This window comes from Gracilinanus agilis, chromosome 3, assembly GCF_016433145.1.
Source record: "Gracilinanus agilis isolate LMUSP501 chromosome 3, AgileGrace, whole genome shotgun sequence".
NCBI classification, from domain to species: Eukaryota; Metazoa; Chordata; class Mammalia; order Didelphimorphia; family Didelphidae; genus Gracilinanus; species Gracilinanus agilis.
The window spans coordinates 354203552-354275640 of NC_058132.1; the positions used below are offsets into that span (position 1 = coordinate 354203552).

The window sequence follows — 72089 nt, forward strand, 5'->3', positions numbered from 1 at the left end:
TAGCTCTCTGTCTTTGCAAAGGCCATCTCCCATGCCTAGAATGCCTTTGTTCTATGTGGCAGGACTTAAAGCAACAAGGTATAATGCATAGGACATTGGACTTGGGATCAGGAAAAACTGCATTCAAATTCTTCCTCAAATGTTTACCAGTTGTATGAACCTGGGAAAACTGAAACTAATCTGGGCCTCAGTTTCCTCATCAAAAAAATGAGGGAGTTGAATTGATAGTCTCTAAGGTCCCTTCTACCTCCAAATCCATGATCCTATGAATTACTTAAAGTGAGAGATTTCTACTGAAAAGCAAAGTAATAATTTGCCAAGGAGGAAATGACTGGTAGGAAAAGCCTTTTATCCCCAAGTGGAATATTACAAAAGTAGAACAAAACCCACCATTCAAGGGATGAGGATGTTTTAGGCTTAATATCAGTTTTTCTTAATTTGTGCCAAAAGGGTGAGGTTTTCACAAGCTGAGAATCCCCAGTGGTGTTGGAAACCCAATACGGTAGCGCAGGGCATGTGCAAGATGGACCAGGAAATGAAACGTGTTACACATGTGTGAAAAAGTGAAACCTGCCAGGATGATTTCAGCTCTCTGATGTGGAAGACAGCATGGAAAAAAATCCCAACACGTTTGCTCTTGCATTTTTCAATTCTTTTTGTCTGTTATAATCTCAAAGACATACTATCTCTCAAGAAAGAAACTTCTTTCAAAATATCATTTTTGCCTTGTTGGTATCCATTTTAGTAACTCTAGGAGCACCAGAGACTTTAAAATCCAAGAGCAGGCCCAGCAGGACCCCTGGGAACTCTGGCTTCCTCTGATCCTCTCAGTCTTCCCCTCTGTGGCCCCATATTTTTACTGGACTCAGCAATTAAAAAAAATTTTTTTAATGTCAAGGTAATTAGTCACTGTCAAACATGACAAGAAGATAAATAGCGTCACAGTGTTGGCATTTCTGCCTCACCACAGTATGGTCATTGCCAGTATGTTGCCCTGTGGGGCAGCTTTGGTGGTCACCTATTGGCCTGAAAAATATTATCCTTGTCAACCCCAGGTCTTTTCTCTTGGGGACTTAAGGGAGTTAATTTCCTCCTGTCCTCCCATCCCTGATTTGGCACAAGCCTTTGAGATGGAGCAGTCCAGGAAAATGAATCCTGGTGCACCTCTTCCTATGTAAAACTGCCCTGTGTTGGACACTGTTGTTTTCCCCTTGGCTTGCTGCAAGGCCTCCATTTGCTAAGTGTTAATAGGAATGGTGTATTCCTGAGTGCCTGAAGAGGATGTAAGAACCTTCTTCTTTACTTCCTTACCTCAGGTCTCTCCTCACTCCAGTCCATCTTCTATTCAGCTACCAACACGATCTTCCTAAAGTAAAGACTTGACCATGTTCCTTATTTTTATTATTGTGACCAGTGTTACTTATTCAGTAAACTCCAATGGCTTCCAATCACCTCCTAGACCAAATAAAAAATTCTAGGGCATAGCTTCTTCTTACCCCTTCTCTTATAGCCCAGCTTCTTCCTACCCTTCCAATCTCCTTTCACTCTCCTTCATATACTCTGTGATCCAGGTTCACTGGCCAGCTTTGCCATTCTGAATAGAAAGCAGTCCTAACTCCATGTCTCCGTAATGGCTTACTCTCATGCTTTGGATACTCTGCTCTTTCCTCTCTTGTTCAATCTGTTTTTCTTTGCATAGACTGTTTCCTATGCCTTGTTGTGGTGGTTCAGTCATTTGTGACTCCATTTGGGGTTTTCTTGGCAGAGATACTGCAGTAGTTTGCCATTTCCTTCTCCAGCTCATTTTATAGATGAGGAAACGGAGGCAAACAGAATTAAGTGACTTGTCCAGGGTCACACAGCTAATAAGTGTCTGAGGCAGGATTTGAATACAACAAGATGAGTGTTTCTGACTTCAGGCTCAGCACTCTAACCACTGTGCCACCTAGCTTCCCCTCTCCTTTGCCTAGAATGCCTCAATTTTATAGCTTCTCATACAAGACTCTATTCAAATCCCATTTTCTGCAGGAGGGTTTTCAAAATCACTGCTGCTAAGTGCTTTCCATATGAAATTGCCTTCCATCTAATCTGTATATATTTTACAAAAGCATAAGGATTTACAAGTTGTCTCTTCCATTAGAATTTGAGCAGCTCCTTGATGGGAGGCATAGTCAGTGCTTAATAAAATGTGTACTGACTGACTGATTAGAAGAGAAACCCTTACCTCACCCATTAAACTGTGTGCTCAGGGAGCCAGCAGTTGTTTTTTGCCCTTCTTTGCATCCTCAACTCTTAGCACAATGCCTGATGTACAGTTAGTGCTTAATAAATGATTATTGTCTTCTTCTAAAGACGGATAGGTATCTTTAGGTAGTGAATATAATAAAAAGAATTTTCATTGTTTATCAAGAAAATGCCTGCGCTTTAAAAATAAAAACAAACACCTCAACAAAACAGCTGCATCCACTTAGTAGGAAGAAACATTTTTATGGATTTTCAAATAGAAAAAAAAAGTAAGAAATAATGGAAATATTCTGTGACAAGAAATAACTGTCTTTAGGTAGCAAATATATCCCTAGTCTTGGCTTATAATCAAGACCTAAAATCAACTGAAACAGTGAAGTGGATGCTAGCAATTCCTGGGGTTCTTTTTATCATGGAGTCAAATGACTCTCCCCAGGGATCTTCTGAATGTTCATCTGAACAGAGAACCTTCTGTTCAAAGAGGAATACCCAAGGTTTGAAGCGATACAGTTATTTCATAACCTAACATGTCTGCTGGGTAAAGGTAGAATTGAAATTCAATTCCAAAAACTCTGGGGGAATATTTTACGAACCTCCATGGAAACCGTGGCTCATAAAGACTGTTTCATTGTGATTTTTCTGTCTTTGAAGGCAGTTCACCAATGTTAGTATATCTACCGGGTACTGATGATTATATAATCATGAGCTGGAAGGAACCTTAATCTAATTCCACCATTTTACAGATGAGGAAACTGAGGCACAGAGCAATAATGATTTGCTCACTAGCAAAGGCAGGATTTAAACCTAGGTGGTCCTGACTCTAAATCCAGTGTTCTTTGCAAAATATCACACTGCCCCTTTGGTCCCAAATCATCTAGAATAGTTCCAAAGGAAGGAAAAGATGATTATTTACAGGGAGTTGACAATGATAATAATAATAGTATTATGATGATGATATATAATATTATATGCACATAATATTTATACACACGTCTCTCTGTGTGTACATCTCTATGTATCTATATAAGTCTATATATCTATATCTATGGCTATTTATCTATATCTATCTATCTATCTATCTATCTATCTATCTATCTATCTATCTATCTATCTAAACAGCTGACCTTTATATAATAATTTAAGATCTGCAGAACTTCCAAGGAGAATCAGACACTAAATAACTTCTAGGAAAAAGAAACAAAAGCTTTGGGTAGGCCAAAAATATGGTTTTTTCTCTGGGTTTATTAAATATTCAAGAGATTCCTCCTTCACAGGTGGGGTACCCTGGTCAACCATAGTTCTTCTGACTGATAAGTATCAACAGTTTTGAAGAGTATCAATCACTCACTTCCCAATTTTTATTGAGGGTGCCATCCTCTTCTTGCATTTGTAACCTCAGAGTCATATTTGATTTTTAGCATCTCTCATAATCATACCTTCTCTCTACTCAAAGGTATCCCTCAGTACAGTCCATAGTCTTGGATTTTGAGGAGAGGAGGAGAGTAGGATAGTGTTCAAATAGAAAACTCCTATGGGGATGAGATGGGTGGGTATAGGTAAAGTGACATATGATTCAACAAAATGAATGGCTGAAGCCAAGATTCACTATTTTTGAAACCTTGTTGTAGAGGAAGAAAAGTCATTAAAGGTTGTCAAATTTCTTAGACCAGGCCCATCCTAAAAGAGGGCATCATTCATTTTCACGACTCCCCAGCAACAATGCCAGGAGTCAGTCTACCTCCAGCTCAACATCGCTGTGGGGGGAGACAGAGCAAGAACACTATACCTTGCGATGTTTCACCAGGTAGTAGAGTATCGGGGCTCTGCTGCCACCATCATGCCGAGGCCTCCACACCAGTTCATAGTAGTCTGTCTTGGATGTCCTGGGAGAGCTAAGGATGATGGGGGCCTCCGCTGGAGAGACTTGCCCTTTTGCAGTTGTGCATTGGAGGGAGGCAGGCAGGGCTGTTGGCCTAGGTCTCAGAAGCAGAGCTCGATCCCGAAGTGTCTTGTCAGGGCTGCTAGGCCTGGAAGAAGGTGTGGGAGACTGAGCTGATCCCAATTTGGCCTCTCGCCATGGTTTCAGGGTTGTTCCTAAAGACAAAACAGGAAAGTATACCTAAGGAAGAGCCATTTTAAATGCCACGACTCATCTGAGATTGTTAGAACCTGCCTTTACTGGACATATTTGAGAAAAGGAAAAAGAGTCAAACTAGGAGATTTGAGAAGTAAGATTTTGAGACCATGATATAAAAAATGGAAATCATAATGAATATATTTGTTTTTGTTCAGTCATGTCTGACTTTTTCTGATCCCATAGACTATAGCAGGTCAAGTCTTTCTATCCCCCACTATTTTCAAGAGTCTGTCCAAGTTCATGTTCATTGCTTCCATAACTTATCTATCCATTCTCATCTTCTGCATTCTCTTTTCCTTTTGCCTTCGTCTTTCCCCAAATCAGGGTCTTTTCCAATGGGGTCTGCCTATTCAGCGTGTGGCATTCCTGCCTTTCTAGAGTATATAACTTTTAAAACTCTATATCAAAGGACCTAGGGTCAAAACCCATCTCTGCTATTCAGTATTGATGTGGTCTTGATCCTCTCTGAGACACAGTTTCTTCATCTGTGAAATAAGGAGCTTGGAGTAGATATACAGGTCCCTTCCAGCTTCACCTCTATGATCCCTCTCCTCATGAAACATGCAACCTAGTCAGCTTTTCTAACGTCCAGGGCTAACTGGGTTTAAATAAGACAGGACTATGACAGGCTCACAAATGTTTTTCCTATTCCCCTGAGGTAAGAAGTTGGAAAGGGTGTAGGCTGTGAGAACCTGAGAGTCCCTGGAGGACAAGAGGGAATCAGAAATCAGATGAAAATAGATGGGAGTGAGCCACATAACACTTTCCTCATGAAGCCTTCCCCCCTTACCCTGACCAGCACTAATCTCATTCCTTCCTTATGCCATTCATAGTAATTATTATCTGTAAAATACTTTTTTCAACACTTGATGTTTATATTCAGCTCAATAGTCCATTAAATGCTGTCTTATATTTGTTTCTCTCTTTTGATTTTTTTCCTTCCTTCCTTCCTTCCTTCCTTCGTTTCTTCCTACCTACCTTCCTTCCTCATAAACCCTTACTTTTTATCTTAGTATCAACCCTAAGACAGCAGGGCAAGGGCTATGCAAATGGGGTTAAGAGACTTTTCCAGGATCACACAGATAAGAAATGTCTGGGACCAGATTTGCATCTTCCCAACTCCAGGCCTGGAGCTATATCCACTAAGCCACCTAGCTGACCCTCATATTAGTTTCTAATTATCATTATATACTCTCCAATTAGTGTTGAATCATCATGCACATAAGTCTTCTCTTTATAGCAAGAACTTAAAATCTCCTCAGAGATAGAACATTCTTATAATTAGCACTCAATTAATACTTGTTTAATTGAATTAAACTGAGTAGAGTTGACTATCTTCTTTGCTCTAGAGCAGCATTGGTGAAGTATTGGCATGTGTGCCCAGCCGGCACTCAGGGAGCTGCTCTGTTCCCCCTCTTCCCAGAGCCTGAGGGCATTTTTGCATGCTCTCCCCTCTGTCCAGCCACCCAAAGCAAGCACTTCCTCCCTCCATTCTCTGGGGTAATGTAGGAGGCTCACAGGCAGCTTGAAATTGCAGTTTAGGCACCTAACCTTGAAAACCTTCGCCAACGCTGCTCTAGAGAGTTATGGATAAACAATGAATAAAATATAGGTGCAAATGTTGTAAATAAAAAAGAGATGGCATGTTTTGGACCAACTCACCAGGCCGGGCTGTCTTCAGCTGTGCCATGGCCTGGGCACTTCCAACTTCATTTTCTGCCATGCACTGGTACACCCCTTCATCTTCGGGACCCACACTCACCACCCGTAGGGCCTTACGGGAGAGCCGCAGACGCTGGCTAGAGGCAAGGGGCACAGCATTCCGCAGCCAGTACACAGAGGGCTGAGGGTTCCCCCGTACTTCACAGGTAAATTTAGCACTCTGGCCCCATGGGATGATCTGCTGAGATAGTTCCATGGTGACCTCAGGGGGCTCTTCATGTGGGAGGAAAAAAAGGGAAGTTACAATGGTTTCAAGGGGAAGAAATCAGCCATCTCTCCCTTGAGCCCTAAAGTGAGTTGCATTAGAAAATGTATAGGAAGCAGGAACTTTGGAGAACTTCAGGAATGCAACCTCACAGAACATGTGTTATACTCAAACTGGTTCTATCAAAACAGTCATTGCAGTCCCCACTCTACTAATCGCTCATTGTAGGTCCTGAGTACTTGATAACATGAGTCTAATTTTGCTCATCTGTTGTTATTGAGTCAGTTTGTCAGATCCTGTGACCCCATTTGGGGTTTTCTCAGCAAAGATACTGGAGTGATTTGCATTTCCTTCTCTGGCTCATTTGACTGATGAGGAAACTGAGGCCAACGGGGGTAAGTGATTTGCCCAAGGTCACAAAGCTACTAAGTGGCTGAAGTTGTCTTTGAACTCAAGAAAATGAATCTTCCCAATTCCAAATCCAATGCTCTACCCACTACACTTCCTAGCTGTCCCTTGCTTTCCTGGAGACAGGGAATAATAATACAAGGAAGGGAAAAGAGAAGGATGAAATATTCAAGTGGTACTCACCAAATACCTGGACATTGTAGAGTATGACAGCTGCTCCTGGCTCCCCAACCCCATTGTCTGCCATGCATCTGTAGCTTCCAGAATCCTCCTCACTGGTGGTGTCGATTAGAAGGTTGCTGAGCAGGAAGCGGGTTTTGTTGTAGCCCACAATACTGGAGCCATCCTTAGCCCAGGTGACCCTTGGAGGTGGGATTCCACTAGCCACACATTCAAGGATAAGGCTCTGACCTTTAGTCACAATGATGGTCTGAGCTTCTGGGGGGTAAATTATCCGAGCAGCTTCAGCAGTAGATCCTGGGAGGATAGAGAAGAGAAAAACAGAAGTCAAAAATCTGTAACCTGCTATATTCCAAAAGACATAGATACTAAGTCAACAATGTAGTCTTGTTATGACCCAAGAGAGCCAATATTCAAGAAGATCCCCATGGAAACTGACAAAACTCTGCACCTGAATGAATTGCGACTATTCCCTGGGAAATTAGGGGTCAGTCCTACGCTCCCATTCCCTTGAATTCATGGGAGTATGTCATTATTGCCCTCATAGAGCACATGATTTTTTTAAAAAAACCTTTACCTTCCATCTTAGAAATAGTACTCTGTATTGGTTCTAAGGCAGAAGAGTGGTAAGGGTTAGGCAATGGGGATTAAGTGACTTGCCCAGGGTCACACAACTAGGAAATAACTGAGACCAGATTTGAACCCAGGACCTCCCATTTCTAGGTCTGGTGCCTGATCCATTGAGCTACCTAGATGCCCCCAATGGAGGATATAATTTAATAAGTTCTTTATCAGAGGGGGTTCAAAATCCAACTCTGCTCATTACTGCTACTGTGACCTCAGAAGAACCATTTAACTTTTGCCACACCTCATTTTCTTCATCTGTGAAATGAAGATGTTGGGTCAGGTAATATATGGAAATCAGGCTTTTTTTGTGTCACGGACTCCTCTGACAGTCTGGCGAAATCTAGGGAGCCTTTTACAAAATAATATTTTTAAAAATGAATAAAATAAAATACAATGTAAACCAATTTTATTCCTCATTAGCTGCTCTGCTTGGTTCTGACTCCAGGAACATCATCACCCTCTCTACCATCCATCACCAGACAGCTGATCATCTTTGAGAACACATTAGCTTTGGCCCTTAATAGTTCCTCAGTATTCTCTGTGTCTTCTCCCCTATTATTGGAGGGTGGAGCAGAAAATTCCCAAACCTTCCCTTTATAGATGTTCAAAATTTCCAGCCAACAGACTATAATCTCCTTAAGGGCACGGGTTATCTTTCTTTTTTTAATTTGTATCCCCAGCACTCAGACCAATGCCTGGCTCATAGAAAGTACTCAATTAATTTGTACTGACTATTATCTACTGACTACAGTTATCGAGAATGTTTAAAAAAAAAATCAAGTTCACAGACCCTGGGTTAAGAACACCTAATAAGTAAGTACCTTCCAGCTTTATCTCTGTGATCCTATGATCTTTGTTCTTAAAGAACATGTATAGTAAGGTTTTTTAAAAATATCTAATGCTAACCAGGAGAAATTAGGACAGAGACTAAGGAATATAACAACATTATTAACTTTAAGTCATTTCTTTTACATAAATGTAGCAAAGAGGGGAAAAAATTGGAAACTTTTTATTCTGTGCCTCAATACATGGATATCGCTATTTTCTTTTTCTGAAAAAGTAACCCACAAATTCCTGGTAGTATGAAAGGAGATGCTCACTCCTTAAGACAGCCGTCAGGGTAGAGATGATGATATGTTTTAGGGAGAGAGTTAGTAATATAGCCTTTATCTGGAACAGATAAAGCATTGGTGTGGACGTGGGCAAGGAGAGAGAAAAAACCCTCTAGCCTCTCAATCCTTGAACCACTGAGCCTACATGGCTTCCCGTGGCTCTCTGATAGTTTCCATCTTTTGCCTACTGATAAAAGAATAGCAGGCCACAGTGTAGAAAATGGAGACCCTGAGCTCTCAGCCTCCTTCTTCCCTTCCAAACTCTTCAAAAGGGGGAGCATTCCCCAGCCCCCCAGAAGAAATGAGTTCTCTTACGCCGCACACGAAGCCGATCACTGGAGACAGAAGTTTTCACTTCCTGAGTCACAGGGTTGTATGCAGCACACTTGTACATCCCTTCATCTTCCTGGCTGGCATTGACAATCTGGAGGTTTCCTGATGGCATGATCAGGTAGTTGTCTGTTGAAGAGACAAGAGACCTCAACTGATGAATTTTGCCTTGAGCAAGGCAAAGCATATTTCAATCTCTCTTTTGATCATAGGTCTTCTAGAATTGAAAAGGACTTTGGAGGCTATCTAGTCCAATACCCTCATTTGAGAAATAAGGAAACTAAGGCTCGGGAAGATTAAGTGACTTGAATAAATTACATGCAGAACTGCATTACATGTGGAACTTGAACCCACATCCTGTGACCCTAGCGTTCTCTCTATTAGATCACAATGCCCCTCTTTTTCCCCAATGTGTTCCAAAGAGGGGTAAAGGTAAAAAAGGCATAGAGAAAACTCAGTAATAGTATTAAATTTCCTGGAATGAATCATCTTAAAATGGAGTAGAGGAGCAAAAAATGTAGTCTAGTAAAAAGACCACTGGATTTTGACTCAGAAGCTCTGAGTTTGCATTTTGGCTCTCTGACTCTGTCATTTACTAGCCCTGTAAGTTAGTCATTTAGAATTTCTCTGAGACTTAGGTTTTTGCTTCCTATTGGCAAAAATATTTACCCTGCTCACTTCACAGGGTTGTAGCAAAAATGGAATGAGATAATGAAATGTGAAATCATTTTGTAAAACTGCAAGGGTAAAACACGATCCTTCCAGTGGTACCTGGGCCGGCACAAATGCCATTTCTTTCATGGGTCCTTCTCTGATCCCACCTGCCAAAATGATTTCTTCCTTCTATGTGCTTCTGTAGCACTCCGCTGGTACTGCTCCTACAAGGCTACCACAGACTCTATTTTGTATTACAACTATTTATCCGCAAGTATTATTTCTCCTTGCTAGAATGTAAACTCCTTATGGGTAGGGTCCAATTTAGTTTTGTAAACTTGCCAGCATATCATCTTATCTTTGTATCTTTGCCATCTCAGCAACTTATACAAAGCAAGCATTTAACGAACATTTGTTGGAAGAATGGGGGAAATCTAAGCTACCGTTCTTATGCCAGTTCAGTGAAACTCTTCCTTTTCATATTTTATTTTAATTTTTTCTAAACAAAAACACATTTATCCAAGGTGATAAGTAAAACAAAAATCAGAGAAAGTGTACATATCAAAACTCTTCCTTTTTAAAGGACCAAACATAGGAAGTCAATTCTTTGTGGTTTCTCTCTTTCTGGAACATGGTTATTGGACCCTGGGTTTGGTGTGGGAAGGGTTAATTACCCAGGAAGCAGATTCCTCCACTTCTTGACACTCCAACTGTTGCTGTGGCTTTCAGCAGCTCTCTGCAGGTGAGACACTGACTTGTCAGTTGTCTCTTTGTTTTGATTTTTTTCCCTGGGAGAGGGCTTTGTCCCTGCAGCTCCAGACAAGCCATGCCAGGAGACATGTGGGAGTGCAGAAACAGCCCCAGGTGTACTGGAGTTAACAGCAATTCAGTGAGGGGAATGGGGATCTCATAATTTTTCTGGGGCTGGAATAAGCTTTGGGGAGAGACCTGGCTGCCCAGCTTCCACTGGTGGCAAAAGAGAATTAAGATTTTTTCTCCCCTCATTCCCTGCGTTAGCCCACCCCATCCCCTTCTTTAAGTGGGGGGAAACACACACACACACACACACACACACACACACACACACACACACAACCCCTTGTTTTGTGTTAGAACTTGGGCATAAAGGCAACTAGGAATCTTGGTAATCTCTCCCAACAACTTTGCGTAGAACAGGCCATTTTAACAGATTGTTGTTCAGGCATTTTCCAATCATTTCTGACTCTTTGTGACTCCATTTGGGGTTTTCTTTAAAAAAAAATTTTTTTTCTAAAACTCTTACCTTCCATCTTGGAATCAATAGTCAGAAGAGCAGTAAGGGCTAGGGCAATGGGGATTAAGTGACTGCCCAGGGTCACACAGCTAAGAAGTGTCTGTGGCCAAATTTGAACCCAGGTCCCCTTATCACTATGATTGACTCTCAATCCATCTTGCTACCTAATTGTCCCCACCCCCATCTGTGGTTTTCTTGGTAAAGACACTAGAGTGGTTAGCCATTTCCTTCTCCAGCTCATTTTACCGAAGAGGAAATTGAAGCAAACAGGGTTAAGTGACTTGTCCAAGATCACACAGCTAATAAATATCTGAAGCTAGATTTGAACTCTGGTCTTTCTGTTCTATCTACTATACTATTGAGGTGCCCCATTTCACAGGCATGAAGACATCTATCTTGGCTTGTGGCAACCTTAAAAAATCTCCTTGACTGTCCAAACAAGTACTGTATCAACCAACAAGACTAAATGTGCCAACCAGTAAACTGGGTACACAAATGCAAATGTGAGACAATCTTTGCTCCCAATGATCTTATATCCTATTAGGAAGAGATAATATTTTCCCAGATAAGTATACATGGTTTGGGGGAGTGGTGGTTGAGGGGAGATTAACAAATCAGGAAAGGGTTCCTAAAAGAAGTGACCCTTAGAACTGGACCTTGCAAGGAAATTAGGGGCAGAGATAAAGAAGGGAGACCATTCTGGGCATGGGGGAGAGCCTATGTGGTTTGAAGAAGCCAGATCTGCTGCAGAGGGGAATAAAGTTTATATCACTAATACATGGATATATACTCCTTACTGTACTCTGTGGGTGGCACCCTCGATTGCCCCTGGAGACTGCTTCAGGTTTTGCTCTCTTCTAGATAGTCTTTAAGTCACACCATGGCACCATGCAAATTTGGGGTCAAAAGACCTTGGTTCCATTTCTAACTTCCTTTTTAATGGGGACCTTAGGCCAATTACTTATGCTCTCCAGCCCTTGGTTTTTCCATTTATAAAATGAATGGGTTGAATTAGATGATCTTTAAGGTTCCTTATAGCTCTATAATTTATAATCCTCAGTGATGGCTAGGAAGTAGCTAGGTGGCTCAGTGGATAGAGTTCTTGGCCTTGAGCCAGGAAGATGTGAGTTCAAATATGGCCTCAGACATTTTCTAGTTGTGTAACCCTGGGCAAGTCTCTTTGATTGCAGGACAAAAGGATCCACTGGAGAAAGAAATGGCAAACCACTGCAATATCCTTGCCAAGAAAACCCTATGTTTAGCTATGGTTCGTGGAGTCACGAAGAGTCAGGAACAACTGAACAATACTTAGCTATGTGGCGGATGGGAAGGTGTGGATGTTGGGGAAGGAGAAATGTTAATATTATTATTAGAAAGCTGGTGATCCCCACTAAATTGGCAAGGATGGTTGAAAAAAACAGAAAGATAAAATGAGAGAGGCTATGAAAAGACAGTTACATTGATGCAAATGAGAACTGTTCCAACTTTTCTTAAAAAGAATTTGAAATTTTGTGAGAAAAATGCTAAAGCCATTCATACCCTATCATCCAGTGATCCCATAATTAGATCCATAAAACCTCAAGGAGGTTAATATGGGGAAAGAGGAATAAGGATTTATATAGCACCTACTAAATAGGGGTGGATAGGTGGTGCAGTCAGTAGAGTGCTGTTCCTGGAGTCAGGAAGACCTGACCAGAGTTCAAATCTGACCTCCAACACTAGCTACATGACCCTGGGCAAGTCATTTAACCCTGTTTGTTTCAGTTTTCTCTTCTGTGAATTGGCCTGGAGAAGCAAACTAGTGCAGTATCTTTGCTAAGAAAACCTCAAATGGGGTCCTGAAGAATATAACTGAAACACAACAGTATCTACTATATATCAGGCACTGTAATTACTTTACAATCATTATCTCATTTGATTCTTACAATAACCTTGTGAGGTAGGTTCTAGATTTAGTCTCTTTTTACATTTGAAGAAACCGAAGCAAATAGGATTAAGTGACTTACCCAGGGTCATGTAACTAGGAAGTGTCAGGGGACAGATTTGAACTCGGAAAGATAAGCCAGTGTTCTGTCTACTACTCTACTTGTGTACTTCTAAGGTTAATGTAGAAAGAAAGAAACGTCATATCACAAAAGCTTCATAGCAGGGGCAGAAGATGGCTCAGAGAACAGAATGTTAGGCACGGATATAAGGGGCCCTAGGTTCAAATCTAGCCTCAGACACTTCCTAACTGTGTGACCCTGGGCAACTCACTTAGACTCAATTGCCAGTCTTCCACTTTGGAACCAATACTTAGTTTTGAGAAAGGGTAAGGATTTAAAAAAAAGGAAAAAGATTCCCAACAGCCTTCAAGAAGCTGTTTTTGTTCTTTCTTTGTATCCTGAGTGCTTTGCATAGTTCCTGGCACAGAGTAAACACTTAATAAATGCTTATTGATTGATTGATGGTAAAAAACTGGAAACAAAATGGGTATGCATTGATTGGGTAATTGCTGAACAAACTGGTATATAAGTATAATGGAAAAGTATTGCACCATAAGAAACGAGTTGAGAGATTGATGGAAATCTGGAAAGAGTTGCATAAAGTGATACAAAGAAAAGAAAGCAGAAACAAGAGAATGTTATTCACAAGGACTATGATAACGTCATGGATGACATTTTAGGGCAGTAGAACTCCACTGAACTCCAATGAACAAAACGATAAGGAAACACATCTTCCTCTTAGTCAAAAAAAGGGGGGTTATGGGTATGGGACTTGGTGGATGTTGCTATAAGTGGTCACTCTGTCAGAAGGCTTTGTTTAAGTGTTTTTCTTCATTACAAGGAAGATACATTCTACGGTATATGTGTATGTGTTTGTGTGTTGGAGGGTGTTTTGCATCACTTTATACAAAACTTTCTATATTCCTGAGAATCCCTCATATTTGCTGATCCTGTGCAATAATATTCCATTACATCCATATACCACAATTTATTCAACCATTACTCAATCGATACACACCCATTTCGTTGCCATTTAAAAATGATCAATCAGCAATGACCATGATGTAGAAAACAAAAGGAAAGCAATAAAGCTCTTAAAAAGAAAATAAAGGAAATGATCATGAAGTTCTAGCAGCTATGGGATAACAAAATTGACTTCAGTCTTTTGTGTCCTGAGGAAAAAGTCCCATATTTATCAGGCATCAGAGAATCTGGGTTTGAATGTTGACTCTGCTTTTTTACTTCTGAAATAAGTCACTTCAGGTCTCAGTTTCCTCATCTCTTAAAAAAGGTAGGGAGAAGCAGTGGGACTGAACAACAGTGTCTATTACATGCCAGACTCTTGACTAAGTACTTATAATTATTATCTCATTTGATTCTTACAACAACCCTGTGAGACAACTAGATATAGTTTTATGTCTTACAATCCTATGCAGAAGTTAGATTCACTTCCAAGTAATAGTCTCTAAATCATGAATGGTAGCTGGATTAGTGGGGATGGGGGTGGTAGGGGAAGAGGAGACAGAACAATCTGGGAAGTAAAACATATTTTCCTGGTTGGAAGGTCTGACATGAATGGAGAAAATTCACAAAAAATAACCCAAATCCATTAGTGAAAGGGCCAAGGAGGATCACATGGCAAAAATATAGAGTTATTATTCAGAACACCCAAATGGCTGACATTGTCTTTGGGAAAATGTTTAGAAAAGTAGGCAAACTCAAGTTCTCTAGGTCAATCAAGGGGTGGAGTTTTCAATTAAGTTCAATGTAATTTGACAAATTCTCACTGAGCACCTACAATATGCCAAGCACTAAGGATTAACATTTGAAAACAATATTCCCTGTCCTATGAGGTATACAACATGGAAGCAGCTAAGTAAATAGTCTGAGAGAAGACACTATAAAGGTCAAGAACTTCCTGGAGGAAATGAAATCTGAGTTATGTCCTGAACATAAGCTCAGGATTCAAAGTGGTAGACTTGAAGCATAAGGGGATAATAACACAGAGATACTGAATTTGGCTAGACTATAGTGTGCATGAGAGGGAATAAGCATTAATAAGCCTAAAAAGCAAAGCCAGAATGAGGACTGAAGTTTGTCTTTTATTCTCAAGACAAGAGAAGGCCAGCACAGATTCTTGGGAAGTAAGGTAGGTGAAGTGGATAGAGCACTGAGCCTGGAGTCAAGGAAGATTCTTCTTCCTGAGTTCAAATCTGGCATGACACTTATTAGCTGTGTGACCCTGGCCAAGTCACTTAACCCTGTTTTCTTAATTCCTCATCTGTGAAATGAGCTGGAGAAGGAAATGGCAAACCACTCCAGCATCTCTGCCAAGAAAACCCTAAATAGGGTCACAAAGAGTCAGACACTGAAAAATGGCTAAACAATAACAAAAAGATTCTTGAGCACAAGATTGACATCATCACATCTGAGTGTCAAGAAAATAATTTAGGCAGTTATGAGAATATGAACTAGATATCAGAGAGATTGGAACCACTGAATTAAATAAATGCCATCAGCATATTATAGAGACACTCAAATTCACTGTGGAGATTTGGGTGAGGAGGAAATCGTTAAGTGTTTTAGGGATTTGGATAAATCTAGCAGAAAAGCAGTACTGAGATCACTATTAAGGACCTTAAGATAAAGAGCAGCAAGGTGATGGAATACTATTGTGCTAAAAGGAATAATAAACTGGAGGAATTCCATGTGAACTGGAAAGACCTCCAGGAATTGATGCAGAGTGAAAGGAGCAGAGCCTGAAGAACATTGTACACAGAGACTGATACACTGTGGTAAAATCGAATGTAATGGACTTCTGTACCAGCAGAAAGCAATGACACAGACAGCTCTGAGGGATTTATGGTAAAGAAAGCTACGCACATTCAGAGGAAGGACTGCAGGAGTGGAAACACAGGAGAAAAACAACTGCTTGAACACATGGGTTGAGGCAGACATGATTGGGGATGTAGACTTGAAACTACCACACCAGTGCAACTATCAACAATTTGGAAATAGGTCTTGATTGATGACACATGTTAAAACCAGTGGAAATACACATTGGCTATGGGAGGGGGGGGAGGAGGTCGGGTGATGAAGGGGAAAGTAAGAACATGAATCATGTAATCATGTTAACTTTTCTAAAAAATAAAAATTATTAAAAAAAAAAAAGATAAAGAGCAGCAAGACCACAGGGAAGGTTGGCTGCTTACAGCCCAGCCACTCTCCCTATTACTTACCTCTAGAGGCTTCCAGCCATTCTTGTTTGACACTGTAGCGAACCTGGGCTTTTGGATGACTTTCTGGAAGGTCACAGGCAATGACAGCTGTATTCCCTTCATCCACCTCAATAATATGCTGGCCATCAAACTTGAAGTCCTGGAGATCTATAAAAAATAAGGGAAAGTATGGGGTTGGGTTTTTTTGGAAAATGTAGACATTCGAGAAACTAAAAAAAAAAAGAAAAAAGACCCCCCCACATCTTTAACTCTTGATGTATTTCAGCCGGATTTTAAAAATCAATTTATATCATACTTAGGACATATGGCAGGAAGTCTGGGTTTCAGGTTTGAAAATGTCATAATTTACTATCTCCAAAGTTTACAGGGCTATATGCATTGAACCTTATCATTTAAGGAAAACTCCCCTAAGTATAGTTAAATTTAGCCAATGGGGAGTACAGGGAGAGGCTAAGAAGGGAGTAAATCAGGAGGCTGACACCTATACTAGATATCTGCCTTTTCCATTATATAGATCAGAAAGGAAGGAAGTAGCTTTTTTTTTTTAACCCTTATCCAAAACAATCTTCTTAACCATTTTGGAAATTGTCTGTTTTCCAAAGCACACATTGCCATATGGATTAGATAAACCCATAGAGTTTAAATAAAAAACAAAATTAAGAATAGGATGAATTTTCTCTCTTCTTTAGGCTAGCCTGGAACATATTTCTTAGGCTTTCTTCCCAGGCCTCAATAGAGAAAGCTATCAGACCTGAGATTCTGCTCAAGTTACAACTAGGATAGTAGTCCAGTTATTATTATAATTGCAATACCAACAATGTAATAATAGCTCAAATTTATATGGCACTTTATACTTTGCAAAACCTGTTGCTTATATTATCTCATTTGATCTTTATAAAAATCCCGGGAGATAAGCATGGGAAATAGTATCATCTCCTTTTTATAAATGAGAAAATTAAGGCTCAAAGGCTCAATGTTAAGTCGCTTTCCCTCTCTGTCCTTCCTTTCTTCCTAATGGATTACACCATTAGGAATCTATAGAGCTGGCAACTAAACCTACCTTCTACCTTTCTATCATTAAGTTCCCTGATCCAGGGCTTTCCCCATCATACAAGGGCTACATATGAAATGTCCTCAAAGTCTCGACACATGCGAATAGTGTAATCAGCATGAATGAACCCTCTCCTAGGAGAGATGGAAAAATTGCTGATGTTCTCTGAGGTATTGGGGATGGGTGAGCTGTGAGAGAGGAGAGGCCAGTGTCTATTACTCTCATTTTAGGTAAATGAAGTTTATAAGTACCTGTCTAGCCGGTTCTCACTAGGCTGAATAAAGGAGAGGTCAATCTTTTAAGCATGAGAGAGAAGGGGGCTCATCTGGACGAAAGTGGCCACATTGTAAAAACATCTCTTGAAAGACTATGGAGTGGAAAGTTGGGAAGTGGAGGAGCAAATCTTTAAAATAAAATGAGTAACATATGAATCTCTTGTGCAATCTTTTGTCACCTTTTAAAAAAGATGAAGCTGAGGCGTAAAGAGACTTCACCTGCCCTTCCTTGAGGGAATCCCATATTTACACATGTATATATATATGAATATATACATATATATGAATATATTATATACAATAATATAAGGGACACACATGCATGCACACACATGGGCATACACGGTCTGTTTTCTCATATGTAAAAACAGAAACTAACTCACAGTTTTTATGAGGACCAAATGAGATGACATGTCAAGTGTTCTGCAAACCTTACAGTTTATAGTCTTCTTCCTCTGCTGTCTTCTTCCTCTTTCCCCCCTTTCTCCTTTGCCTCCTCTCTCCCACATCCCCTGACAAAGATTTTGATGTCCTGAAGGTATTGATGCTGTTGCTATTTTTTTCAAACTGGAAATATCCTAGCCAGGTGCTGTCAATACCACATTCTTCTTAGCTCATAAGAAGTGATATCATCAGAGTTTATTGTGATATGACTACATGATAATACCTGCTCTTATTGTTTTTCCCCTCTAGCCCTAGAGAAGGCCATAGGCAGGCATGAAGTCAGATTTCTCACTAAAGACCAGAGAGTAATTACCAAATTCAGGACCACAGGCACTACACCAAAGCAATGAGATCAGGGCCCTAAGATGTTTCAGGTGATTTCCCACTTAATGGGAATGTCATAACCTAAAGACTATCATCCTTCCTGTTTAGAAAAGTAAAACATTTTGGTTTCTGAATTCCAGTCTTTGTCCCAAGCACACTTTACAGTGTGAATTGTTACTTGACGACCTCTAAAGTCCTCATAGGTTCTGTGGTGCTTGGTATATAGTAGGTACATAATACGTTTCCCAATTGATTGAATAGTGTGTTCTGTCCACCTTTGGATAAATGTGGCTGCTATTGTTGTTCAGTCATTTTCAGTTGCGTCTGATGTTTTTTGACCCAGTGTAATAATAGTTTAATAGATGCTTGTTGGTTGACTGACAGCATTGTACTGCATAATAATAATAGCATTTGTATAGTGCTTTAAGACTTGCCAGGCACTTCACAAATATTATCTCATTTTATGACAAGCTATGGAAGTGCTGTTATTATCTTCATTTCATAGATGAGGAAATTGAAACAAATAGAGATTATGACTTGCTCAGTGTCACAGAGCTAGTGATTGTTGTAGGCTAGATTTGAACTCAGGTGGATCTAATGTTCCATCCTTCTAGGCTGTCTAGCTCCTTAATAAATGCTGAACTGTGAAACTGAGTTTCTATCACCCAGCAACCCTCAGTGATTCATGCTAATGCTGTCAACATTCCATCTTTCAAATATTCTCTCTTAGTAATATAGTAATCCTTGGTGTTTTGTTGTCCTTTAACTTTTTTTATGTATTTATGTCTTGTTTTCCCCAAGAGATGGTAAGCTTCTAAAAGGTATATCCCATTACATCTAGCATAGTGTTAAGTATGACATCTGCCCTCAGTAAATACTTGCTCAATGAATTTAACAATAATGTTTGAGAACTTCTCATCCTGGGAAAATGAGAGGGTCTTTCTTAGAGATGAGGAACCATGCTCAAAGTATTCTAGTGAAATATCCGGAACTTTGTTTTTTCAAAGCAAATACATTTTTTTTTGGTAGAGGTATTAATCCTTCTTCAGGATGGTGCAAGTGGTACATGCCAAGATGGGAGGCTCCAAACAAAGCAAGTTTTGAATTATTGAAGCTTTATGGGCACCTAAAACATTCCTTAATGGCTGAGAGGTACTTTCTTTCATGGTCTGATAAATCCAACAACACCCCACCAGAATTGTGTGTGCACCCACACACACACACAGACTGTTCCAAAAAAATTTGCTTGGAGCTAAAATAAATACAAACTCAGCAGATCATTCTGTGAGGGAAAGATGAGCAACCTAAATGAGTTTGGCACCAGTGTCATCCACACCTTAACAACAATGTGTTTTTTCCTGACACATTGCACTTGAAGGCTTTCCTGAGGCATGAAGAACCATTTGACCATGCAAATTCTGGTAGAGGGGATCATGCAACAGATCACACAACCTGGGCTTCCCTAGAGCCCTAACAAGAGAAAAAACTCCAATCACTTCTTTCTAGAGTCTACCTCCACTACTTTGGTATTATTCAGAATAATGCAGAATCTGTCCATTCAGATGGAAATGTATTAAGTTGCACTCTTTACCTTACCAAAAAAAAAAAGGAAAGAAAAGAAAAATCATCTTTTCTGTTCTGGTGCCAATATGTCCATGACAGACAGGGCAGGTGAGGCAGAAGGATACTATAACTTGGTTTTCAACTGTCCTCATGTGCCACCTGGCAGTGTAGCCTTTCAGGCTAAAAAAAAAAATCACCAACACAATAGTCACTTCCCTGAGGGAAAAAAAGGGTCTAATTTGGCTGCCTAAGATAAAATGTAAAGTCTCTAAATGATAAAAGACAGAGTAGTAAAGTGATTATCAGTGTACCTAAATTAAATACCCTCCTCCTGCTTTTCTAGTGTTACAAGGAGAAAAGGCAAATGGAGAGGGGACAGGGAAGTTCCTGGGAATACATGACTGTCTAATCAGCTATAGGGCAGATGCAAATGAAGAAAGAAGATGAAGTTGGCAGCATATGAAGAAAACCAGGCTCTAGCCCAAAGTCTTTTGTTTGCTATGCTGTTTGACCAGTGTGGTCTCTGTCCTCACTTGGGCTACTATTTTGGGGAATAATGACCAAAGCAGAATGCTAGACAGAACGATGGATCAGATTTCATGGAAAAATCATCTAACATGACACCTGCCTTTGCCTGAGTGCTAGTACATTTGAGAAATCCATTAGAAGAATGTTTTTACAGCATCAATCTCTTTCCTTCCCTCTCCCTTCTGTCCTTTGTATCCTCCCTTTGTGCATTCTTCCAGCTCCATTTATTAACTAGTCCACATTAATCAAATGGTTACATGCCATCTTATGTTGGTTTTTCAATTCTTAACACATGACATGTATCACAGCAGTCTTTGGGGACCATCCCTTTCTCTGGTCTTTGTTGTGGTCACTTAATATTTACCAAGAACATACAGCATACTGGGCATCATATTTGGCACAGTTCCTACCCTCCAGGAGTTTACATTCCAAGGTAACATGACACATGTACAATTATAGCTGAACTCCCAATTTCACAGTGTGGGGTTATACTGATTCATGTGTACAAGTTTTATATAGCGCAATGAATGTTTCAATTTACATGGTGCCCTGGTTCACATTTATATAGTATGCTAGGCATGGGAAACCCATGGAAGGGTGCCAAAGTTGGCAGTGGGATGACTGTCAGTGCCACGTGGGTAGCTGCCACCATCAAGGCTATAGGCAAGACTACAAAGTGTATAGAGTTTTGCCTATGGCAGTATGGCTGAGTACCCAGAATGCTAGACTTGGAAACAGGAAGACCAGGGTTCAAATCCTGTCAGTGGCATTTACTAGCTAGGTCACTTAACTTCTATCCTTCAATTTTCCATGTATGAAACAATCTTTATGCTCCATTTCAGCTCAAAAGTAGATTAAACACTTAATTATGGGCATTAATTCTATGGAGATACATGATGTTAAAATATTCTTTAAAAAAAATCAAACAGTTATTAAGTCAAGAAGCACTAATTAAGCAACTACTAGGTTCCAGACATTGCATTAAATGATGGAGACAAAAAAGAGAATAAAAAATAAAGGTCCCTGCTCTCAAGGAGCTCTCAGTCCAAAGGGGAAGGCCACATGCAAATGAATATGTACAAATAAGATATATGCAGAATAAATTGGAGCTAGTGAATCTAAGTCATAAATTCAAATCCTCCAGTTTTCATGAATTTAATACTAGTTACTCAGCTCATTCACAGTCTCATTTTTGCTCTGCCATCTTTTCTTCTCCTTCTCCATCACTTTCATATATCATATGACATTGGCTGGGTTTTGTTTTTGTTTTTATTGGGAGGAGCTATCTTATCACTGAAGAAATAATGTGGGAGGTGGTTAAGTGGCACAGTGGAAACAGAGTGCCAGGCCTGGAGTTGGGAGGACCTGGTTTCAAATATGAACTCAGACACTTCCTAGCTATGTGTCCCCGGGGCAAGTCACTTGACCCCATTTGCCTAGTCTTTGTCCCTAAGCCTTAGAGTTGTTACTAAGACAGAAAGTAAGAATTTTGTTAAAAACAATGCAGCATAGTGGCTAGAGTGCTTGGTTTCAAAGAGTTGCCTCTGATACTTGCTAGATCTGGACTCTGAACCAATCATTTAGCTTTCAAGAGCTTCAGGTAACTGCTAAGGACTTATCTACAATGTCAGATCCCTTTTTGCTACTCAGGATTTGACTGTGTTGCACAAACATAGCAACAACTCACTTTTAAAGCAGAATTTCCTTTTCCCTTCCTGCCTCCCTTCATGCTTGCTGCCTCCTCTCCCAGAATTGTGAGTTAAAGTTCATTTCTAGATAAACAAATAACCAGTACCAGGAGTAAACCAGTACCATCATCTTAAAGCTGAAAAGCAACTAGCAGTGACTCCTTCTACATTAGCTCTTACTCCTCAAGATGACCGTGGTTCCCCACTTGCTCATCTTTCACTAATACTCTCATCTTCCCCCTACTACTTTTCCTCCCTGCTCCCAGGACTCTCGCACCTCATGTGGCATGCTTGTGCTTCTGCTTCTGGTCAGGTATGGATCAGATCCATCAAACTGTGGCATCCCCACAAGGGGTTTGTTTAGCAATGCTCTCTGGACCGGGAAGCAGCAACATTGCCCATGGCATGTTTCTCCATTGACTGATAGTTCTATAACTCCACCAACAGAGGCTTCAGGCATCAACATGTCTGTTCAGGGCTTTGCCAGGTTAGAAACCTTGGGAAGGCTTATTCTGGAGCTTTCCATTACTGGAAACATTGTTTTCATTTTCCTCCCAGTTCTTTACAATTCCCTTCTGCAGAAAGCCAGCTAAATCAGCTAAGCCTGTAGCACTCTAAATCAAGGCATATAGCATAACGTAATGAGAAATAGGGGTAGCTGGGGAGTGCAGTGGTTAGAGTGCCAGACCTGGAGTCCAGAAGACCTGAGTTTAAATCTGGGATCACACATAAGCTGTATGATCCTGGGCAAGCCCCTTAACCCTGTTTACCTCATCTCTAACATAATAAGCTAGAAGAAAGAAATGACAAATCACTCTAGTTCTTTGCTTAAAAAACCCCAAATGGAGTCATGAAGAGTCGGGTACTACTGAACCAACTGAACAATCACAACAGTGGGAAATCAACACGACTGGGATTCAGAAATAGAAATGAGGTCATCTGTCTCTAATTTTCTACTTGGTCATCTAAATGGTCATTCCACAAAATTCTTCATGCCTCAGTTTCCTGATCAATAACACTAAGTTCAACATAGCATGGTGAAGAAGTCATTGAGCTAGAAGGCAAGAAAACCTGGGTTCACATCTCACCTTAGATATTTACTAGCTGTGTACCCTGGGCAAATCACTTAATCCCTCCATTCCTCAGTTTCCCTATCTGTAAAAAGAAAAGATTTGAGAATTCCTGCCCTTTGATCCAGCCATACATTGCTGGGTTTGTACCCCAAAGAGATCATAGAGAAAAAGACATGTACAAAAATATTTATAGTTGCGCTCTTTGTGGTAGCAAAAAACTGGAAAATGAAGGTATGCCCGTCAATTGGGAAATGGCTGAACAAATTGTGGTATATGCTGGTGATGGAATCTATTGTGCTCAAAGGAATAATGAACTGGAGGAATTCTGTGTGAACTGGAAAAACCTCCAGGAATTGATGCAGAGTGAAAGGAGCAGAGCCAGAAGAACATTGTACACAGAGACTGATAAACTGTGGTAAAATCGAATGTAATGGACTTCTGTACCAGCAGCAATGCAATGACTCAGGACAATTCTGAAGGATTTATAGAAAAGAACACTACCCATATTCAGAGGAAGAACTGCAGGAGTGGAAACACAGAAGAAAAACAACTGCTTGAACACATAGGTTGATGCGGACACGATTTGGGATATAGACTCTTAATGACCACCCTAGAACAATTGTCAATAATATGGAAATGGGTCTTGATCGATGACACAGGAAGAAACCAGTGGAAATGTGCGTTGGCTACTGGGGGGGTGTGGGGATTTGGGGGGAGAGAGAGCAAGAACATGAATCATGTAACCATGGAAAAAAATTTTTAAATAAAATAAAATAAACCTAACAACATAAAAAAAAAAAAGCAAAGATTGGGCTATATGATCCCATGAATAATGATGTCCATGTAAAAGTATTATTAGGAAATGATTAGGTTAGGTGAAAACATAGCAACAATAACTCTGATGATTGATACTGAGAAACTATAACATCACATAAAGTGGAAAAAAGGCTTGAATTTAAAGCCACCTAGATTTTTCTTTTTGTGGGCTAGGGCACTATTTTGGAAATTTCAGGAAGTTCACTTCTTAGTATAATGGTAGACAGAACATGAATTTGGGGTCTAGAAGACCTGTGTTCAAATCCTTTCTCCAACATCTTGCTGTTAAGGGACCTCGGCAAGTATGCCTCAGTTTCTCCATCTGTAAAAAGAAAGTTGAACTTGATGGCCTCTAAGGTCCTTTCTAATTCTATGATCTAAATTCTAAATCTGAATCTAGCTCTAAATCTATGATCCTATGGAGCGCTATTACCATTATTTGTAGCCAAACAATAGGGCAGAACCGAAAGACATTCTATACATCACAGCTTTCAAACTGTGTGGAAACTCTTTTCTCTTGTATAGTCTACAATTTAGTAAAAAGTTGCCTGGAGCTCAGACGTTTTAAGTAACTTTCCCAAGATCACATAGCTGTGATATGAGATTTGAACTCAGGTCTTCCTAACTGCAAATCCAGCCTTCCCTCTATTAACCTGGACTGCCTCTTTAAATAGCTTCCCAAAAGCCAAAGAAATCACCATTCAGTAAAACCAAGATGGTCATGTGTGGACACCATAACTGTGTCAGGTCAGAATGGATCAGCAGAGATGCTCAGAAAACAAGACTAGGAGCAGGTGGTTATGCTTTGCCCCTGTGCAGATCCAGAGGACTGATCTCAGAAGGGTTTTCTAACCAGCTCTGTTGCTACCAAGACAATGTTAACTGCAAAGCTCTCTCCCTGACAGCCATGGAAATGTGTCATATCTTGTCAAATTTTCTGATTAAGTCAAGGCTTCCTTGCTAATTTGCTTGTTTTCCCAAATTCAAAAAGAAAAGTCTTGTCAAACCGACATAAAGTTTCCTAGACAGCTCTCTATACTGTGCTAAGATGCATCTTGAGACAGCTAAATGGCAAACTAGATCCTGTGTGATCTTGGACAAGCCACTTAATCACTGTAGTCCTCAGTTTCCTCATCTATAAAATGGAGACAATAAGAGCACCTACCACCCAGGATTACAGAGAGGAAAAAATGGTGAAAGGATAGTATTTGTAAAGTGCTCCACAAACTTGAAAGCACATATAAATGTTAGCTATTACTTTATCTTGCACTTCGATCTGAACAGTGAAGGAATCTTGGGGATGAAAGAGAGAATAGAAAAGAACAAATGTTAAGAATTGAGAGACCAAGAAAGAAAAGAGAAGGTTTTACAAAGTCATAAAACGATTTGCAGGGAGGTGACTTGACATTTCAGGAATTTCTTGGCTTTCTTAAAGCAAAAATAATTTTTAAAAAGCATAGTAGAGAACTAAGATGTGATTAATCTTTTAAGACAAGTCAAGGACGAGAGCCATGTTTCCACTGGGTATTGAAGCCAAGTGAAGGTTAACTCTTAATGCAGAAGATGTCTGTAGAACATCTTGTTCATCCAACTCTTTGAGTGTTGCTATGAGGTGGGGTTGGTCAGCAGGATGGAGAGTTTCTTTTGGATTTGATCAAGGAATGAAATGACTGGAAAAAATATACTACAGAGAAAAAAGAGATGAAAAAATGTTTTTCTTGCCTGAAACCCACATAATGCATGTTTCACTGATCAACCAAATATAAGCTATAAACTTAGCAGTGGGAAAATTAATGTGCATCTTGGTGGTCTGGATTAATCATGGCCCAAACTGGATCCTGGTGTGGCCTTAAGCAATGCTGGCAGGGATTGTGCATAAAGAGAAAGAGAAAAAAATAGAAAATGGCAAATCTTGAGACATTCATATAGGCACACAAGAGAGTCAAACGTTCCAGTCAAACAATCTGTGTGGGGAGGGGAAGAGGGGTATTATTCAAAGAGTAAAGGAACTGTTGTACTGAGTTAGACTGATGACCAACAATGATAATAACTAGCATTTATATAGTTTAAGGTCTGAAAAAAAACTCTATCTCATTCAATCCTTTCAACAACTCTATGCAAGAGGTGCTATTACTATCCCCATTTAGCAGATGATGAAACAGCCTGAGAGAGGTAAAGTCATATAGCCAGGAGGTATCTGCAGCAAGATTTAAACTTGTCATTTGTTTTTGTTCAGCACTCTACCCATCACCAATTTAACTGCTTAGAAATACCTATACAATAGACCTTTACCTACTGGCACCAGTGCATGCTTCGTATGCAGAGAGTGTATTCCTTGCTAAGTAAAATACTTTAAACATTTTTCTTTAATTTACCTGGTATAAGCCTCATGATATGGCATGTGATTCCAACATATTGAGACTTGGTAAACAAGTCTATGTTCACTCCCACTGTATCTTTGAAGTTTTTATAAACTTTTACGATATCTTTTCTCATTCTCTACCTTCTCATACTAAAGTGTCTTATTCTTTTTTTGATATTGTCATTGTTGTTTTTACCTTGTCTCCATAAAACGGCCTCTCTTCGATCCAATCATTTTTCTAGGCCTTCTCCCAACCCTTATCACCCTCTGTATTATGATTCCAATTTACTGAGTCTCCTTTGGAACTCATCTAAGAAACTAATAATCTCATAATTCTTTCTAACTTTTCTTATATCGGACAGACTAATTCTAATGATAGGGGATGCATTTTGGTCACATACCAGTTCTATATTCTTATTTACTCTTTAGTTCTTACCCATCTCATATGGATGAATGTCATCTGGTCCTGGCACTTCATTGATAACTAGTTCATCAATCACATGTAGACTATCTGATATGCTTACCACTATTTATTCTAATACCTCCTTTTTACTCTTTATCTCTAAACAATAAGGGATACTGGGAATCCTTCTAAGGTCTTCTTTAATAAATACCAAGGCAAATAAATTTATTTTAGTCCATCTGCTATCTCTTTTTCATCTCTGAGAGTAACATGATTTAGGCTTCTGGTCTTCCTGTTAGCACTTAGTTCTCTCCCCACCTCCAATTGCTCTCATGTAGCTGAGGTTCTCACCTTTATGCCACACTAATCTTTAAAGGTCTTTGGGTAGCTGGATGACCATTTGTTATAGTGGAAATTCCTCTTATGTAAAGGTTAGCCTAGATAATCTCTGTGGGTATCTTCTAACTTTCAAATTCTGTGCCTATGCTTATATGGCGACAATCAAATATGGATGAGATTCACCAAGCTGTGGTGATCACAAGAAGTTGGATCAATATTCAGCTGATTATCTAGCCAGTTTTCTTCCTTTGATGAGGACAACAATAGCAAAACCCTTATTGTGGTTGTAATTTCTTGTAAAGTACTCCTAGAATTGTTCATTGGTCTCTCTTGGATCTGATTTGGCTTCCTCTGGGGATTTCCCTATTCTCCTTGTTCAGAAAATAGTGTTTGTGCTTCAGGGGTGCATGTGGGGAATGTCTACACTCTAGGAGCATTACATGTATGTGAGTATGGTGGTCAAGCTTGGAAATGGAGGAGTAGAGAGGGTGGCACAAAAGTGTCCTTGAGAGAGAAAAGCCCTTAGAAAGGGTATGAGCATATATCTCAGGCTGGTGAAGCTCATTTCCTTTCTATTACTCCAAATAGAAGCTATATCAGAAAAGTAAAGGGGAAAATATCGTTTGTTTGAAGACATCCTAATCACATATCACATTTTAACTAAATATCATTATTATCTTTTGACTGAACTGCAATAAATGTGTCTAAGCCTAACTGCTGATTTTATCTTCAGCACAGCACCAGATTTCACTTGCAGACATATCTCCCTTCAGACGGTAAACTCGGGAAACCACCTGTGTTTTCATTCCTCCTCCAACACCTCTGCCCTCCTGCTGTCTCCTACCCCCACCCTGGCCCATCATAACCAGAGCAAGCTTCCTGGTAAAGTCAAAGCCAGTAGACAAATGTTTTTCCAATATGCAGCTGATGTTTCCCTTCTGTTTTATCGGGGGAGTCATTGACAGGACCAGATTTGGTGCAGAAAGAATGGGGAGAATGGGAGAAAAGAAGAAAAACTCTTAGGTTTCCTCTTTTAGCCTGCAAAGTTCTCAATGGGGAAAGATTAAAGAAATGGGAGCAAATTATAAAAGTAGGGTGTGAGGTAGAGTGAGGATTTTCTTCCTAGAGGTAGATTAAGAATTTGACTGAACCCACTGCAGAAATTTAAATTTCTCACCATTGTCCTAAGTAATGTAGCCGTGACCAGGAGAGAAATAAGTTTTGCATTTTGGTTCTGAATGTGTAGTATGGTAGACAAAAGTCTAAAATATCAGCTCAAGTTTCATAAGAAAGGAAGAGGAAAGTCAATGCTTCATGTTTGGAATTCTAAACAGGGATATAGTGTAAGTCTGTTTTTTTTTTAATTGACTTAAAATTTTAAACTTTTTTCCATGGTTACCTGATTCTTGTTGTCTCCCTCACCTTTTCCCTTCCCCCTCCTGGAGCTGACAAGCAATTTCACTGGGAGATATATATAGATATCATATAGTGAGTCTTTGGATTGCCAGTTTCCTCAATTGCCCAGATATGGAACCTAAGAGTAGGGAACTAGTGAGGCCATTCTTTCCTTAAGAGAACCTGAAGAGCAATGGGTCAATGTCATGGGAAATTTTTAGAGAGAGGATACTGGTAGTTGGAAAGGTTTGAGAAATTAGGATAATTTGGTTTAAGAAGGACCAGGCAGGGGCTTTTAACATTTGTTTGTCACACTTTAACAGTGAAGCCTATGGACTCCTCAGAATGCATGAAATAAAATGCAGGGATTACAAAGGAATTCAATTATATTAAAATAAAAATCTATCCCCCCCCCAATTCAATTTTATGGACCTTTTGAGAGCTATCTATGGACCTTTAGGAGTCCATGGACCCCAGGTTTAAAATCTCTGACTTAAGGTGAGACAGAACTATTCTGAGGAGAATGCAGAAGGGATTTGGGACATATGAGATACATTGCAGGGGTGGGGGGATTGTCTAGAGCAATTAAGAATGTAAATAAGTTCTTGGGGTTGGGTATTCTACAACAGGGAAGATTCCAAATTAGGCATTATTAGTGCAGATTCAAAATCTAGTCAGACATCCTGCCTCCCAAGGAAAATGTACCTAAACCATCCCAGACAAAAAAAGGACTAGAAAGGATTTAGAGAGGGAAGATAAGGGACAACAGATAGAGGCAGGACTACTTTGTTTCCAAGGAAGGAAACTCTGCAACCTTTCCTAGTTGCTTCTTCCAGCTCAGGGATTTTTCCAGGGACTGCTTAATGGGATTTCCAGGCAGCAAAGCTGCACAAAGAGGAAATTTTTCTTCAGTTTGATGACTTTACTAGCCTGAGGGGCCAGGGTCTGATTTTCCTGTCTTGCATTTCTGACTAGATGAGTGGCAGATATAACTGGCAAGCTAGCAGCTCTAGAAGCTATACAAAGTAAGTTCTCCATACATATCTGCCCCTCTTGAGTGGGGATCATCAAATGCCCAGATTGAGGGGTGTGGAAGGATATTCATCTGAGTCAGGGCCTATCTGTACAAGAAGTCACTGAATCCAGAGGAAACAGATTTATCTCTTCCTAAGATTGCTGATCCTCTCTTGCTCAATCCTTCCCCTTCCCTCTGCAAATATGTGAGCCAACATGAGAAATGCCAGTGTGGTGTAGTCAGTCAATAAACATTTATTAAGCACTTACTATATATGTATATATATATGATATATGTGTATATATATGTATATGCATATATGTGCTGGTACAGAGTACACCAATGAACTTAGAGTCAGGAAGACCAAGGTTCAAAGCCCACTGAAGACACTTACTAGATGGGAGACCCTGGGCAAGTCAGTGTGACTTAACATCTCTGTTTTTCAATTTGTATCATCTATAAAATGAGATAATTGGACTCGATGACCTCTAAAGTCCATTATAGTTTGAAAATCTAGGACCCACTGGCTACTTTTTCTTATGCTTCATGTTTTTCCAACAATGAATAAGAAGAACCACCAGAGAAGTTAGCATTAAAAGAACTCTTATAGATCACCTCAAGCCCAAGGCCTTCATTTTCCAGATGGGGGATAGGGACCCAAGAATAATAAAGCCTCAGAATGCCTCATACTGCGTAGGTGTGAATAAACATTTATTGAATGAATGAAACTAAATGCAAAGTTAAAGAGTGGAAAAAAAAAACTGTGGCTACCCAGACACCTTCTTTTTGCCAGCTCACAAAGAGCCTTGTTGACATCTGGACATGGGTTATAAACTGGAAGTGAGAAACAAAAATCCTGGGAGAAGTGGTCCTGGCCCCTTTGGTCTTGTTCCTTCCCTACTCAATTGCCTATCCCTGATTCCTACCCCCTTGGGGATGGAAGGGAGCTGGTAAGAATTTTCTTCCTATAGGTAGATTAAGAACCTGACTGATTCAGATGATTGCTGATGCTGAGAAAATGATAATCCAGGGACTGCACTTCTGGTCTCTTCTTTATCCTTAAAGGCCCGATAGGGAGGGAGAGAAGGCTCAGGAATAAACCATATGCCTTCAATTATACTCAGACTTCAGGTTCAAGGCACTATACTAGACAAGTATCTCCAACTGCAAATGAGATCCCTGAGGGCTGATATGGAGGCATACTACCAACATGGCAGAGGAATGAATCAATCCATAGATACCTTAGTTTAGTTCTTGGGGTTCTAAGAGGGGCTAATAGAGATCAGGCTTACAACCAGACCAAATATCTGCATGAATCTCACCTAAGGTCAGTGACCTACATTGCACAGAGCTTTCCTTGGGTGGTGTGGTGTGGTGTAGTGTGTGTGTGTGTGTGTGTGTGTGTGTGTGTGTGTGTGTGTGTGTGTGTGCACATGAGTGCAGAAAGAGGTCATTTGGGCTACCAGATTTCTGAATCCAGTCCTACCACCTACCCATCACCACCCACAACTAACTCCAGTGGCTGTGGAAACCCGGAACCTACAAAGGACAAATAAGAGAATTAAAGAATTAAAAATACACTAACTTCAAAGGCAGGTTAACAGAGCTAAGTGTCTGTTTCTTAAGAACAAAGATTAAGGGAACGAGGAGAAATGGAGTGAACTGATGAAAACAGAAAAAGTATTTCAAAGAGAAAGAATTGTTTTAGGTTGCTTCAAGTGGGTCACTAGGAAAAAAAGGGTGGAATTTAACAAGAGACTGATGTCATATCTTTTAAAAAATGTTCATAACATAGAGACATCTATTAAAAAAAGGTGGAGTGGGTTTCTTTAAGAGAGACAAACAAATGGAGCAATAGACAACATGCTAAATGAAATGAAAGGAGCAGTGACCTAAGAGTCATAGGAACTGAGATCAAATCCCGATTCTACTGCCTTTGTGACCTGGGGTAAGTTACTTAATTCTCTGGACCTCAGTTTCCTCATCTGTAAAATGAAGCTTTTGGACTAGATGACCTCTAAGGACCTTTCCAGTTGTATATCTATGATACCATAACTTTGTGGGACATGGTAGTCATAGGTGATATACTCTCTGGAATCTCTGATTTTTCCTCTTCCTCCCGCTCAAAGTTTTTGAGCTATTCTGAACAAATTGAACAGAAGAATTTAACTTAAGCTACAGCTCTGGAAACATTCTAATGACACAGGTTATCTACTGAGGAAGCCCTTCTAGAGAAAGGGGTTGTAGGCATGACCCCTGGCTTCCTGGTCACCCGAAGCCCCCTGTATCCCCAAAGACTTTGGGACAGAAGGCAGTGTGCTCCTAGGTAGACTTGAACAATGATGGCTTTGTCTGAGGAGAGAGATATTCGAGAGAATGTTGGAGAGGCCAAAGGAAAAAGAAATCTTAAATGATGTATGTGTGTGCGTGTAAGCATGGTGCTTTCCTTCTTTCCTCTAAATGAAAACCATGCTTTTGGTAATCCCATCTACCTCTCAGCCTCCCTCATACATCAGCCCACCGGCAAAACACAGCCCCCATTCTGCTCTGGAATGTGCACTCAGAAACTTAATCTAACTGCTGAGTCCAGGCCAAATCCCCCAATGGCATCAACCCAATGACAGCACCCCTCCACCCCTGTTTTCCCGCCACCCCCACTCTTGCCTGCAAGTTTAGGAGGTATAGTTCCACTCCACTGATTCCCTCTTCTCCATTACAGAGCTCTCCCCCCCTCTCCCCCCACCCTCCCATCCTCCCTTTCTCTCTCTCGGGCTCTCTTCTACCCTTCCAGCCAGGCCTAAACATTTCACTTCTGATTAATGTCTAAATGACAAGCCAATAGTTCTTGGCTTTAAAACAAAACTAGCTCTGCCTTCGCACAAGCCTCTCCTTTTCTCCTTCTGCCTTTTTGAATAGCTCCCAAAACCTCTCTTTTGTCCCCTCCCGCCAATTGCAGATCCCTCCATGCTCCAGTGAAAAGAAATTGCAAGGCATTTTGTTTTTTAAATGATGGTTGTAAATTTGCCTCTCTCAACAGGGATACACCTTAAAGCATAAGGGGTGATTCAAATGAAGGTCTCCCCCCCTTGCCCCCTCACTTCACCTCAAACAAACAACAACCAAAGCAACAATTTAGTAGCCAAAGTGGCCAGATGGATACATATGGGGATTTCTGAAATAAGTATCCCAACAGGATACACATTAACAATTCAGAGGTGAGCTAATCTTTTCTATTTATGAGGGCACCATTCCAACACAGACTCTGATTGGATGAAAGAGGAGGTGCCTCTAAAACAGGGGCTCTTACTCTGGGGCCCTAAACTTGTTTGGGGGGTTTATATTCTGAGATCTGTATTTCAGAATAATTGGTTTCCTTTGTAATTCTATTTTAATGTTGTGTCTTAATGTAATTTTTTTTTAGCATTTAAAGACATTATTCTGAGAAGGGATCCTTAGACCTCAGATCCCCAAAGAGATCTCTGATACAGAAAAAGGCAAGAACTCCAGATCTAAAAGGAATATTCTAGTTGAAAAGTTATCTCTGATCTCAGCTTCACAGGCTATAGATATGAAACTCATCCGTTCCCTGCTATACTCCATTAGTCCTACCTAAGCATGGCTTATTGCCCTCTCTTCACAATCCTAGGTAGTGAGAGGATTCCCTCTGTGCCCTTCTACCTCTTCTAGGGGGACACACACCCAGAGATTTACCTCTAGCATAAGTACTTGGTTACTTCTCATCAGGAGACACAAGCTTATAAACAGAGACATAAACAGAAATGAACTTCTTCCATTTAGGAGCCTCCATCTACCCCCTTGATGAAAATGTATGTGGCTCCTGCTGTGTGTGTGTGTGTGTGTGTGTGTGTGTGTGTGTCCCCCAAGACCCATCTCCCGCTCAGGATCCTTTCTTGACATGAGACAGCAGTGTACACACCCTTCCTTTCTGCAGGGAGAAAGGGCAGGGCGGCCTGACAGTCTTCCAAGAAAGCTGGGATGTAGCCTCAAGCCTCCCTTTTGCATTCCTGTGGAGCACGTTTCAGGGGTTAGTGAGGAGAATGGGGGGGAGGAGCAGTGGGGGGTGGGGAGGCAGGGAGAGATCCTTTAGCTTCCATTCCTCTCCTATCAGCTTCCCCATTTTAAATCCCTTTCTCCGGGTGACTGATGTGTCCTATTGAGAGCACCCAGGAACATGCAGATGGTTTTAAAGCAAAATAGCTTTAATATTTCCAGAAATTAGCATGGCCAACAAAACTGTCTTCATATTAATTTGATTTGTGCCGCGTTTAGCACATGCCAACAGGCACTTAATTGGTGTTTCTTAGACATGACTATGATGAAGATGATGATACGCCCCGAAGCCCAAAGCCGGGCTGTTGTATGAATGACAGGACACCCTTGAAGCCACAAGTTGCCAAGTTTAGCATGGATGAACTTGATACTTTTCTAAGGGAAGAGACTCAAAAGGCCTAACTCTCAAACTGTGGTTTGCCTGTCCTCTTAAGCCTCATAACCAGCAGAAGGGCAAGTCCTTAAACTGTGCTGAATTTTCTGGGGCTAAAACAGTTCTTTGCAACCCTATATCCTCTAGTGGCTACAAAGGAGAATGTCTGTAAAGTGTTTTACAAACTTTCAAGACCTGCACAAATGACTACAGTACTCCTACTCTATCGCCTCCCAGCTCCTCTTTTCCTCTATGCAATAATGTCTCCTGTCCTATTACATTCTTCAGAATCAAATTTGAGGGTTCAAGGTATTCAGCAGGAGCCCCTTCCTTTCTGTTGTTGCTCAGTCATGTCCTCCAACCCTTTGTGACCTCATTTAGGGTTTTCTTGGCAAAGATGCTGGAGTACTTTTCCATTTGCTTCTCCAGCTCATTTTCTAGATGAGGAACTAAGGAAAATAGGGTTAAGTGACTTGCCCAGGGTCACACAGCTAAAAACTTGTCTGAGGCCAGAGCTGAACTCATGAATATGAATCATCCTGACTCCAGACCAATGCTCCATACACTGCACTACCTAGCTTCCCTTTCCCTCCTTTAAGAGAATAAAAGAATTTAGGCAAGTTCTGAAGTTAGAGGAGGCCTGCCCAAACCAGATATGACTCTTGAGACAAATGCACAAGAGCTGGTCAGGGTGGGAGAGAAAGTAGCACTTTCCTGTAAAGTAATAGGTAAGCACTCTCAAGTCATTTCTAGTACTATTAGAAAGTTAAGGAGTTCAGTGAAAAGAAGGAAATCCATTCATAAACAAGGTATGTTTCCAGTAGACTAGAACCCAGGTGCTTATGCTAAGGAGGTATGTCATGGCAATTATACCAGTTCCAATACTGCTACCACTTGCCCTGCCCTTTCCCCCAAAGCACAACTGATATGAATACAAAATGAGGATTTCTGAAGTAAGTCTCCAATAGGATCTACCATTCAAATGGGTCAAAGGTAGAATTAATCCTCTAAAGTCCAAAGAGCAATGATTTCAGAGTTATAGGCCAGCAGAATGGGAAACAAGATAAATATATTGCCTAGGCAGGGTTTTAAAATTGTTACCTTGGGCCATTATTACTAGCCTGGGGAATACTATAAGCCTTCCTGATATGGCTTTTTACAAAATTAAACTTATTACAATGTGTCATAGAGAATGGATTTTTTGCATTAAATATAAATTCGTGTATAAAAAGTTAATATTAAATAAGTCCCTGAGTGTATCATATCCCAAATCAGCTGCTGACTATTCTAGTTAGTTACAATTCTACTGGACATTTGTCTTTTCTTGACTTGGAAAAACCAACTGATGTTGCCTCAGTTACTCAGAGACAAAAGATAGACCAATGGCAGAGGGATAAAGAAAGAATGATGACAGAGGAGGTAATATAGATGGGTGGTACTTACTGGCTAGTGTCACTGTGGCAGGCACGCTGGCTACTGCTCCTGCAGGCATTCTGGCTACACACTGGTAACGACCCACGGTATGGTTGTTGAGAGCAGCAATGACAAGGGTTCCACGAGTGATGAGGATCCCCAGTGCATCATCTGAGCTGTTCAGTTCCTTCCCATTCAGCCTCCATGTGATGTTCACCCATGGTGGTTCCACAACACAGCCTAGAATCACAGGACCCCCATGCTTTTGGACCGTGGAAGTGGGCTGGACAGTCACCTGAGGGACTTCACCTGTGAGAAGAAAAGGAAATTCTGGATGAATCCCATAGAGGGGTCAAAAGTTAAATTCATTATGGACCAATAGTAATAGACTATCTAGTCCTTGAAAAACACTAGAATTCTGTTTATAATAATTCCAAAAACTTTGTGACTGCTGTTCTCCAACCCCAGGAAACAAAAGTGGGAGGACTTTGTATAGAAATTTAAAAAGCTACAAAATTAAATAACATTGTTATTGTTATTATTTTTTGCCACCTTGTATTTTGGGCAAGTCTGATCAGGTTAGTGGAAGCCATGTACCTCTCTGTAAGCCCTTGAAAAAGATTTCCTGTGGAATTCTTGAGATTTGCCTTTTATAGTGCAAGAAAAGTATAAGAATTTCAGCAAGGCAGGGATGTGTTTGGGAGAGGTAACACTTACCCACATTACCAAAGCAGCTGGCTGCAGCCAAGATGAGACAGGTGATGGTGACCGTTGGTCTCTTCCTTCTTGGCATCATTGTCATCCCATGCAGCGCAGTCTGTCACAGAGGGACAGAGGCAAGGTTCCCATAAGCCACCCTAGGTCACTTAAGGAGAAACTGCTAGCTCTCAGGCCTTTGCTAGAGACAAGATTTGGAAAGAAGACAAAAAATACCGTGTCAGGGGCATCTCATCTACAGTGACCCACAGTGACCATCTCTATCCTTCTGCCCTTCTGCTACTACCCCTTCTCTACCACTATCCATCCATACACTGGTCGCTGGCAGTGACTTCTAGACTGGGAAGATTAGGATTAACTGAACAAAGGTTCTGCCCCAAGTTTCCCTAAAGAAAAGCTTCTGTTAACTTGTCACTTGAGCTCAGGTACTTGAGTCCTGGGAGGCAATTTTATAAATTTAATTATGACACACAGGCTATATGTTAAGAGAAGTTAAGAGGGTTCTGTGCTGTACTATATGTTACTCCAAAGGATCATACAAAAGGACCCACCCGATCCACTGGAGAAGGAAATGGTAAACCACTCCAGTATCTTTGCCAAGAAAACTCCATGGACAGCTATAGTGCATGGGGTCACAAAGAGTTGAACATAACTGAACACCTGAACAACAGCAACAACAAAGGATCACATATGAGTGTGAACCAGTAAATAATAATTATGTTAGGAATGTTCCTGAAGTCCTTGGTCCTGTTCTTGCCCATTCCCCCTCACCTCCCCATTATCAACAGTCTCTCAGTAAAAAATAGCATTATTAAGCATATACTCTGTAAGGTTCTACAGTATACACAGGGGAAACAAAAGCAAAAAAAGTAATAGTACCTCTCCTCAAGAAGCCTTCACGCTACTGGGAAGGTAAAACATGTACAGAGACAACAAAAAGGACAAAATAATTTCAGGAGGAAAAAAGCTGGAAAAGCTTCCAAAAGGCAGTGGTATTACATTTGAGCCTGGATAAAATCTAAAAACTCTAAGGGGAGAAAAGAGAAAGGACTCTAGTGAACAATCCTTTCCAAAAAATGCACATTCTTGTAACTTTCTTGTACTAGGAATGAGCTCCACATTTTCTTGACTATCACACTTTTGTTGTTCAGTCATTTTTTCAGTCATGTCTGATTCTTTATGTCCCCATTTGCGTTTTCTTGGCAGAGATGCTGGAGTGGTTTGCCAGTTCCTTCTCTAGCTCATTTTAAAGTTGAGGAAATTGAGGCAAACAGGCTTAAGAGACTTGTCTAGGGTCACACAGATTGTAAGTGTCTGAGGCTGGATTTGAACTCAAGTCTTCTTGACTCTAGGCCTTACCACTAGCCAAACTCTCCCTCAAAGAAAGATCATTCACAGAAATTCCTCTCTCAACTCTTTTTCTCTCCTTGAAAGACCCTCTTCAGACATTGTTCTTCTTCTACAAAGACATCTATGTTTAAAGATTATCCACTTAGAAGAGTCCTAGATTCAGATCTCACATTTGATACTCGCATGTAAATCCAAATGTTACATTTGATACTCACAGCTAAATAAGTCACTTAGCTTCTCTAAGAATCATTTTTCTTGTCGCTGAAATGGGGATAATACTGCCTATAATACTTAAACCTAACTAGATTGTTGTGAGGATCAAATGAGATAATGTATGTCAAGTGTTTTACAAATCTTAATGCGTAATAGCAATGTCATTTGTTGTCATTATTATTACTATTATTATCATTGAAAGACTGTGAAATAATGGATAAAGAACCAGCAGGAAGCACTGGATTCAAGTTCTAGTTCTAACAGAGGACAATTGTGTAACACTGGCAAATCACTTAACTTCTAGGTTCTCTAGGAACTTTCTAAGACTCTAAGTGCAGAGGAGTTGCAGACCTGAATTGGCAGAAGGAATTTCCTCACTTGAGAGTTCCATTACAAAATGAATCATAGGTTTAGTCTCTAATAATAATGTATATATGACATATTATAGGTGTAATAATTATTATTATTATCCCTCTGGGTGTCTGGGATTTTTTCTTTCTTTATAAAACCCAGCAGATTTTCTTTAGAACTACATTTCTTCTCCCCCTCACATCTCAACCAACTCCTCTTCAGCTCATACCCTTTCATTTTCCCCGACTCTTGCCTTTTTATTCTGTCTCTCTCAGGCAATAGTTCATTTATATAAAAGTTAAACCACAAACCAGTACATCTTACATGCAAGTATATACAGAAAGTCACAACATGCATAATACTATCACAGGAAAAAAAAAAAAACAAACCAAGTGAGACCTTTTCTCTCTTAAATATAGTGTTGTTGTTGTTTTTTTTTTTTAACAAACTACAGAACATTGTTATGGCAACAGTTTATGTTATTCACACAAATAAACAGATACGCAAAGAAATATTCTAAAATGCACTGTGGAATATAGTTGATAGAAAGCTGCCCTTAGACAGAGTCAGGACAAACTGGAGTCAAGTCCCATCTCTGACAAGCACAGGTTGTGTGACCCTGAGCAAGTCACTTAACCTTTAAGTTTCAGAACAATTGCCTATCTGAATTGGTAGAGGAAGTTCCACCCCTTAGAGTTCCCCACTAATGAAATCACAGGTTGGATAAAAAGAAACAAACAAAATCCCATGACTTTTCTTAACAAATGACAGAGAATTGGGCTCTTAAGTACTAACTGGTTTTTATGGACTGATGAAAGAAACTAAGAATTACTTCTCAAGTGAAGTGTTTATATTGGCCATCTGTTATTGTTTGAGGTGTTATTCGATATATCTTACAATAAACTTTTAAGGAACAATCCAGGCAATGGTTCTGATAGCCCAGACAGTAACTACTTCTGCTTGAGCCACATGTATCAACAGTTGATAGTCTTTGGATGGGGAATTCGTTAATGGGGTGAAAACATCTCCTCCTTTCCTTCCCCTTCTACTACCTCTCTAATGGCACTAACTTCCTTCGGGATTAGTTCCCTTTCCACTTCTTAGCTTTCTTTCAAGGGGTCCTGACACTCCAGGGTCATGACATCAGACACCCTTATGATTCCTCCCCCTTACACAATGTAATTCCCCAGACCCTCACAATGACACTTCTCTCCAGGGAGTGTAATTTGATAATGGGCAAGTTCCTTTTAGGCCTCAATCAATGGGACTTCAACAAAAAGCAGTCGCCCCTACAAACAGATACCCTAGCATGGACCCTCAAAACAGTAGCATAAAGAGGAGCCAGTATATTTTCTGTATATTCCAGCACAGCAGAAACAGGCCAGAAGATCATAGGTGTTGAGAACTCTAGAACCCTGCACTTAGAACTCAAGGCAGGAAAGACACAACAGGAAGATAGTGGAAAAGGAGATGCCAGGAGAGAAATAAGGTGAAGTTCACATGACCTTTGGAGGCCAATTTAATTCAGTTGGGTTAGGAAAACACATCTGTTATCACTTTCCCTCCAAAACCATACCCATTCCACCCCACTGTGCTTTCTCTATCACTATTCCATTAAGAAGCTGTCAATGGGTAGAACCAAGAGAACATTATATACAGCTACAGAATGAATATTTGATGAATAACTTGTTAATGTCCAACTCCAAAGAATGAACTGATAAACAGAAGCAACAAGAAAGGTTTACTTTATATGTATATATCTTTTTATTGGGTGATATCTTCTATGGTGCAGGGAGGGGAGGAAGGGCCTGAGATATCTGGGAATAAATTCTATCAAAAGAAAACAACCCATCAGTGGGGACAGAACTGAAAATTCTAGAGGTAAATCAACCAAAGCCTTCATTCTCCTCTACTTTCAGCCTTCAGGCAGTATTATGACATTAGTCCCTCACTCACTGCTTTTCTCTCTTTTTTCCTTTGCATTTACACATATCCAGAGCCTTTTGGCCTTTTGGCTGCCTCCAGCTGAGTTACTCTTCTCAGCACTAAGCCAGAATCTCTTAACTAAAAGAGCTGGAAACAAAAACAAAAACAAACAAACAAATTTTTTAAACAAGTACTAAAGGTTAAATAATACAAGTAACACTGACCAAGAAGAATCTTCAACCTGTAAAATACTGAGAGCTGCTAGACAGCTAAGCAATGTCTTCTAGGGGCCAATACTAAGAGTAAAGGGTAGTTAGGGGAGAAGGGAAAAAAAAAGAAGGAAAAATGAAAAACAAAGGGAAGAAGTGGGAGAGTAGGAATAAATGCTAGGGGAAAGAGAGGAGAAAACTTAGAAAAAAACAAACCTAAAAGAAGTATATATAATCATGTCAGATCTAGAGTGTTCTAAAAATCTTACTGCAGTTCTATAAGCTATTATAGCTCAAAGGCTATTCACTGCACTTTAACTTTGGAGACTTTCTGTATTTATATTGCACTTTTTAGTTACCTCACTTAATTTCCACAATTCTGAAAGATAATTGGTGTAAATATTGTTATTCCCATTTTATAATGAAGGAAACTCCATTCAGAGGGTCAAGTGACTTGCTCATAGTCACAAAATTTCATTCAACTAAATAAAAGAAACACTTTTAGACATTCACTATATACCCATCACTCTCTCCCTCCAAAATTCCAATCAGTTGCCAAGCCCTATTTATCCACAAAAATATCCTTCACCTAGTCACTCTTGTAGACAGGCAACTGTCTACCATACCCTGGAATACTAGAACATTAAATGATTTCCTAGAGTGACAAAACCAGTATGTGTTCAAAGTAGATTTTGAACTCAGGTCTTTATGACTCTAAGACTGGCTCTATATATAATACACGAGGCTACTTCTCATAATATTTCTTTCCATATCTACTTATAATGTTGCCATAGTAATAATGTATAAGATTCTTGCAATTTTCTCCTCTTCCCATCCAAGGGATTTGCAGACTTGGGTTTGAAGAAAGGAGACCAAATAGGTGTTTTGTGCCATGGAGTGTCTCTATTCTGTTCTATCCTTTCTCTCAACAACATTTTATAGTGAAAAGACCACTAAACTAGGAATTAGGAAACATAGATTTGGGATCTAACCCTCGTTCTTAATTGCTACATGACCACAGACAGGTCATTTTAATTTTCCGATTCTCAGGTTCCTCACTTGAAAAACAAAAATGGGTTTGGATTTGGACTTGATTATTTTTCAGGTTCTTTGTGCACTGTATTTAGAGCCAAAAACATGGATTTATATTGACTCAGAAACCCACTACCTCTCTGATCTTTCATTTCTTCTTTCTCTATACCTCATTGTTCGTCTATAAAATGAAGGGGTTGGACTAGATGATTTTTCTAAGGTCCCTCTTGGCTCTCAATCTATGATCCTTCAAGCTCAAAATTCTTTGATTCTCCAATTTTCTTGCTACTCTTAGGTCCTGAAAAGATATAGATGGTGAGCTTGTATGGCATGATAACCATCATACCTTTCATAATAGAAAGCAAACTTGGGGTTTTACTTTCTGCCTTGCCCTCTCCCTTCCAAATGGTTGTGGGAAATCTGTTCTTGAAAAAGGGGTAAAAGAAAAAGAGGGAACTAGTCAGACTTAAAAAAAAAGTTTTCACATTAAGTTGAAATAACAATTTCCTGTTGGTAGGGTGAGAACTTTAGCTCCTTTAACACAGTCCAGTAAATCAAAACACCCTGTTATTAGCAGAATCAAATTAGTGAAAACTGTCAGTGGAATGTGGTGAGATTGAATTTCTTATGGTCTAAAATCTGTCAGTTAAGTCATCCACTCCCCTTCTGAGGTAGTGGCATACTGGGAGATAGATGGATATATAGAAGGGGAAAACAAAATGGGAGGAAAAAAAGAGTGAAAATCAAAAGAGCCACATCCCTCATTTCTTCCCATAGTGCTCTGAACTCAATATGTGTTTAATATAGCCTATACTGTGCATAGTATGGGATGATTAGGGATTCTAGTAGTTCAGTTAAGGATTCTAGTAATCCAATTATTTGGTAGATTACCTAAATCAATAAATCAATAAGCATTTATTAAGTACCTACTGTGTGCCAAGCACTGTGCTAAGTTAGGCTAGGAATTCAAAGAAAGGCAAAAAAGAAAAAAGACCCCTGCTTTCAAGGAGGTCACAGCCTAGTGAGTCTAATTATGTCTATGTAGACCAGCATTATAGTACACAAAACTCATGCTGAAGAAACCAATCATACAGGAAATTTTCAAGAGAAGTTTTGTTTTGTTGTTTTGTTTCATTAGTATAAATATATTTGGGGGTGGGGTGAGGAGAGAAGAAGATGAAATTAGCCAGATAACTGCTTCAGCTCTCCATTCTGCTTTGCATACATAAACTAACTCAGCAATAAATCCAACTTAATTGAATTTTAGATGAATATGTTGTTCATTTTAGGCCCTGAGTTCCACTCCACTTTGTGGAAGATGAGAACACCTGTCTCTTTCTCCCACCAAAGTGTCTGCAGAGTGAAATAATTGAAGCTCAAAGAGTGTCCTTTCAAAAAATTAATTCCACATGAATTCAAGGTGCCAAAGAGGAAAAGTTAGAAGAGACAGAAAGATATGAGAGTTCTGAGCACAGAAGGCAGTAACAAAGGTGTTTGGGCTATAAAATCGACAAAAGTTTTACTGAGGAAATTCAGCCCTGGCCCCCTCCTGCTTAACAAGAACCAGCCAAACAATTCCTATTACTTCCGCACCCTCTATAATTTATATGGTTCAAAGTGGAAACAGATCCTGTTACTGCTATCACCACCTTTGTGCTCTTAACTAGGCAAGGAGAAAAGAATACAAGTCAGGGAAAACAGGTATGAGAAGAGGGAATATGGAGTTTTCCACAACACAGCTGCAAGGCACCTATGAGTTATATTATTTTTCCCATTTACATCTTGGTAAACTAAAGTATTAAAGGTGAGATGCCTAGCCCCAAATTACTTAACAAATCAGAGGAAGAAAAAATCCTAAGGCTACCAGCCCCATAGTCTATTCAGTTAATCATAATGCTTTTAAAGAAACCTTAAATTTGCTAGTTGGCCTGCTATGAAATGAATTGGGCAACATGTTGTGATGGAAAAGTCCAGCCATCTGGCAGGCATGATGGTGGTGATAACTCTCTTTATATCCCTCATATTCTTGGTAATTACAGTGAATGCCACAAATTCAGAAATAACAAAATAATGAGCAAGTGAGGAGAATATAAATCTTTTTTTTTTAAATTTTCAATCTACATTTTTCCATTTAAAAAAATCAAATGGAGGGAGAGGGGAAATGAATTCCTCATTTAGGGCTATTCAGCTTGCCAAGTTCTGAAACTTAAATCAAAGCCATTTTGGAGGATTAGCCCAACACACATATACAAAAAGTGTCTGAGAAATTTTACTGCTGACACACATTTTCTCTATGAATCAACTCCCGCCAAAGAGACATTTATGAAACTTTCCAAAGACAACAACAAAACACACTTCTGGGTTGAGACCAAGTATGAGAAATTTTAGCCTCAGACTATTTATTTTTAGTGAAAGTTACAAACATTTGAGAGAAGAGCTTCAGCAGGGGAGCAAACATCAGGTTCACCTTCTCTGCAGCAATCCTTTCCATAGAATAATGGGATCCGGAAGAAGACTATTTTACAGGGCTACTAGCACAAGGGATGTATGCCACTTATTCCATCTTCTTGCTCAGTCATGGTCCTATTCAACAAGTTTCAGATATGGAATAAGATTTCACTTAGGCCATTATAAGTGAAGCAGGAGAGTCAAGTGAATCACGAATATACAGGGATAACCATACCAACTTGTTCTATGATCTGGCTCAATTTTCTCATCTAAGTCTACAATTTTCTCATTTATTAAATGGTATAATTAATAGTACCTGCCCCTTAGATAGAAAAGGGAAATGGTTTCTGCAAACTGAACTTTTCCCTGAAAGTCAATACAATATTTGTATAACACCTGTTCTAATGTTTACTATGACATTGAAAAAGGAGTGCTCTATATTGATTTCAAAACCAAAAAGGTTTTTAAAAACTCTTTTCTCTGACCTGTTACTTGATGCAAGCTAAATATTATACTTTAAAACATTTAATTTTTGTACTCTTTCCCATTTTTCCTCAGAGGGGCAATGTACTATTGTGAAGTGAGAATTGATCTTGGATCCAGGAAGTTCTGGGTTCAAGTCCTCTCTCTGACACATAGTGTGACCTTGGAATAGTCCCTTGACCTCTCAGTGCTCTCAGAATCACTCTAAGACTGTAAATTGCAGAGAAGGTCCCAACCTGCATTGAGTACAAAGAATTTCTTCACCTGAGAGTTCCCCACAATCAGGAGTGTACTAGAGCCAGGTCTTACAAGCTCTCTGATTGTTAAATTGCCAGTATAAGTATTTATACCTCAGAAATCAGCAAACTACAAATCAAGGCACCATTTAGAGTCTTGTTCATTGTCAATTTATGAAAGTGATGGAGAACGTGTTAATAATGCTAAATAAACTTAAAAGTGTGTCTTCCATACATTTTTATTGGTGAAGAGCTTGTGTTAAACATCTACTAGTACACCTCTGACTTTGCCAAAGAAATCATAGGTCCATTCTCTAATTTGTTTTTCTAAATTATTTGAAAATTTAAACTGAGGCATAAATGAATTCTCTGGAAGTCTTTTATTAGGAGGAAGTTTACCTTAAATATTCCAAGGAAAGCTGATGAGCATAAGCACATAAAACATTGGGGATGAAGGAAGGGGAAGAGATATTATGAATCTATCTAGATCGTGAATCCCTGTAAAATTACTTTTGAATTGAATTTGACATACCCCCTAGCATGGTTACATTGTACAACATTATACCAATAGTGTATTAATCCAAAGGAATGAATGCCTAATAGGGGATTTTCAAGAAGTAGGAAGGAATTTTAGAAGCTAATGAGGGAATATATAGAGAGATGAGTCAGGGGATAAGTGTTAAACTTTCCCAATACCTTATAGTTCAGACTGCAAAAGCTACTGTTTACTCCTCTTTCCTGCTCTGATTTTAGGATCTGTATGTATAAGTGTGCCCCAAATTTACTGGATCAGTACTGCTGTTACAGAGTATCCCAACTGGTAACAGCAGTACTGATCCAGCAAAATCCAAGTGGTTTATTTTTACTGAACTCCAATTTATAAAATTATACCAGAGCATTGCCCCTACATTCTGGGGAATATTCTAATGATCAACAATGGACCACTTTGGTACCAACTCACAATTCATGGAAAGATGTAGAGATTACAAGATACCATGGTGCTTGTTTGTTGATTATGAGAAAGCACTTGATTTTGTAAAGCAAAATACAACCTTAAAAACTTTTTACAGCAAATATCTCTTAATCCACACACAAAGATCATTCAAGATCCTTTGGAAGACATAACAACAGAAATACTCATATCCAAAGACCCTCTAATAACATACTCAGGGGAGGCATAAAAAAAAGGATATGCTTGTTTATCAAGAAGGAAGATATATACTTGCATTCATGTTTGTGATGGAAGAGACCCAGATTACCTATGAATGGTGAGGTCCCCCAGATGAACACATTTGTAGATGACATTGACCTATGGCAGTGGTTCCCAAACATTTTTGGCCTACTGCCCCCTTTCCAGAAAAAATATTACTTAGCCCCCTGGAAATTAATTTAAAAAAAATTTTAATAGCAATTAATAGGAAAGATAAATGCACCTGTGGACATCACCGCACCCCCCTGGATTGCTGCAGCACCCACCAGGGGGTGGTGGTGCCCACTTTGGGAACCACTGACCTATGGTATCAAACAACACTGCAATGGAGAGTCTCTTGGAAGAGATCTGTAGTCACTCCAAGGATCTTAGCCTGTCTATCCACATAGCCCAAGTGGATTAAGGTTGTCAGTTGCTCAAATTTTAACATGCATCTGGACAGACACCCTATCAAGTTTATCCTACAGTATGTCTATCTGGACCAGGTAGTTCAGGTGATCAACGAGCTGGGTCCAGGGATGAAAAAAGAGCAAAGTAGGATGGATTGCTTTTAGGAAGTTGACAGTCAAGCCCTTTTCCTGACCTCAAGCTTCCTATGAATGCAAAGACTGATCTTCCCAATATTATTTCGATATTAACATTTTCTGTATTATGTTGCTTTAGGGCAGAGAGTCAAGGAATCCCACAGTCTCCTAAGACTTAAAGATGGATATCAATTGAACCCTAGCTTCCTGGGATAGTGTTAGGCTCTAGGGATACAAATACAAAGAATGAAACAATCCGCACAGTCAAGGAATTTACAGGCTGACCATCCTTATATGCCTCACCTGCAGTCACACTCAACTCACCACTTAAATGCCCATAAACTTGTAATATTTAGCTCCCAAGGCACAGAGCTTCTGGCTAAGTCCATAATTCTGCTAGCCTTCTCAGATCCCCTCATACTTATTGGAAACATTCTGTGTCTTGGGCCAAGTCAATAAGCATTTGGCTTCTACTATGTGCCAGACTTCATGCTAAGGTGCTAAGTGTTGGAGATACAAAGAAAAGGAAATGATAGTCCCTGCTCTCAAGGAACTTAGTTTTTTGGTTTTTTTAAACCCTTATCTTTGATCTTAAAATAGATAGTATTGGTTCCAAGTTGAGCATGGGGGGTTAAGTGACTTGCCCAGGGTCACATAGCTAGGAAGTATCTGGTACTTGATAGAAATGAGGATGATAAAAAGAACAAAAGTAGGCAGTTAGGGGAAATAGTGGATGGACTACTAGGCATGGAGTCAGAGACTCCTTTTCCCGAGTTCAAAGCTGGCTTCAGACATTTCTTAGCTGTGTCATCCAAAACAAGTCACTTAAGCCTGTTTGCCTCCATCTCCTCATCTGCAAAATAAGCTGGAGAATGCAGAGATGGCAAATCACTCCAGTATCTTTCTAGTATCTAACTCCAAATGGAGTCACAAAGATTTGGCCACAACTGAAAAACAACTTAAAAGTAAAGGCAGTAAGGGCTGGTAGAACCAATCATAGACTTCATAAAAAGTTACAGATTGCTGTAGAGTGCTCTAGGGTATCAACTAGTTTGGAATGCTCCCTGAGAAAGAAGGGGGAAAATTAGCCAAAGGATGATTTATGATCATAATAACAAAGGTATAGTTAACATTAGTAGGCAGTCCAAGGTACTGAGCTGGGCACAGTACAAGGCTCTCTTTCAGATTTCTCTAAGAAGAAACCATCTGCCTCAGGGAGTCCTGACAACTGGGGCAGCAACTAAGCCTTGGCTCAACATACATGTGGTGACAGCCCATGTGCCAGGCCCCAGAATTAAGGTCAACTCCAGAGCCACTGACCCACTCTCCTGGGGTTGGAGTATAGGGGTAGTTGGAGGGCAGTTACAGTTGGTCTCTGGGTAAAATGAAGGTCTCTAGAGCTTCCCATCTATCCTTCAGTAAAATTAGGCTAACACTAGTCTATTCCCCTGGAGGAGAACAATAACAACCAACCAGCCCAAACCCTTGGTGACTAGTAGACTCTTAAGCAAGTTTTATTTGTTGTGCCCACTCCTCCTGGAGGCTAACTTCATTTCATGAAACTGATAGAAAAACATATTTTAAAAAAAATAAACAAATTTATCTCTAAACTAGAAAAGAAAAACCATTACCTTTCTGCTACAACACTCCTCATCCCCATCACTTACTTTCTTCTCTCTCTCTCTCTCTCTCTCTCTCTCTCTCTCTCTCTCTCTCCCTCCCTTTTCCAATCAGTCTTTTTTCTCACACGATCTTTCTCTCCGAGTCTCTCTCTCGTCTTTCTCAGTCTCTGTGTGTCTCTCTCTCTCCACTCCTCCCCCTCCCATGCCATATAAATTCAATTTGACAACCCTGCTAATTGGATAAACGAAGCTCCTACACTCCGAGAAAGCCCGTTCTCTTTTCTTTTCTTGTTTTTGGAGGGCTCCAAACGGGGTGATTGTGTTCTTCTTTAACATGAATTCCATCTGCTTTATTTCTCTCTCCCCATTCAACGTTCCTCTTGAATATTTATGAAGCCTTCCCTCGCCCCTCCCTCCTCTCCTTTTTACTCCACCTAACATTCCCTCTCCCTACATTCCCTCTTACTCATCCCTCCCTCCCCCACCTCCTTCTCTTTTTCCTTCCCTCCCCCACCCCCTCCTCCTCCCCATCTCTCAGTGCCGGGACAATAACCTTCCAAATGGCCCCCCCTCCTAGCTTTAGATAAACACAAGCAGTGTCAAGTGTGAGGAGAAGGGGGGGAGGGGGTTCAACTGCCAGTCAAGCCCCCCGGCCTTCAATGAGGCCCAGAGGCCTACCCTAATCTGCTGCATGCTTGCCATATGGGGGCTGTGTTGCCCCGGGAAACACTAACAGGCGGAACGGGGCTTAATAGAGTCCATATTCATTGTAATGCAGTGAGATAGCTCAAGGCACTATTGCCCCTTCGGTCTGTTTTCATTCTTCGGTTCCCCACTTTTTTTCTTTTTTTTCCTCCCTTTTTCTTTCTTTCTTCCTTTCAAAAGGACAAGGCCCCTGGAGAGCGCTAATCTGGAGAGGCTGGGGGCTTGGAAAAGCACGGTGTTTGGGGTTGGGAGTAGGGGTTATGGGGTGGGGAAGGCCAGGGCTAGAGGTGGGGGTGGGGCAGCCGTGGAGTGGAGGGGGAGAAACTGGGGGTGGGGGGAGGTGCTGGTGGTGGTGGTAAAGAAACCAGGCTAATAAGCATGCAGTAGACCCAGCTGTCAAGAGGGTCACAAAGCCGCCAGCTACCTTACCCTAAGAGCCCCACCACAGCAGTTTAGGAGAGAGAATGCCTGGGAATCTGTGTGTGTGTCTCCGGCCACAAGCCCGGAGGACACGTACCTGCTGAGGTCTTTTAGTCAGGATGGCTCTTGGGTTTTCTAGAAAGTGTGGCAAGACCTTTTGTTTTAGCTTTTCAGGAAATCAGCCCTCCTGAGGCAGGTTAAGGAAGCTTACGCCCCAAACACCTAACTTCCTAAAGTGCCTCGAGTAGCGAGTTCCTTACTTGGCAGTATCCCGGTTTCCCTCTAGCCTTCAAAAGTCCCGGATACTGGAATTCACTTTAGAAACAAAATGCTGAAGGTCACAGGGGGGAAATTGAGGCTCTATCAAAAAAAAAAGTAATAAAAAACTATTTAAAACAAAAAAAAATTTTACAGAAGCCTCACAATGTCTAAGGAAGATCCATTCCAATTCTAAACTTATGATTCTCCACAAGCCATGTTCAGGAAACAGTCCTTGGGTCTTCAATCCGTCTCTCTTTGCTTTTTTCTGTCTACTGCGTCCAATGCTCCACTAGAGAGGAACTGTCATAGTGGTCCTTAGGAGAACAGAGCCAGGATCATGGGCTGTGTACATGTCATGCTTATAGCATTTAAGGAATATGAAAATGAACTTGCATGAAGAAGCTCAGCCCCAAGTCTATTGGGATGATATTCTTGTGCCATCTGTAAAACTTTAAGGATCGCCATCTTCAGTTTCAAAAGCTGGAGGTTTAGAGATGGTACAAGAGTATCATCTCTAGATATCATCTTTCCAAGAGTTACAGAAAGAACACTGGTCTAGATTCTAGATTCTAGACCTGACCCTTTGACTAGATGGCTCTACAGCCTCAGGTAAGTCTTTTTGATTTTCAAAACTGTTTCTTCCATCTATCAAATGTGATGTTACAATAGAAGATTTTTTATTTTTTTATGCCCTTACCTTCCGTCGTAGAACCCATACCAGGTATCAGTTCCCAGGCAGAAGAACAGTAAAAGCTAGACAATTGGGGTTAAGTCACTTGCCCAGGGTCACATAGCTAGGAAGATCTGAGACCAGAGGTGACCTACTGTGTCTAGGTCTGACTCTCAATTTATTAAGCCATCTAGATGCCCCTCTATACTAGAAGATTTTAAAGATCACCTTCCTGCTATGAAATTCTAAGATCTATAAAGAAAAATTCCTAAGTACTGATCATAAAGACTTTACATGTTCAATATATTTCAAAAGGTAATAAAGGCATTCTGCACAAGATCATCATCAGGAAAATATGAGTTCATATCTGGCCTCACAGACTACTAGCTAGGTCAGCCTAGGCAAGTCATTTAACCTGTTTGCCATCAATTTCCTCAACTGTAAAATGGGGATAATAAATACCTATCTCCCAGAGTTGTTCTGAAGATTAAATGAGGAAATATTTGTAAAAATCACTCAGCAAAATGCCTGGAATATAATACATACTATATAATTATCCCCTTCCTTTCTCTAGACTGATTCTAAAACTTTAGTTCTTTTTACTTCTATCCATCCCACCCCACCTTTTTGGCCCTTGGACCAGGCACTTGTGCTTCTTTCTTTGGCCTCTTCTTGCTTCCTTAACATCACCAGTCCAACTCACATACCATCTCAACTAGAAATAGAAAATATCTGAAAAAATATACAAGTGATTCACTTTAAATTAAAAATGCATTATTAACATTGTTTCCATCACTTTCTTAAGTCTAGACAATCAACAAAACAGCAAGTCAAGCCCTGAGCTGGAACATTTGCTGATTTCTGAGGTGTGAATGCTCATACTCAAAATTTAACACTCTGCTTTTTCAAGCCTTTAACCTTTGACCAAAATTGTTTGATTTAAGAGAAATGCATGCATCCCTCTCTCTTGATTTCTACTCTTTTGATAAAGATTCTGGAATTAGAAAAAAACTGAGGTTCACAGCTTCTTACATGTGTGACCTTTGGCAAATCTAATACTCTTTTCACAGTGCCATGGGTGTGGACTCAAAATAATGATAGAGGCTGATCCTTTATTATCTCTCTTCCCTGGTACAGTTTTCATGCCAAGAAAAGCCAGTTATCTTATTATCAAAAGCTAGTGGTACTCTACCTTCTACCGAGTCTCATGGCCTGAATGGACCATAATTCCATTGGTATAGGAAAGGAAGCTCCCTCTAGAAAAGCAGATCATGAGCACTTTTCTTATAGCTTATAGTGTTACCTAGAATGCTGAGAGGGTAAATGATTTATCCAGAATCATAGAGAATATGTTGGAGGAGAAATTTGAGCCTATATCTCTCTGGTATCAGAGGGATGAGACCCACATTTTCCTGACTCCCAGACCAATGCTCTACCTACTATACTATTCTATCTATGCAAAGAGCTGGCAAAGTTTTAATTCTTAAGAGCGACAACCCAGAATCCCAGCACAATTAACCTTAAGAGTCACAATACGCAACTCTTATCTGTCTGATCTCAGAGAGCATTGATTTGGGAATCATGAGACTTGGACTGGAGTTTCTGGCTCTATCAAGTTTTCATTATTTGATTTTGGGCAAGTCATAACCTCTTGGACTCCTTCACCTTCACGTATAAAGAAGGAGAAAAATACAAAAGGAGTCTCTGGAGAAGAGAAAAGAAAACAATATTTCCTCATACCTGTCCTACCCATTATGCCAAGATTTTTGTGATGATCATATAAAGTTATGCATAGAAAATCCTATCTCAGTTAGTGCTAATATTATCATACTCATTATAGACTCTTTCAGATTTCTAAACCTGGAGTAATTGTCAAAAAGTCCAAGTTTACACTGTTATGTTTCCTTAATAAGTACCGAGGGATACTCCACTCCAACCTCCCCTCCCCCCCCATCCCAAAACAGAAACAAAAACCACCAATGCCGATGATCAGGCATAAGGCATGGAAAATAAAGTGGCATTAACAAAAATTCCTTTCTCTTCTTGAGGAAGATACCATCTGCAATTCATCATTGACTTTAAATCCACTCCCTAGAAGGCTTCTCTTTGGGGTCTCCCTGTATTAGAGGAGTGAGATGAAAACTGTAGAGAAAGGTTTAACAGTAAAATTACTCATTGAGCTCAGAGAAATGACAGATACATAGAGAAATAGTCCTTCAAAGGATTAGTTGTGATTATATTCACTAGAATAAGAAAGTTGCTCCCCACCGCCATTAATATGCAGCTGCAATATTACCCTGCAAACTCCTACCCTGCAAAATGACCTATACCAGTGATGGTGAACCTTTTAGAAATTGAGTACCCAAACTGCATCCTCACACAACATGTGAGCTGCCCCCTTACTCCAGACAGGGGAGGAAGGAAGCATTCCCATTAGGCTGCTGGGCAGAGGGGCAGGTGATGTGAAAAATGTCCTCAGGTGAGGCAGAGAGGGGGAAGGGAGCAGTCCCCTCTGACACGTGTGCCATAGGTTCACCAATGTGACCCTATAGTGTCTGGTGAGATTCCCTCTCTTCTACTCCAAAACTCAGGAGACTGCCAAGCAATTTAGAGAATAAATGAATGAGGATAAGAATAAGTAAGTGTACACGTGGGTGAAAAGAGTGGGAGTATTGCTAGTCTGTGCATGAATGAGTGTATATGAGGAGGTGTAAGCAAGAATGTGCAAGAGAAATTAACTGAATGGCAACCTGAGAGTAACATAATTTAGTTAACAAATGTTTGTTGAATTGAATTATATGGAAAGTTGTGTCATAAGATCATAGATAGATTTGTAGAAGATTGTATTATAAAATCATACAACTATATCTTATAGCTGGAAGGGGCCTTGAAGACCCTAGAGCCCAGGCTTGTCATTTTATAGATGATGAAATTAAAGGCCAGAGAAGCTATGATTTGCCAATGGTCACACATGTAAGAAGCTGTGAACCTCAGTTTTTTTCTAATTCCAGAATCTTTATCAAAAGAGTAGAAATCAAGAGAGAGGGATGCATGCATTTCTCTTAAATCAAACAATTTTGGTCAAAGGTTAAAGGCTTGAAAAAGCAGAGTGTTAAATTTTGAGTATGAGCATTCACACCTCAGAAATCAGCAAATGTTCCAGCTCAGGGCTTGACTTGCTGTTTTGTTGATTGTCTAGACTTAAGAAAGTGATGGAAACAATGTTAATAATGCATTTTTAATTTAAAGTGAATCACTTGTATATTTTTTCCATCCAGAGAGCTGGTTCTTAAACATTACCAACATAACCTAATTAAAGGTGATGGGACTAAAAATATATTGACTAAAAAAAAAAGTCCTTATTTATTCTCAGAGAAAAACTAGTTGTGGCCCTGGGCTTTATTTCTTAGAATCCAAGGAATTTTACTAGTCACTATGGATAGCCTCAGGGAAGAGGGAGGAGGGCCAAGTAGGGTCTCCATAGAACTCATCATTCTGGCAGATGTGGCTGTGGGTTGGGATTTCATTCAAGGGGTTTCTTTTGTTTTCCTTCTCATCTTCTTCCCAAAAAACAAACACTAAAGTAAGCTTGAGGCTTTAGGCTTCCAGCAGACACAGGGCCCATCAAGGAAGAGACAGCAAAGGCTGCCAAAGCAGCTGGAATGAGCTGGAGGTTAGTTTGGGAAAAGGCAGGAAGAGAAGGCAGGCAGGAGGGAAGGAAGCAAGAGAAAGGTAAAAAGAGAGTAAGGAAGGGAGATGATACATGTAAGTGGGGATGGAGGAGGGAGGAAAAGAGAGATGATGAAGTTGAAAAGAGTGGGGTTAGCTTGAAATGGGCACACAACTCAAATGCTTAGTATCTGGTACAGGGCTTAGCACATATTGTAGAGTAAATAATTAGCTGATGATTACCTACTCTCTCTTTTTTTTTAACCCTTACCTTCTGTCTTAGAATCAATACTCTGTATTGGTTCCAAGGCAGAAGATCAATAAGGGCTAGGCAATGGGGACTAAGTGACTTGCCCAGGGTCACACAGATAGGAAGTGTCCAGATTTGAACCATCTCTAGGCTTGGCTCTCAATCCACTGAGCCACCCAGCTGCCCTGATTACCTACTCTTAAAAAAGAGTTTCGAGTCAAGTCAACAAACATATTTGAAGTGCCTACTATGTGCCAAGTACTGTGCTAAATACTGGGGCATCAAAGAAAGGCAAAAAACGGTCCCTACCTTCTAGGAGCTCACAATCTAATGGAGAGATAGCGTGCAAACAATTATAAACAAACAAGATAATACTGGATCAATTGGAAGTAATCTCAGAGGGAAGATACTAACAAAGGGGATCAGGAGACTTCCTACAGGAAGTGAGAGTTTGGAAGGAAGGTGGTACAATGGATAGATTGATAGACTTGGAATCAGGAAGACCTGGAATAAAATCTAACCTGAGATATTTATTAACTATCTGGACAATAACTGTCTGAGATATTTATTAACTAACTGGACAAGTCACTTAACTCTGTTTACCTCAGTTTCCTCATCTGTGAAATGAGCTGTTGAAGGATGGGGTCATGAAGAATTGGACATGATTGAAATGACTGACAACAATGGGGAAGCTAGGAGGCAGAGACAAGGAAGGAGAGCCCTAGATATGAAGGACATCCAATGAAAATCTACTATCAGGGGATGGAGTGTCACTGGTTGTTATATAAAGTACTTGGTAGGGAGGCATGTCTAAGAAGACTGATTGATAGGAAGGGGCCAAGTTCTAAAGATTCCAAATAAGTTTTAGTATTTGTTCTCAGAGGAATTAGGGAGTCAGAGGAGAAGCTAAGGTACTGTTTCTCCATGGCCCCAGGAGACATCATCCTAAAGTGCCAAAAGGATTTTGTTTCTATGCCCCAAACTATTCACTGCCTGGGGTTATGTATCAAAGGCAGACTAGAAACAAGGAAATTCATTGCTTAGTCAAATGATCAGCCTAGCCAATGGCCTTTTCTTTTTTAAACCCTCACTTTCTGTCTTAGAATGTATATAAGTATTGGTTTGAAGGCAGAAGAGTTGTAAGGACTAGACAATTAGGGTTAAGTGACTTGCCCAGGGTCACACTACTAGAAGTGTCTGAGACCATATTTGGATGCAGGATTTCCCAACTCCACTCTATCCACTCTAACCCACTCTATCCATTAAGCCACCCAACTGCCCCTATTTTGAGTCAATTAGAAGATACTGCCCCAGTCAAGACTTAAACTACCACAATCCTTCCTCCTCCCTCCCACCTGGAGTATAACTATGATCTTATTCCTTTTATTTTTAGAACCTAAAAGTACAAAATGTAACAGACTTTGAACCTACCATGCTTTCCTGCTAATCTTATCATGACTCTCCATCCATTCCAAGATTGGAATGTGGCCTTAAAAAACATCTGTCCTACCATGGAAGAACCTATTCTCTCTGTCTTCTATCCTTTCTGGAGTATTATTTATTAAGAACATTTGTTGAACTGTTATTGAATTCCCAGAGCATAGTGTTCATAATGGAATTAAGTAGTCCCTAAAATAATGTTGACAATTGAAAAAATTGTATACTGTTGGAGATACAATAGGGTTAAAGTTTGGGGTTTTGGTTTTGATCTGGACTTGTGATTTTTGGAAGCTAGGTAGTGAAGTGTATAGTCCTGGACTCGAAGTCAAAAAGACTTGAATTCAAATGGTGACTCAGCCATTTATTGGGCAAGTCCCTCAGCATCTGTCTCAATTTCCTCATTTTCAAAATGGGGATAGTAAGAGTACCCACTTCACAGAGTTATTTTGAGGATCAAGTGAGAAAACACTTATAAAGTGCTCTACAAAGTTTAAAGCATTATATAAATGCTAAGTAAAATTGTAGTAGAGATAAGGAATGTTTAAAATAAATTTTCAATGAACTTAAATATATAAGTAGTATATAAAACAGATTTTGGAGGCATATGTAATATAATAATAATCATAGCTAACATTTACATAGTATCTACTATGTGCTAGGTAAGGGTAGGTAGGTGGTGCAGCGGTGAGGTAGGGAGGGAAAAAATCTGAATTGTAAAATGTTACAAAACAATTGTCAAAAATTGTTGCCATGTAACTGAAAAAAATCAATCAATAAAAAATTTTTAAATTAGCCAAAAAACTCCAAAAAGAACCAAGCCCAGTAGAAAAAAAAATAACCAGTCATTTTTCTAAGGCTGTTATAAATGGCGTTCTTCAATTTCAGAATCAGGTTGGACTACATGAAATGCCCAGACTCTGGTCTATGGATTCTGTGATGTCTGACAATGGCCACCAGGTCAGTAATTCACCTATAACACAAGACTCCGTTGTGTACTGATATTTTCTCAGAGAAAAGGGTACCCCATGCTTCCTGATGAGTAGCTGGATATCTAAGGCAGATTCCCACCGGCAGTTCAGCTTTCTGGCAGCTTGATTTTTAAATACATGTGATAACAGGCACCTCTCTGAGAGGAAGGCTGACCAGAATCACCCTTTTTTTGGCTATGGGTGCATAGGTGTCATTTACCACCAGCTCAGGAAGACATGCAATGCTCATCTGACCCCTTGTCTGATCCTAAAAGTTGGAAAGTCTCTTTCACATGAGAATAATAATAATTAAAAAAAACCACCTCTGTTTTAAAAAAAAATTACCTTCTATCTTAGACTCAATACTAAATATCAATAAGGGCTATGCAATTGAGGTTAAGTGACTTGTCCAGGATCACACATCTAGGACGTGTCTGAGGTCACATTTGAGCTCAGGACCTTCTGTCTCCAGGTCTAGCAATCTTATCCACTGAGCCACATAGCTGCCCCCAAATCATTCATTTTAAAAAATAGAATAACAACAAATTAAGTACCTGGTATGCATAATACTAATATCTGACATTTCTAGAGTACTTCTTTTCTTTCTTTTTTCTTAACAAAAAAAATTTTTAAACCCTTACTTTCCATCTTAGAATCAATACTGTGTATTGGTTCCAAGGTGGAAGAGCAGTAAGGGCTAGGCAATGGGGGTTAAGTGACTTGTTCAGGGTCACATAGCTAGGAAATGTCTGAGGCCAAATTTGAACCTAGGACCTCCTGTCTCTAGGCCAGGCTCTCCATCCACTGAGCTACCCAGCTGCAACCCAAGCACTTCATTTCTCACTTTAGTCTCCAAACAGAACTAGGGAGGGTAGAGGTGGATAGCTGTCCACTGAGTCCAGAAAATCTAAGTTGATTCCTGCCTCTATTACATGGGGACTGTTTGACCTCTGGGCAAGAGAGAAGGAGGAGAGAAACTGAAGGGGAAGAGAAGAAGGGAAGAAATGGAAGAAGAGAAGAAAAAGAGAGACAATTGCCTCTAGGTGATTGAGGTTCAAAGTTATAGAAAAGTTGCCTATCTTCATGAGCAGAACAAACTCTTCCCCAGAAGCAATCTGTCCCCATGAAATCAAACAAAACAAAATGAAACCAAAAAAACACAACCTGAGTTGGGTATTATAGGTATTGTTATCCCCATTTTACAGATCAGGCAACCAAAGCTCTGGGATGTTAAGTGATTTGGCTTTGGTCATACAACTAGTCACTTTTCCAAGGCAGGGGATTTGCAAGTTAGTATAATAGGCAGCCAAGTGAGACAAAGTGTAACACAGTCCCCAGCCACCTGGAGCTTCTAGACTAGCACAGAGCATACAAGTGAACACAATACAAAGTTGAATGCGATATGGGTTCAAGGGAAAGGCAAGGTGTTGCTAGAGTTCAGATGCAATAGAGATTACTTCTGGTTGGGGAAGAATAAAATAATAAAAACCCTTGCTAAGCCTAGCTCTATAGCTGTGATGGTGAACCTTTTAGAGATGGAGTGCTGGGTCTTGCAACCCCCCCCCCCTTCTCCCACACAGGGGAGGAAGAAGGAGCTCCCATTGGGCTGCTGGGTGGAGGGGTGGGTAAAGTGGGGAATGTCCTCAGCAAGTATAGAGAGGGAGAAGCCCAAGCGCTCTGCTCTCCTCCAGCTCTGCTGCCTGTGAGCCGCCAAACTTACCCCCTGTGCACTCCCATTGGGCGGCTGGGCAGAGGGGTGGGGGATGTGAAAAAATGTCCTCAGGCATGGTAGAGAGTGGGAGGGGTGCAGCTCCACCAGAGTCCCTCTGCCTTTCTAGTAATGAATTCAGGGGGTGGGGACAGTCCCACGCCCACAGAAAGCACTCAGTATGCCATCTTTGGCACCTGTGCCATAGGTTTGCCATTACTGATCTAAGGCATACTACCTTTGCAGCCTTGGGCAAGTCATTTATTAATCTTTCTGAGCCTTGGTTTCTCTTCATCTCTAAAATGGAGGGACTGGCATAGAGGATGTCTAGGGTTCCTTCCAGATCTAGACTAGTAACTCAAGAATCAATAAATGTCTTTTCCTCTTGCTTCTGTAGATTTAAACTGGTCTGATCTGAGTGTCAGAATATCATATTAATAAGTAGACAAATTCCTATAATGGAGTGATATAGTCTTCAAATTCAACTGATGCATAGCATTAAGGAAGAATGTAGATGTCAATTGGGATGACTCTTGAATAATTCAGAGCAGTGGAGACCCTAAATCTTTTTTGATCCTCTCCAAGACCTTAGATATCTATTAGCTGTATGACTCTGGGCAAGTCACTTAATCTTGTTTGCCTCATTTCCCTATCTGTAAAATGAGCGGGAGAAAGAAATAGCAAACCATTCCAGATTCTTTGCTAAGAAAACCCCAACTGGGGTCATGAAGAGTCGAACACAACAACTGAATGAACAACAATAACAATTAGACCAACCCAATTTTACTCCTTAGATACATAAGGATCTTTTGGAAAGACATTTTCCCAAATGGTTAAAAGCTCACATTAAAGTTTTTAAAAATTATATACATCATATGTGTATACATGTGTATGTGTAGTTATATGTATATTCTATTTATATTTTGGGAATATAGTTTAATGTATAGAACTTTTAAAAAAGCCAATAACAACCCATGTTAGGGTTATCTAAATGAAAGCATCTTTATTTTCAATGGAGAAAAACAAAATTTCCCATTCATTTAAAAATTAAGAACCAAAACACAAAACTATTTTGTAATAAATATAGCCAGTGACTAAAAAATGCTAAAGGTTTATAATATGGCTAGTTAAGGGATAATCAGTAAGAAAATGTAATCTCTTTGTAAATAGGGATTGTTTCATTCATTGCATTTGGATCCTCAGAAACTAGCACAGAGGTACTTAAAAAATAATTGTTGCCTCAGATACTTCCTAGGTGGGTGACCCTGGGCAAGATACTTAACCACAACTGTCTAACCCAAAGTTCTTCTCCCTTGGAACCCATTCTTAGTATTGATTTTAAGACAGAAGGTGAGAGTTGTTTTTTTTTAATTGTTGATTGAGAAGAAATAAGGAAGAAAAAAGGAGAGGAAAATGCACTAGAGTGATGTGGTGTGTGCAGTGGGAAAGGCTTTTGCTTTGGAATCAAGACTTGGGTTCAAATCCTATCTCTGTCACTTACCACTATGACTTGGGCAAATCATTTCCCCTTTCTGGATCTCAGTTCCTCATCTGTAAAATGAAGGGGTTGAGCTGTATAAGCTCCAAGGTCCCCTAAGATCCTTTGAGACAGGACATCATCTTTATGCAAATCTACTCTGTGAGAGGGAAGCCTGCATACAACCTGATATAAACCCAATTGCCTTCCCTCTGAGATTCTCTCCAGTTTACTTTGCATATATACATATTTGTTTGCCTGCTGTGTTTCCTATGAGAATGTGAGTTCCCTGAGTTAGGGCCTGGCACACAGTAAATGCTTGTAGACTTGCAAGAACCCGAAGGCTTGCTAAAACCCTGATTGGCAGAGCTCCAAATAATTTACTAATTCTACTTTTTAAATCAACAACAGAAACCATCTTAGAGGTCTTAAGTGGCGAAAATGGTGCCAGAATTTTTTATAAAGTAATTTTGTTCTATATGAGAGTTTGAAGCAGCAGCATTGTTGAATTGCTTTTTTTTTCCATGAAGAAAAACTTATAATTTCCTGCTCTGAAAAATGAGGAGTATCACACCTCATTTAACAAAGAAAATATGTTCTACTTTTATGCAATAACATCTCCATCATCTGACCTTTTAAGGTACATACATGAAAGTCTTAAAGTCATATTGCATTTTAACGAGCAGAAGTATAAATAGTGTTTACACAGGAGGCTAGATAATATTAAGCAAAGGGCTAGAGTTTCCATGCCCCTGTGTGATATACACACAATAAAACTAATGTAACCTTCACTACTTTTCCATAGGACTTTCCACTTTGCTTGAGATCAATTACCCAATGGTGCCTGCCTTTATGAGTGGCTGGAGTTGACAAAAGAGAGGAGAGAGATCATATTCTTCAGGCTTTCAGCTTTGAGAAAGAAATGGGATTCCAGATTTTCTTCAGCTTGGAAATCTCTGGGAAGGAGCAGTTGCTGCAAAGTACATAAATTGATGATGGTGATGATCAGTGTTATGGGTAGTTATTCTTGAATCTGGGGTAAAATTACGTATTTCTCAACTTTCTTCAGTTACCCACTTAGCACTTAGCACTACCTACGCTAATAGCACCTCGTTGCCCCTCAGGGACCTAAGTTGTGGCAAAGAACACTTGCCCCACCCTTCACACCATCCTGATGATGATAATGATGATAATTTCTCAGTTGTGCCCCTGCTTGTTCATATACGGGGAAAATAACAATCAGACGTCAGGCCATTTGGAAAAAGAAGCTGAATTACGTTCATTTAATTTGTAGAGATTTGGTTCAACATAACACAAAGTAAGCAGATTCCTCTCCTATTGGAGAATGGGCAATGGCCCTATTCAGAGCTCCTCTTAAATTTCAACTCAATTCTTGGTCAAAGATCCAAACTTTTTTGTCACTCGTATTTTTAATGATTTCCAAGAGCCAAAATGCCACCATCAGAACCCCAACCTTATCCTAGGGAAGACACAGAATATCGTGATACTGAGGAAACCTGTCAGACTGTTGGAGGGGAAAAGAGTCAATTGTGCTTCAAGAAAGGCTATTCACAAAAATAACCAAAGTAAAAAGCATCAGTTAGACCCCATGTTGACTATCCTGACAAAGTTATACAAACAAAACAGTTCCAGAAACTGAAGAGTACTTGAGGCGAAACATAAAAACTTAAAATACTGTTGCTCAGGAGAAAGGAAAAAGGAACTATGGCAATCATTCAGAAATCAATTCTTGAATAGCTGAGAAGTGTTACATCTTATGTTATGGCTTCCATAAACAGGCTTTTCATGCACCCAGAGTCACTTATTATAAATTGGAAATACAGCCCTAATATATGGTCACCTGACATATAATTGCCACATTTTACAGAAGGGGGAAAATAATTTTTAAACCAACCATCAATATACATAAGAAATAGGAAAGATGGGACAGCTGGGTGGTAGACTAGATAGAGCACCAGGCCTGGGGTCAGGAAGACTTGAGCTCAAATCCAGCCACAGATCCTTACTGACTATGTGACCCTGGGCAAGTCATTTAATCCTGTTTGCCTCAGTTTGCCTCATCTGTAAGAATGAGATAGAGAAGGAAATGACAGAGCCCTCTAAGATCTTTGCCAAGAAAACCCCAAATGAGGTAATGAAGAGTCAGACACAACCGAAAGGACTGACCAACAACATAGGAAATATATTTCTCCCAAACAGTTAAAGGCCCGCATGAGAAGAACATTTAAATATATTATATTTAAATATTCCTATACCAAGTTTAAAAAAAAACAACCCTTTTCACCTTAGAATCAATACATGTATTGGTTCTAAGGCAGAGGAGCAGTATGAGTTAGGCAATGGGTGTTAAGTGACTTACCTAGGGACACTCAGCTAGGAGGTATCTAAGGCCACATTTTAACCCAGAACCTCCTTAATCAAGGGCTGGCTATCTATCCACTGAGCTACCAACTGCTCCCACTACACTTTTTGCAAACACTTTACATTTATCTAATTTGATCCTCATAACAATCTTCTGAGTTAATTTTGGTAAGTCATAAAATCCCCATTTTTTATAGCTAAGGAAATTAAGGCTAACAGAAACTCAATGGCTGGCCCCAAATCACAAGCTAGTATCAGAATAGAGATGAGAAACCAGGATCCCTTTGAGTTTTGACTTTCAGAGAAAGGAGACTTTTTCAGCTATTTTAGCTTACCCTGACCTTAATTCATTCATTACCCTGACCTACATTCATTATTGCATAGCGCTGAAAACAATTTCATATTTAGGGAGGCATTATATCATATTATGGAAAGATCATAGGACTGGAGAACTAGAGGAGAGGAAGAATTGAAGCCCAATGCTTGGTTCTGAACCCTGAATTTTCCATTTATTACCTGTGTGATCTGAGACAAATCATTTAATCTCTCTAGACCTCAGTTTTCTCATCTATAAGGTGAATGGATTGGACTAGCTGACGCCTAATTTTGCTTCTAACTCTCAGTCTACAAGCTCTTGACCTTCATTTTCATTCTAGCTCTGCCACTAAAGAAACTGTGTGGTTTGGGGCAAGTTATTTCCCCCCTCTGGGGAAACCTCAGTTTCCCTCATCTGGAACATGAAGAATTTGGATTCGATGAGCTTCAGGGTTCCTTCAGCATTAGCATTCTGTTGTTTTATTTTTCTCTAGGGTATTCACCATCTGCTCCGAAGCCACAGAAGACAGAGGTTAGAGTGTTTCTGCAGCAACTTTTAAGAGCAGGGAGTCTCTGGGATTCCTGTTACCATCTCCCTCGGGGATTTCAGCTCGGAAGGAGAATGTGGTTCTCATTCAGTGACTGACGCAGCTCTTATTGTAATGTCCAAACCACGGGGCTCAGAAGAGGAAAAGGCAGGCAAGTAGTCACAGAGCCAGAGGGTTCTAAGTAAGGGAAAGTTAAAAAGGTAGTGGGGGCAAGCAAAAATCAAAGAATATGGGGAAGGACAAGATGGAGAAATTATAGCCAGAGTCTGCGGGGAGATAGGATGTAAGTGGAGATGATGACTGAACATTTGGGAAATGGTTTTCTGGTTCTAGCATCTTTTTTTTTTTTTTGTAGCCCCCTTAAGCCAGTTAAGCAATGCAACTATTGACTTTAATTAACTTGCTCCTTGATGTCATTCCCTGTGAGCAGCAAATGACCTCAATCTCATACCACATCCATCTCCTCCCTTCCCCACGGCTCAAAAACGGGTTCTGGGTCCTCTGGCCAACTCAAAAATAGACTCATAAAATGTGAGCACTGAGAGATTTGCTAAAGGTCATGTAGTCTAGGGATCCTTAAGGGGTCCATGGAGAGGTTGCTGGGGGTCTATAAACTTAGATGGGGAAAAGCTTATCTTTTTAGTTTCATTAGCCTGAAACTGAAATTTAGCAATTCCTTCAGTGTTTAGAAAACATTACTCTGAAAAGAGGTCTGCAGGCTTCATCAGATTCCCAATGGGGTCTGTGATACAAAAGTTAATAACTCTGAGTTAGTTCAACTTCCTTCATTTAAAAAATGAGAAAACTGAGTCTCACAGAGGTGGAATGACTTGTTCAACATCTCACAGTTTAGCTAATAGCAGATCATGGAAGGATGGATGGAAAGAAAAGCTTTTCTTATGTTGTCTGGTCAAACTCTCAGCCTTCATCCATATTTAGTACCTCTGGTTACCTCCATTGGAGAATATCCAACTGGCATCATTCCATGAGCAAAACACACCCTCTGACAAGAATCTATCTATCTATCTATCTATCTATCTATCTATCTATCTATCTATCTATCTATCTATCTATCTATCTAATTTATATAATATATTTTACATACTTTACATGTACTACATTTGATCCTCACAACAACCCTATGAGATGGTCCTATTATTATTTCTATTTTATAGATGTGGACACTGAGACTCAAAAGTTAAGGGAACTGGTCACACAGCTATTAAGTGTCTGATGCAAGATCTGAACAAAGGATGTACTTCCTGACTCCAAAGTCCAGTGCTCTATCTCCTCTATCTATCTACATAGAGCTCTAGCTGCTCTAAGATTGGTATCCTTTAAAGTATCTTCCCATTACCTTATTTCATGGAGTCATTTCCAAACAAGGTATATTTTCCTACTTTTGGGGTCTTAGATTGGTTTGAACATGATATTTTCCTGTCCCGGGAAAGATATTAAAGTCAAAGGTTATTTCAAGCCATGAAAGGCAGAGATAAATCTAAATCCTCCTAAAACCTACAATACCATATAATAATCAAGATATTATATCTAGTCATCCTAACATGATCCAATTAGAGTCACAGAGAACTTCCAAGACTGAACAAAGAGATTTTTGAATAGTGGATTTAGAAGGGACTTTAGAAATAATCTAGTCCAACCCTTTCATTTTCAGAAGTAGAACAGTGGTCTGTAAGGATAAGTTGATCTCCATCTGGAGGCCCAAGCTGGAAAACCAATCATTTGAAGATCATCATTAAAACTAGGAATCTATTTACTTAGGGTACAATTTCTAGGCCAGTAGACACCCAGAACTAAACTATATCAAGATATTTATTCTTGGTGAGTCTTCAGGAAATCACTTAATGTTATATATGCTTTAGAGTCTATTCATTCAAATCCTAGTAAGGACCTGGGGAGTAGTAGAGAGTAGCTGGGTGACACAGTGGATAGAACTCTGACCTTAGAGTCAAGAAAATCCAAGTTCAAATCCAGACTCTGACACTTCCTAGCTGTGTAATCCCTGGGCTAATCACTTAACTTTGCCTCAGTTTCCTCAACTATAAAGGAAGCTACAGAAGGAAATGGCAAACTAGTATCTTTGCCATGAAAATCCAAAATGGGGGCATGAAGAGTCAGATACAACCGAACAACAACTAGACTCTGGGTAAGGGTTTATGCTAAGCAAAACCATGCATGATGCAAATGGCATCATAATTTGTGGGATGATATGTTGGAATCCACTCTAAAGTTGATGAACAGAAGGAATTGAGTCAGAGTAGAAGTTCATCATCCTTAGCTTCAGCTTGATTCCAGAGATGGAGAACTTCAATACATTTCACAGTTATTCATCCATGGTTTTTGAAAAGGACCAGTGACATAATGGGGTGATGACTTGACTTACCCATGAACTGGATTTGAGTGAAGCAGAGTTGGACAAAGTCATCAGCCTCACTCTCTCTGCCAGAGTCATCAAAGTCCAGGGGCAACAACCAGTATGATTGATGATGACCCAAGATATGGTGGATGACCTTGACTTCTTTGATGTTTGGCCAAGCTCTAAGCATTCCATGATGCCTGTTTCAACTGCCTGTATGGCCATTCATAGTATTATATAGATTACATTACATAAAGGAGGTCTTCCAACCAAAATTCGCTCCATGGAACATATTTACAGGCCCCAATTCTACCCTGTGGATCTACAAAGAATCAGTTTAAACCCTCTTTCACATGCTAGCCCTTCAAGTATTTGAAAGTCCCTCAATCAATTCTCAGTTAGGCATTTTAGAGACAATTTAAAGATTGATGGAAGGAAAAACTTCCTAATGATATAGTGATATTTAGAAGTCCAGAAGTAGAAGGGACAGCTTAAGGAAGCTTCCTCCTCCATGGATGTATTCAGGCAGAGAGGCAGGAGGACAACTCTTCAGGGAACTATGAGATTGTATGTTTATTTGGCAAGGTTTAATGACCCTCCATTATTCTGATTTCTCATATCCTGACATGCTCCAGTTTGACAGCTCTAATCATAGGACCCAGACCTAGGCTCAATTTTCTGGATATAGTCTGAACAGCATTAGGAACATTGAAACTACCATCTCTTTTTCTTTTCTTTCTATTAACATATGGTGTCACTACCTCAGTGATTTCAGCAGAGTAAGGACTTCCTTAACTTTTGTATATTGCATCCTCTCCACACCTTAGTGGCAGAATCATGAGTTGCTGTGGTCAAAAATTTCTACCAGCCGCTGGCTAGCTCTTTAGCTATGAGCCCTTCCAAACCCAGCTAAGCAAGTCCTGTCTGGCAGATACAGTATAGCATGAGGTCCATGCTCGAGAGCCTTTTAGCTTTTCCTCCACTGCTGTAGCCTTAAGAAACAAGTCACTTCCATACTACAGTGTGGCATCCAAGGATTTGCAAGAGACATGTCATTCACTCATATACATTTTTAATCTATCTAATACATTGCTAGAAGACCAGAACAATAATAGGCTTAAAATGTACTCAAATGGAAGATGATCTTAGTGGGTGAAGTGTATTGCAAGAGTTCTAGTGCTATTCAGAATCTGGGAGAGTGGCTGGAGCCCATCATGTTACTGACATCTTTCTTCTTCTGAATATTCCTTCCTAAGCCATAGTTCTAGATGTGGGGAAGCTTTTCCACCACACTGAAACTTTTTGTTAATCTTTTCCTTCCATCTTAGAAGCCACACTGTGTATTGGTTCCAAGACTGAAGAATGGTAAGAGCTAGGCAATGGGGGTTAAGTGACTTGCCCAGGGCCACACAGCTAGGAAGTGTCTGAGGCTAGATCAGAACCTAATACCTTCCATCTCTAGGTCTGTGGAGAAGCTTTTCAAACAAAGAAAGGATAGAATTTTCAGAGCCATTCTCCTTTATCTATCTAGACTTACACACGCCCTAGGATCATTCTACAGGAGGAAGCCAAGGACGTGCATGACCAAAGCAACTTGTTCCAGAACTATCTGCCATCTTTAGATTTAAGAAGAAGCAAAAGCTAAAATCTAAACATAAACCCCCTCTCCTCCAACTCCTCTTTCATATAGCAATGAATCAACTAACCACCCCATGCAAGGAAAGTTCTCAAAGTACTGCCTCTCCTATGAGCAACAAATAACTTATTTTAGGCCATATCGAGGAGCACTTGCTAGCCAATTCCTCTAGACTTGTTTCAGGTGTGAAATTCATCCAAAGTAGTGTTGAGGGTTAGCATCAGTGTTTAGGCAACTCTTCCCTTCTCTCTACTCTGATTTTGTTTCTCAGGCCCCTTCCACTCCAGGTTTGGATACTCACTGCCTTTTTCATACCCACAGGAGGTCCTAAGCTCTTCTCTCTACCTCTCTCTCATACAACCACCAGTGACAGGTAAATCAGCCCCATTTTCTCACTCCCCACTTCTTCTTCCCCTTTACTACCTCTTCTCAGTGTGCACGCGCACACACACACACACACACACACACACACACACACACACACACAAATTCTAGCTGGATCCTGCCTTTCTTCACTCCAAAAGATCTCTTAAATTATCTTAAAATTTTAAACAAATAAGAATCTTGAGATTTGAAGCTTGTTGTTGACTTCTGGCTCCCTCCTGTTCCCTCCCTCTTCAGAGCCCTATGGCCATGGCCGAAAAGCTGGCACATGCATGGAAAACAAACACATGGAGCTGAGCCAGCTGGGTTTGGCATACTCTGTTTACAAAGAGAATAAAGTGTAAGGGGAGAGGAGAAGAGCGTTGAAGGATGAAGAGTAGTGGAAGAACGATTTCAACCACATGTTTCTCCTAGTTTCCTGGTAGTATAAAGCATCTTATATTTTCAATTTCTTATATTAATTTAATTCAGAAAATGTTTGAGGCCCTCCTATGTACCATGTACTGTAATTCCAAAGTACACCGAGAAGATGGAAAAATGAGGCATGATTCTAAAGCAAAACCTCAATAAAGATCAAAGGGAGGTGGAGAAGATGCAGAGAGAGAAGCAATTAGAAAAAGCAAAGGCTTGTAAAAGTCTGCCTATGGTATGATGATGACGATAATAATAATAATGCTTGTTATTTCTGTAGTGCTTTCTAAAGGCTTTACAGTTTGTTTTTGCTATTCTCCTTTCTGTTATGCCAAGAGACCTTCAGTACTACAGTTTTTCTACCTGGCAAATAGAAATAGTTTTATCATATACAGAAGGATTAGGGAGGGAGGGAGGTGCCATGCATTGACTGACTCCTCTAAATAAAAATGACCCAATAATATGATCATATTTTGCAGCCACACATATTCTGAATACCCACTAGTCCGGAATGTTTCATTTTTCTCTTGGTTCATGCTCTCCTAGGCTCAATCTTGAGCATAGTTGGAAGGGGTTTCAGGCTCTCAGAGGCCATCCAGGCCAACTTTCTCCTGCCTCTATACATAAATTACACCATACCCAATTAGTGGTCATCTGGCTTTTACTTGAAGACCCTCTGCCTATGAGGTATTCCTCTGCCAATTCCAGCATTCTGTTAAATCTACAAGCTTGTTCCCCAAAGTAGATCCAAACATTAGCATCTCAACCTGAAAGAGCGAGCCCCAGCAGAGGGCCTCCATGAAGTTGGTGGTGATGTCATCAGTGGAACAGATGTTCTATGGAGAGACTTGTGTGGTATAAGGAAGAGATGGGAAACTCAAATAGAAATGATCCCTGCAGCTGCATATGGACAAATTAATATCATCTATTTTTCATTATATTTTCTATTTGTATTCTGTTAAACATTTGCCAGTTACATTAAATTTGGGCTGCATTCAGGACTTTTGCCTGCATCTTGAAGCCTGCAAGTTGGACATCTCTGCTGCTATTAATAATGCTAGATCTGGACTCTGGAAGACCAGATCCTGGATCCTGCCTCATACACTTAACAAACTGATCCTGACCAAATCACCAAATCACCGACACCTCTCAGCCTCAGTTTCCTTATCGGTAAAATAGGGATAATGATAGCATTTGCCCTTCAGAGCTATTGTAAGAATCAAATGAAATTGTCTTTATAAAGCACTTTGTCAACCTTACAGTGTTCCATAATGACTAGCTGTTTATTCTTATTCTTATTGTTATACACTATGAAAACATGAAAGTACTACATAAATATCTATTTTTATTATCCTGCAATATATAGTGGTCGCTCTTCAACAACAAGCCCCAAGTGTAATGTTTGTTTTGTAATTGAGACTAAGTGATCATTCCTAACATTTCTACCTTAGAAGTCCACATCAAGAGATGTGCAACAGTTTCAACTGGCTGACAACAAAGTTCTACCTTTCCTTTCTTCTGTGTTTTTAGGTAGAAAAAAAAAGCATCTTAAATTATCAAAAAAAAAAAGATGACTGGCTAACTCATAGGTACAACATGACTGAAAAGTATACTATACGAATAAGATGCAACATTTAGGCAATTTTACATTAAAAAACAAAACAAAACAAAACAACCTACACTCTGCCTAGTTTTTTTAAAATAAAAAAGTAAATTTTAAAATCCTTACCTCCTGTCTTAGAATCAATACCAAGTATTTGTTCCAAAGTGGTAGAGCAGTAAGGGTTATACCATGGGGAGTAAGTGACTTATTCAGGGTCACACAGGAAAGTATTTGAGACCATATTTGAACCCAGGATCTCCCATCTCCAGGCCTCATTGAGCCACCTAGCTACCCCCTACTCTTTTCATAATTTTTAGAATGGAGAGGGGAGTAGTAATTTTCAATTAAAAAAATTCAATTTTTAAAAAAATCATAGTGGGGCCAGCTAGGTGGGTTAAATCTGGCCTCATATACTTCTTAGTTGAGTGACCCTAGGCAAGTCACTTAAACCCAACTGCCTAGCCCTTTATTGCTCTTCTGCCTTAGGACCAACACATAGTATTGATTCTAAGATGGAAGGTAAGTGTTGGATTTAAAAAAAAAATCACAATCTAATATTTTCCAAGAAAGATGCCTTCAGAAGAAAAACACCCTCCCCCCCATATCCCCCTCTGGCCTTTTTAATATCTCTAATCTGGAGCTCTCTTTTTCTCTAGTAACTTAAAAAACTGGAAGAGAAGAATTTAATATGTGACAGCAACAATGGGAGTTAACCCAGTCTTCAAAGAGTCCCCTTGGTAACTACAGTAAGAAAAAAGCCATCCTACAACTGCCTCCCTTAACTCCCACAGGTAAGGGTTACAGAATGGGCTCATGATACTTGGGGATCTTAATAATTAATGACTCAATGTCCTGGGAAAAGGGAAGGAAGGGAAACTTCTGAAGGCTGATCTAATGCATATCTAAATCCTAGAGCTACTAACATAATCAGAAGACCCAAGGTGTTCTGACAGAACCAATCAAGGGAGTAAGTGGGAGAACAGGTTTGAGCTCTTTGGGGGTCCCTCCACTAAGCCAGTATGAGAAGTCAAAAAGGCCACCTTCTGAGATCTGGCATGATGGCCTTTAAAACCTGTAGCTTTAGAATACAAATGGTTAACAGCCCAAGGATCTTCTTTGTCTCCCCAAAAGAGAACACTGTGGGCCAGGCCTTCCTTTGGAAAGTGACAAATCCTTATTCTCCACCCTAGCAATCTCTGGATCCTTTCCCTCCCACTCACTCCTCCCACTCCTTGGAATAGGAGGCAGCAGCCTGCTGCCCAACACATTCCCAAACTGGTTTCATCTTGGTCCAGCTTCATCTTGTTTCTTAACTCCTGCCAAGAAGAAAAAAACTAAGAAATATGCATGTATTGGAGGAGGGCAGGCAGAAGAAAGAGAGGATTGGGCTGGATTTTTTTTTTTAAATTTCAGTTGATAATGGAATGGAGAAAGAGTTGTGAATGGGGAAAGTAGCTCCCCACACACACATTATTTCAGATTAATCTTATTAATTCTGGAGGTTTCTTCAAGAAATAGGACTGTGCTCCTACAGTCAGTGGTCCTACAAAAACTTCCACACTTCATGTCTTAGCTCTCTCTCCCTCTCTTGATCTTTATGCTTTCCTTCTGGAGATGTTAGTTCCAAGGGATGAGAAGGAAATGTTTCCTTTATCCCCTGATGCCACTTCCCTTTCTCCCACCCCACTCCCATCATTCTTCCCCTTCCTATGCCAGTCCTACAATAGGAAAAAGAGGTTCCCTCTTTGTTCATGATGGGAGTTAGAAAAGAAAAAATGAGCTTCCTACTGTGGGGAAAGAGAAATTCTTAAGACAAGTCCAATTTTTCTGAACCTCTCTTCCTGTTTACCACAACGAACAAAAGCAATACGTGGAATTGCATTTTGCACATTGGTAGGGCAGGCAGCTTTCAGGCTGATTAGGATGGCCAAACCACTAACTTGTGGCCGCCTAGATAACTGTGTTTGGAGCTAGGGCACTCATTTCTCGGATTCCTCTGCACCACACTGAAGGGAAAGCTGTTCTGATCCTGAAGACACTTGATTCATGACCAGGCAGTATACAGTTCCATCTTTCTCTGGTCCCTGTGGCATGACTTGTTTCTCGGTAGGATTCCCTGAAATGCCTACCCCAACCACAACTAGTGTATACTAGATATAGATTTCTACCATGCTGTGAAGGTAAAATGGAACATCTATTTACACAGGTTTACTCAGATACATTTAGGACTGATGAACCCAAGATGGTTTTGTTTCTCAGCTTCATGTTTTCAGAAAAACAGCGATACAATACAGCTTCTCCTGTGAACTTAGAAACATCAATCCTCCCCTTTCTCTTAAAAACAAAACAAAACAAAAACAAAAACAAATGAACACTACTATTACTTTAGACTTGTACAGAAAGGCACATGTATTGATGTTGTCAACTTCTATAGAAGCTCTCTTACCTGCCCCTAATCTCCAATATGCCCAAGTTCTTCTTAAAGTTAAGTTGACCGAAGCTGTCAAACAGGTTTCAGAGGGTGCCCATTTTCTGGAGGGAAAAGATAGAGCAGGTACCTGCTTCTTTGAACTTCCCAGACAACCCTGTGCCCAGGGCAAAAGAGTCAGCTCCACATCTTGCACTGGAGTCTGCTGGCCAGACACAGAAGGAGACTTGAGGATTATATCTTCTCGCTGCCCAGAGGGCATACATTAGAGGAATCTGTCTGCTCAGAAGGATGGTGTTGCTTATAATGCCATCTAACTCTTCCCTGGGGCTTTTCATCCCAGGAATCCTGACCTCTTGAACTTGGGCATGTTTCACCAGTCTACCTATGCCCCCTCTCTGTAGGTTAGCCCCTCTCCACTTCACAACTGAAATCAAAGGAAGAATGGCATAAGAACATTTGGTTTGGGTATCAGAAGAGCTAGGTTCTACTTGCAGCTTTTTTTACTAACATGCTGTGTGTTTCAATCAAGTGTTATCAACTTTTTTCTGCCTGAATTTCTTCATCTTTCAAATGAAGAATTTGGACTAAAACTGCATTTTAAAGTCCCTTCCAGGCCTATGATTCACCAGCTTCTTTGAATAATCAACTGAACCATCTCTTCATGTCAGGAGGAAATTACATATCACTACACCCTCCTCCTCCAACTCCCCTGCCTGCCTCAGGCCAAATTCAGTTCTCACAGGCAGTGAAGAATGATCTGTTAACTTGAGAAGCAATGGAAAAAGCAAATGGAAAAAACATAAATTGCTCAAGGGCAGGAACCTTTATATTTGGACATATAGATAAAAATTGAGATCATCTAGTTCA

At 40.0% G+C, this 72089-nt stretch overlaps 1 protein-coding gene across 1 annotated transcript; it reads right to left on the reverse strand.

Annotated features, from left to right (window-relative positions):
- Nucleotides 1-4024: 4024 nt before the first annotated feature.
- Nucleotides 4025-36051, reverse strand: LOC123239496 (brother of CDO-like). Its single transcript, XM_044666776.1, has 7 exons — nucleotides 35967-36051; nucleotides 35280-35558; nucleotides 16117-16263; nucleotides 8951-9094; nucleotides 6900-7193; nucleotides 6044-6316; nucleotides 4025-4338 (listed from the first exon to the last, which is right to left on the reverse strand). Exons 1-7 carry the CDS (start codon nucleotides 36049-36051, stop codon nucleotides 4025-4027), a joined length of 1536 nt encoding a protein of 511 aa, XP_044522711.1.
- Between the last annotated feature and the right edge of the window lie 36038 nt (nucleotides 36052-72089).

Coding starts and splice junctions, on each gene's coding strand:
- LOC123239496 (XM_044666776.1), bottom strand. CDS start 36,051: ATGACAATGATGCCAAGAAGGAAGAGACCAACGGTCACCATCACCTGT. Junction 6,317..6,899: donor CTACAATGTCCAGGTATTTG/GTGAGTACCACT, acceptor TCCCACATGAAG/AGCCCCCTGAGGTCACCATG. Junction 4,339..6,043: donor GCTGAAGACAGCCCGGCCTG/GTGAGTTGGTCC, acceptor TTTTGTCTTTAG/GAACAACCCTGAAACCATGG.